Consider the following 72,089-nt stretch of genomic DNA (forward strand, 5'->3'; position numbering starts at 1 on the left):
GTGACTGAACTATCATGCATTTCCTGGAGAAGAAAGCCTCCAGCCTGGGGTGGAACTGTGAATGGAGATCAGAGTCCCAGTTTTGGGTTCTCATTCCTGGCCCCTCCCCTGATGTGAGCAAGCTTCAAAGAGAAAGAAAACAGATACTTGAGGGGCACTGACAGGAAAGAGAAATCTCACCTGGGCTGGCGCTGGAGCCTGATAGAAAATTTTGGTTACACTTTGTTGTGCTGGTCAGTGATGATGCCAGCAGAAGTGTCTTTCTGCCTGACTAAAGATTGCATGAAGGCCCAGGTGTGGAGTTCCCTTAGAAAGCAGCATATCAGCTGTGCTCAAAGGTAAATGTAGAGGTTAAATCCCTTTGGAATGGGCCTCCAAGCATCAGGCATTCCCAGGCATGGGGTCTTTAGGCTGCATCCACTCTAACACACACAACATTGGATACATGGGTATCTCAGAAGTGTGTGAGCAGTGTGTTTGCAAAGGTCAACCCATGTATGTGCATTTTAGACTAGAGTGTCTTTGACTTCCCACTGAGCCCAGCACCCTGACAACTATCATCTCTGTTACATGTCTGATGTGGGAAGCCCAACATGGCTCTAAATTTCCAGGCATTAATTTAGACAGGCTAAGTGTTAATATTGTGATCTTGTCTCATCCCTCAGACTGCCTAGGCCAGACATATGTCCTAGGCAGGCCACTGCTTTTGAGTACCTCTAATGTGCCAGCAGTATGCTGGGCACTTTCATACATTACCTCAGCACCTCTGCACCTTTGATGCCATAATGTGGCATGAGGCCTCTGAGGCTCGGAGGATGTGTGAAATGCCAATGGCCATCCAACAGGTAATAGAGATAAGTTACAAAGATAGTGGAAAGCTTAAGGATTAATTCCTTAAAAGGTTGTGTGGGGTTTTCCTATCCCGTTGCCCTTTCACAAATGCTACCAAGGATGACACCTGATCCCTGTACCTGCCAAGTATGCTGCAGGTCACATTTCTCAAAGGGGAAGAGATATCTATGCCAGACCATGGGGAAGGATGATGACGGAGTATATTACTCTGGGAATCTGTGATCATAGGATGGAGCTTTCTGATAGGATTCCTTGAGTGGCATCTGACAGAGACTTTCTGCCCCCATCTAACCTTAGCTATTGTTGCCTTTGGGAGAACATTTTCCCAGGTCACACTACTAGGAGGGAATCCATCCTAGTCATTACTGTGCCATTGGTATTCCACTGCATAGCAACTGTTGGCTCCATGGTATACTTTTGGTCCTGTTGCTAGATATAAGGAGCACCTCGTTGTATGGGAGACCTGAAGAGTTGCTTGGGTGCGAAGATCAACTTGATTGCATAGATTCCCAAAACAAGTATACCAGTTTATGCTTACTTCAGAGTCCATCTCTGCAAAGGTCGTATGAGTTAGTCCCGGTGACGGTCAGGCTTTCTTTGTCATTATTGGTTGTATCAAACTCTGAAGCTTCCTGACCTTCTCCGAATCATCATTCTCTAGCTCTTGACTGCCTAAATTGTGAGCAATTAAAGTTGAAGAATAAATCCAGAGTGCAATATGAGAAAGTGCTGCAGAGCCATGACCGTTCTCCCATGTACATTTTCATCTCCCTTTTCTTGAATGGATTTGGTGTTAATCGTCCTTCACTGCCCCAGCAGGGACCCAAAAGAATCTCTTTAGAACCTGTAGCTGAATTGAGTGTGGATGTCTGTTTCTTTAATGCTCTGATATAAAGTTGAGCAGAGTTGCCAGACGTCTGAAACCCCTACTGAACCTTTCTCGAAAGAGCAGGGGGTCTGAGCTTCATAAGAGCTTTGGCTGATATCATACAATGATGCTGTGTTGGTGAGAGGACTTCTTAAACATGCCATTTGTTCATAAAATCGCTTAGCACGAAATCCATCCACCTCTGTGGTATTGGGGTGGGGGCTGAGTTCATGTCATCTAACCTAATGAAAATCACCTTGCCACGAACTCCTTTATACACCGACAATCCATTGACATTTTCCTTTTTCTCCCTTGTAGCAAGAGGTGTTAATTGGCTACATTGCCCCTAAATAAGTATTTGCTTCCCACCCCCCAGCATTCAGTGGGATCTCTGTTTTTCTATAAACAGTCACAAATGATAAAATAAATCAATATTTGTTAATGTTATGATGCAGCAACATCCCCCAGATCTGCAAAGAATGATTTATAGACTACAGCATTTCAAGCCTGACCCGTTTGGGTCTCAGAAAGCACTTAAAAAATAAATTTACCCTGGCCTCTCTCACCCCATTTCAAAAAGGGTGACAAAGATGAAGTAATTTATAAGTCACACTTTTATTAATGCTTTTAACTTTCATACACTTGGCTTTGTTGGCCTTCGAGTGGCTTTAGTGCAGGCCCTGGTTGAATGGTAACCTTCGGCACTTTGGGGGGGTTCGGTACAAATGATCAACTCATAAATAGGTGCTGGGCTCCACATTATCCTGCCATAAATTCACCGGACCTTTCAAGTACATCAAGTAAGAGCGAGTCGAACTAGGCGTTTCGCTCTGAGTTTACAGACTAATGCAGTACTAATGAGTATCTGGGCAAAGGGTTCCCAGAACGATGTCCAGCACTTTGCAATGAGAGATGCTGCTTGTCACGAGGGAGACAGGAGCCTTGTAACATAGGAGTCATGGGGAGCAGGCCTGTCTGTTTTCAAGAGAACCAAATGGATGTTCCTGAGCGGTTGGAACTCCTCTTTTGAAGCCAGACGAGGAAAATGAGGAATTGACTTGAACTTCACAATCTGCCTGTCAAAACTGTGATTTTAAGACTTACTGTTAGGGTGTCTGTAACATGAAAAGGAGGATAGCCAGAGAAACTCCCCGAAAGATGATAATAGCCACCTATTTGCTTGAAGTCTTTAAAGAGGAGTCTGTTGTGGTTTGCAGGATTAGTGATGACAGGGTATTGACCTGTCAGGGTAACTTTGAGAAGCAGCAAACTGCTGCTTTTCTCCTTCCCTGGAATAAGGCGAATGAGTCAATGTATTACATTGATTAGCAGGGGTGGGGAGAGGATAAAAGATCACTGAAATCATTGACGCTGTACTTGAGAATTGCTTTGGACTTGATTCATAGCATGAAACTTTCAGGCACACCTCTAGCTGTCAGCTTAAGAAATCGCATGTGCCAGTGCATGTGGCTGCATGCAAAGTGGTCAGCTCTGCGGTCCACCGGGTCAGAGCTCCCCTCCACCTCTTTCCTCCTCTCCAAACCCAGTGGTTACTAAGTCATGATGTTCAGTCCTTCCTGCTGTCTCCCTTACACATAGCGTGAGGCCCAACGTAGCCCAGCGCCCCCGCAGCTTGTGGGCTGCTCCAGACCTCAATGTCTTGTGCCAGGAACCTCACATCATCTAAAAAAACCACTGCCTGATTGGGTTTCTTTAAATCTTCACTTTTATTTTGTCAGCTCTCTGCTCTGAAATCCTCACTAACAGCCAGCTCTCTGCAGGATCAAATCTGATGTTCTTGGTCTAGATGTCTGGGGTTCTCTGGCTCGTTCAGGGTCACCCCATGTCATCTTTCATACTGCCTTTGACTGACCCACCACTCAGGTCCTGTAGTGCTCAGTTCTGTCTCCACTCAAATATTCAGTTCCTTCTGCTTCCTGGGGGAGCCCTCTGTCCCGTCCCTACCTGTTGCTCAAGACAGCTCTTTTTTGTTTCTTTGTTTTAAACTCCCTTTGCGCGAAGCCTCTTTGTGGATTGAGGGTCAGCAAACCTTTTCAGTACGAAGCCAGAAAGTTAATATTTTCAGCTTTCTGGGCCACACAGTCTCTTTTGCAGCTTCTCAATTCTGCTGCTATGCAATGAAAGCAGCCACCAACAATGAACAAATGAGAGTCTGTGTTCCAAGAAAATTTGACAAAAATAGATTAGGGGCTGGACTTTGCTGGTGGGCCTAGAGCATGATCTTTGACCTCTGACAGAGATACATGGTCACCTTCCAAGAACTCATAAGAAAAATTTAACCTTTCTGATATGCTTTCCTTGATAGCTTATACATAAAGATTATGTTAGGGTATTTAATGTTTCATGACTATATTATCTCTATAATTAGATTTTAACTATCTCCTGCACAAATATCAGCCAGATAGTTTAAGGTAGAATAACAGAGCTGAAGATCCAGTCCTACCCCTTTGTATCTACATCTATACCTATACCTATACCTATATCACATGTGTATCATCTATATTTATATACAACCATCTCTATCTTCCTATATCTCTCCCTAAATATATATAGTTTTTTGTTTGATTGGGTTTTGGGCTTTCTGGTCTTGTAGATCCAGATTCTGGGTCTCTCCTGGGTCTCCCATTCTCTACCTTTTTTTTTTTTTTTTTTTTTTTTTTTGTAGACGAAGACATAGATATTGAGTCCATGAAAGGCTAGGCTACTACTTGAAGTGTAGTAGCTTCCCCTTGGCCTCCTGACACCCATCAGCCCCATCACAGGGCCTTGGAAGAAATGCCACAGCCTTTATGAGGTTGGCTTCATTGCAGATTAGAAGAGCAATCAACAGTAGATGAGATTCGGGTCCTCACAGGTCCTTCTAGATAAATTCTGCAAAATGGAAATAATGTGGTATGTTCTGGTTAGAGAGAATGGGGTGAAAGATTTCCTATGTAGCTTGGGTAATTGAGGGCCACTTTTAAAGGTTTCCTGGGGATCAATTCCTACATGGGGTTTCTATAGCTAAGTTCAAGTTTGCATTAAAGGTGGGTTTGACGCTAGAGACCACCACCTGTGGTATAAAGCATTCTGGTATACCTCAATTAGAAGCATCAGCTACTTGGAATTGTAAGCCTCAGAAAGATCCATCCTGATGGTATATTTTACCTCCGAGATAGGAAAGTCAAACTGGATGGGATATTGTAGATGGTAATAATAGATTCTATTATAGTTAGTATTTTTCTTATTCTTTTAACATTTGCTGAGTACTTATTACAGGTCAGGCATTGGGCTATGTGCTGTGCATGTGTTTGTTATCCACACGTTATATATGCTATCCGGCTTTCTCTCATTATATAGGCATAGCTTGGAGATATTGTAGGTTTGGCTCCAGACCACTGCAATAAAGTGTATATTGTAATAAAGTGGGCAAATGAATTTTTTGGTTTTCTAGTGCATATAAAAGTTATGTTTACACTATGCTGTAGCCTATTAAGTGTGTAATATCATTGTGTCTTAAAAATGTACATAACTTAAAAGTACTTTATTGTTAAAAAATGCTAACTATCATCTGAGCTTTCAGCAAGTCATAATCTGTTTGCTGGTAAAGGGCCTTGTCTTGATGGTCAGGGTGGTGGTTACCAAAGGCTGGGGTAGCTGTGGCAGCTTCTTAAAGTAAGACAACAATGAAGTTTGCTGATCGATGGACTCTTCCTTTTGTGAATGATTTCTCTGTAGAGTGTGCTGCTGTTTGATAGCATTTTACCTATCGTAGAACTTCTTTGGAAATTAGTCCTCTCAAACCCTGCTGCTGCTTTGTCAACTAAGCTTATGTAATTCTCTAAATCCTTTGTTATCATTTCAATGGTTTTCATAGGATCCTCACCAGGAGTGGATTCCATCTCAAGAAACAGCTGTCTTTGTTCATCCATAGGAAGCCATTTCTCATCCATTAAGGTTTTACTGAAATTTCAGCAATTGAGTCCCATCTTCAGACTCTACTTTTAATTCTACTTCTCTTGCTGTTTTACCACCTCTGTGGTTACTTCTTCCACAGACGTCATCCGTGAGGGTTGGAATCAATTTCTTCTAAATTCCTGTTTATGGTGGTATTTTGATCTCTTTCCATGAATCACAAATGTTCTTGATGGCATCTTGATGGCATCTGGAATCCTTTCTAGAAGGCTTTCAATTGAGTCTTCCCAGATCGATCAGAGGAATCACTATCAGTGGGAGCTATAGCCTTGTGTATTTCATAAATAATAAGACTTAAAAGTCAGAGTTGCTTCTTGATCCATGGGTTGCAGAATGGATATTGTGTAGGCATGGACACATTAACCTGTTGTACATCTTCATCAGAGCTCTTCAGTGACTAGGTGTATTGTCAGCAAGCAGTCATATTTTGAAAGGAATTTTTTTCTCAGCAGTAGGTCATAATGAAAAGCTGAAAATACTCAGTAAACCATGTTGTAAACAGATATGCTGTCATCCAGGCTTTGTTGTTCCATTTACAGAGCATAGGTAGAGTAGATACAGCATAACTTTTAAGGGCTCAAGGATTTCCATGATGGCAAATGAGCCTTGACTTCACCTTAAAGTCATTAGCCCTTAAGTAGCATTAGCCCCTAAAAAAAGCCCCTTTAAGAAGCTTTGAAGCTAGGCATTGACTTCTCCTCTCTAGCTATGGAAGTCCTAGATGGCAACTTCTTCCAATAGAAGGCTATTTCATTTATGTTGAAAATCTGTTGTTTAATTTAGCCACCTTTATTAATGATCTTAGCTAGATCTTATGGATAACTTGCTGCAACTTCTACATCTGCACTAGCTGCTTTACCTTGTGCTCATATGTTACAGAAATAGCTTCTTTCTTTAAACCCTGTGAACCAACCTCTGTTAGCTTCAAACTTGTCTTTTGTGGCTTCTTCTCCTCTCTCAGCCTTCACAGTATTGAAGAGAGTTAGGGTCTTACTGTGGATTAGGTTTTGGCTTAAAGGGATGCTGTGACTGGTTTGATCTTTTATCCAGACCACAAAAATGTTCTTCATATCAACAATAAGATTGTTTTGCTTTCTTATTCTTGTGTTTGGTGCAGTAGCACTTTTAATTTCCTTCAAGACTTTTGCTTTGCATTCAGAACTTGGCTAACTGTACCAGAGGCTTAATGCCTTTTGACATGCCTTCCTCACTGAGCTAAAACATTTCTAGCTTTTGATTTAAAAATGAGAGATGTGCTCCTCTTTCACTTGGACACTTAGAGGCCTTTGTGGGGTTATTAACTGGCCTACTTTCAATATTGTTGTGTCTCGGAATATGGAGGCCTGAGAAGAGGAGAGAGACAGGGAAATGGCTAGTGGAGCGATCAGAACACATGCAGGGTTTATCAATTAAGTGTGCCATCTTATGTGGGCATGGTTTGTGGTGCCCCTAAACGATTAGAGTGGTAATACTAAATATCACTGGTCACAGATCACCATAACAAATATAATAATGATTAAAAAGATTGAAATATTGAAAGCAGTACCAAAATGTGACAAAGAGACACTAAGTGAGCAAATGCTATTGGAAAAATGGTTCCAACGCTATATTGCTCAATACAGAGTTGCCACAAACCTTCATTTTGTTAAAAACACGGTGTCTGTGAAGCACAATAAAGCAAGGTGTATCTGTATTAGAGATGCTCCCTAAAACTGGTGACTATCATCCTTTTAAATATGATGATTTTTAAGCAATTTCTTCAGAGATTTTGGAGTAAGCCTAATGGATCGCAACGTGGTAAATACTGGTGTTCCAGTATTATGTGGGCTGTGATCTGTACTTTTAAGAAGTTGTGAACTAGGGATGGTCAGAAGTGCTTCCAATAAAGAAGTGCTAAGCTTCCTTTGAAAAAAAACCTATTATAAATTTTAAAATTTGTATAGAAAGGCATCTTTACAAAGGCTACCTGCTGAATAATTTTTTCATTAAATCATGAAGACCCCAAGATTACATCTTCATATAAATCCATAATAGTTTGCAGCCATCCAAATAATCTAGCCAAGTTTTAGGTGGTATTTATTTATTTATTTTTGTTTTAATTTTTGAAAATAATTACCATGTGTTTGGTTTTGGTTTTGTAGGCTTATAGGAATATGGAGGATCTGGCTGGCTGGCTGGTTGGCTGGCTGGCTGTCTGTCTGCCAGTTGGCAATGGTGGTGGGGGAGAAGTAACTTATAACAGTTTGTCTGATTTTATTTTTTTTTTAAGATTTTATTCATTTATTCATGAGACAGAGAAAGAGAGAGAGAGAGAGAGAGAGGCAGAAGGAGAAGCAGGGTCCATGCAGGGAGCCTGACGTGGGACTCAATCCTGGGACTCCAGGATCACACCCTGGGCTGAAGGCGGTGCTAAACCGCTGAGCCACTCGGGCTTCCCTGATTTTATTTAAAACAAAGAAGCTAATGGAAAAAAAAAGAAGATACAGATCCCACTTAGCTTTCCCATCACTCTGTTCTCCCTACAATTATATACGTAAAATTGCAGATATTACTCGCAAGGAGGAATAACTGGGCCAGCAGACTCCAATGTGATGATTAGAGAAGGCAAAATCACTTACAACTTAAGAGTGATACCCAATAATAGAAGATTGAAAGAAATGAATTGGTACAATGAGTTAAATTAAATTCACCACAACTAATAGTAGATTAAGCAAACATTACAAATTAAAACCAAAGCTCCAGACAAACAAGGGAACAAATCTTGCCTGGAGCTGAGCTGCCGAGAGACCCATCTGATAGCCACGATGTGCGCCTTCACTCAGGGAAGGAGTCCTTGACTCCTTATTGGGGCTGGGGTGCAGGAAAAGGGAGGAAGCTGTGCTAAAAACCATGGGCATAGCTAACAAAGAAGACTTCTGGTCCAGTGCTAAGAGCCCTGGCTATGTGATGACTGCCACAGGAGGGGCTTGTGAAGGAGGGTCTGCCTCAAAGAGCTTGAGGCTGGTAAAATTCCTGAAATGGGTGGGAAGAAAGCTCCAGATTTTAGCAGAGAGATGGAGGCATATGTCTACTGCATTTTGGGATTGCATGATTTGCCTTTTTCTCCTTTTTAAGAAAAGTTTTATGGAAATATACATACAGAGAAGTGCACAGTTGGTAAGTGTATAGTTTAATCTGTGTTTACCTGAGCAGCCAACTTCCAGATTGATAAAGGCAATGTTACCATAAACAGGGGCATCCCAGGATGGCTCATCCCCAGGACACCTGGGTGGTTCAGCGGTTGAGCGTCTGCCTTTGGCTCGAGTCCTGCATCAGGCTCCCTGCGAGGAGCCTGCTTCTCTCTCTGTGTCTCTCATGAATAAATAAATACAATCTTAAAACAACAACAACAACAACAACAACAACAACAACAAAAAAAAAACAGGGGCATCCCTACTGCTCCTGGTCACTGTCCCCTAAGGATAACCATCTTGCTAAGAATCTTGGCTTCCTTAGCAGTGCTTTCTACCTCCCACCCAAACATTAACTTGTAATGAAAGAAGTAGAGGTGAGGAGGGAGAAGGAGAGAGGAAGAGAGAGAATGGCAACACAGAATGTAGAGAGAAGCTGATTTGTTCTGGGAAAGATGCTAAAGATTCCTGGTTGGGAAGCTGAATGTTTTCAGAGCCAGAAAGAAAGACTGGATAAATCTTGGTGTTTAATTTGCCAGCTCTCTTTAAAGTGGATTCACTGGGGGCCCAAAGCTGAATGTTCCCAATAGGACTAATACCTCCCCCTTAGCACAAATAACGCCTTACAGACATTAACTCATTATTTCATGTGGCCCCCAGTGAGCAGTATGTAAGTATTAGCGTGTCTGCTTTACCAGTTAACAGGCGTAGAGAGATCAGGGTAGCTCCCCATTTTATGGGTTTGCCCAATGAGTTGCTGCTCTGTCACCCGGGTGCTCAGTAGATCTGTTGGTCACCTCACAGCCTTCATGTATTCATCTGTTCATTTTACTTATTCGTTCATCAACCATCTATGGAGCTGTCTTTCTGGTACTGCACAGGGTGCCACGGAGGATGCTAAAGTGCGTAAGATGTTGTCCTTACTTGAAAAGGGATCATTCTTACAGGGTTAAATCCTAAATGCTGTCTGAGGGTGGGCAGGTAATACAGATGGGCGAGCCGGTGGGGAGGAGGGGAGGACTGTGGCGCTCTGGAGACGCCTGCCCCATCTACTTATTATAACACAGTAGCTGCCCCAAACACACATGTCGAGGATGAGGATTCAGTTCGCAAGCCTTTCTGGAGGAGGAAGAACACAATTTGCTACAGGGCAGTGTGGTGAATACTGCAGGAGAAGCATAAGCTGCATGATGGAAAGTCAGGAGAGCTATTCAGTGGGACAAAGGGACAGAGGAAGGGCTGGAGCAGTGGACATAAGAGCATCCTGGGAGGAGGTGAGAGGGCTTAAAAAGACAGATTTATGGGGCACGTGGGTGGCTCAGTGATTGAGCATCTGCCTTGGGCTCAGGTCATGATCCCAGGGCCCTGGGACCGAGTCCCACTTTGGGCTCCCTGCATGGAGCCTGCTTCTCCCTCTGCCTGTGTCTCTGCCTCTTTCTCTCTCTCTCTCTGTCTCTCATGAATAATAAAATCTTTTAAAAACAAAATGAAGACAGATTTGTGACTATGAGCTCCTAGAGTGCGAAGCCAAGTGGAGGCCCAGCCTATACTTGGATGCCTCCAGTGATAGGAAATTCAGTACCTAGAGAACTCACCCCTTTGGAGTTCTCTCCACTGCCTGGTTAGTAGGTGAGTTGGTGGCAGTTTGGTGGAGAAGACACCATAGGCTTGGAATCAACCTATCTGTGTTTGAATCCTAGACTCTACCACTTGTTAGTCACATGACTTTGGGGGAAGTTATTTAAATGTTCTGTGGCTCAGTTTACTCATATTTAATGGGTGATAATAATAGAATTTATAGCAAGGATAGAATGTAGATGAAAAGCTCAGCACAGTGTCTACATGTAGGAATACTCTGCTAGAGTTGTTCCAACACAACGGGAGCCAAGTGAAGCTTGAGAATTGGATAGGGCTCTCCAAATGGTGATAAACCACTGAACCTCCCAAGGGACCAACATCTAGAGGGAACAAAGTTGTTCTAGAATGGGTAGCCCCATTTGTCTTAGCAAGGGAAGGGATTAAAGATCATCTTTGATGCTTTCACTAGTATGCTCTATGGTCTTGACGTGTCCTAGAAGACCTAGGTTGTACCTCTCATTTACGGATGTCACAGAAGTGGCAAGTGAGAGCCTTGCACGAGGTAGACTCAGGTCTCTCCAACTGAAGGCTCCCATTCAGGAGAAAGGCAAGAGCTAAACACACATTCTGGATTGGTTTTCATCATATTGAAAGGACAGAGATATTAATTAAATGTCATTGGAGGGTGAGATTCTGATAGTTTTACACCATAATGAGGATCTTAGGTGCTTGTGTTCTGAACTTTCTATCCTAAAATGTGTGTGTGTGTGTGTTTAAGATTTTATTATTTATTCATGAGAGACACAGAGGCAGAGACACTGGCAGAGGGAGAAGCAGGCTCCACGCAGGGAGCCAGATGTGAGACTCAATCCCAGGACCCCAGATCACGCCCTGAGCCAAAGGCAGACACTCAACCACTGAGCCACCCAGGAGTCCCCGTTTGTGTGTGTGTGTGTGTGTGTGTGTGTGTGTGTGTGTGTGTATGTGTGTGTGTGTGTTTAGAGAGAGTGTGTGTGCTGGGTGGGAGAAAATGGTGACAGCAGGGAGGGGCAGAGGGAGAAGAAGAATCTTAAGCAGGCTCCATGCTCAGCATGGAGCCAGCACAGGGCACAATCTCATGACCCTGAGATCATGACCTGAGCTGAAATCAAGAGTTGGACCTTAGCCAACTGAGCCACCCATCTGCCCCTTAAAATGTGCATTTGTAAACTTTCTTTACAAATAGAAAATTTTTTTATTATCTCTGAAAAAGCACTTTCTATCAGGGGCCTGGATACTCCCGGGGATTGATCCACAACCTGATTATTAAGAATGGCGATAGACAGTTTGATTGCTGTCCAGCTTCATTTTTTGCAGGGCTGGGTGTGAGTCCTACAGTTCTACTTTTCAGGGGTCAGTGAGGTTAAATGGGGGAGAGGCTGTGGCAGGACTTAGGGCAGGAAAAGACTAAGCTTCAGATCTAGCATCCAACAGCCAGGACATGCAAAGGCCAAAGTGCACATAACCAAGTTTTCCTTTCTAGATTTGCTCTTCACTTTGTTGCAAGAGGTGGGGAAGCAGACATTACAATCAGTGGGTTGCAAGAAAATGCCTTTATTCCCTTGCTCTGCTGCTAAGCAAGGCACACAAAGTCACAATAGGGAGGAGGGGAGAGCAAGTGGCAGCAGGGAAATATGGGCAGGGCTTACATTTTCTCCAGACAATGTAGGGTTTTGATGGTCTGGTGATTTCTGGAAACTATTGGTAAGATCACGTTAGGTCATGGAGATTTTTTTTTTTTTTTTTAATGATCTGAGCAGGAAGAGAAAAATCACTTTAAAACCCCCTCCATGGGTCCTGTGCATGCTCAGCCCCACAGATCAGAGCTGCGAGGGGGGATGCACGTGAAAGAGGGGAAACTGCTTTCCCATGCTGCCCACCCTGTTAAGATCCCCTGTTCCACAGACTCCCCGGGTAAGTGCGCTTCCACTGTGAATAATTCAGATGATGAAGTAGGCTCAGTGAGAAGCCGCACCAGGAAACAGAGCTGTGTGGACTGCAGTTCATAAACCCGTGACAACTCATGGGTTTCAGAGCATCTGAGAGGACGACGGGCCTGCTGGGGCCAAGGTGAGGGGATGCGGGCCCCCTCCAATGGAGCTGTAGGCCAAGCCGCCGCCCCTCCCATCCGGGAAGGTACCTCCTTGGGTCAGGTGCATTTTCATCGCCTCTTGGGCGAGATGGCTGTAGCGCTGCCCACTGCATGTGCCCCGTGCAGCTGACCTGCATTACAGCTTTGATGATGCTTGTCACTGAAGAGAGGTTTCAGCCTCGGGAATAGCCTTAAAGAGGCCTTTTAATTCCTCCTGGGAGCTCTCTCTGCACCTTGGGATTGTGGCAGGGTCATCTCTCTTCTGACAGCTGAGGGGAGCAGGAACCTGCCATTTGGTTCCTCCTCCCATCTTTTCGGCAACCCCTTGCTCTTTAGGAAACCCCACCCTTCTGCATCGTACAAATGCATCTTACAAACACAACAAACAACAGAACGGACAAGCAGACCCAAGTCAGAGAATTAGGATAGAACAAAATCTAGGCAGTGCTTTGTCATTCACCGAGTGCTATTAAATTCTGCTTCCCCAAGTGGTTTGTTCTAATTCTTGAACTTCTGAATGGGTGTCCTCAGGCCTGGGTCCTTTTCCAGCAAATCATCTTAGATCTTCACCGATTTTACCCACCCCTACCCCCCATCCCCTGCCTCTGGAAACCACTAATTTTTTTTCTCTTTATCTATGAAGGTTCTTGTGGTGGTGGCTTTGTTTAGATTCTACATATAAGTGATGTCAAACAGTACTTGCCTTTCTCTGCCTGGCTTATTTCACTTTGTTTAATGTCCTCAGGATCCAACTATGCTGTTGCTTATGGGAAGATTTCCTTTTTTATGGCTTGGTAGTATTTGTGTTTGTTTCTTTATACATTCAACAATCAGGTTGTTCCCAGGTTTCAAATATTATAAATAATGCTGCAGTGAACTTGGGGATGCAGACATCTTTTTGAGACTGTAATTTTGCACCCATAAGAGAAATACCCAGAAATGAAATTGGCAGATTATGCGGTAGTTCTATTTTAAAATTTTTGAGGAACCTCCATCCTGTTTTCCACAGTGACTGCACCATTACATTCCCACCAATAGTGCACAAGGGTTCCTTTTCTCCATATCCTGGCCAGTATTTGTTATTTCTTAGCCTTTTTATAGTAACCATTCTGACAGGTAGGAAGTGGTATCTCATTGTGGTTTTGATTTTCATTTCTCTGGTGATTAGTGATGCTGAGTAGCTTTGCATACACCTGTTGACCATTTGTTTATCTTCTGGACACTCTTTTCCAGCAGGTTCTTCTCTGAGGATGCTTAGAAGGCTGGCTTATTGCCCTTGTGGGTTGTATACTCTGAAAACTATATAGTGCTTTCTGGCTCTTGATTCTTCTTTCTTTTCCAAGCTATTTCTATGACTTTCTGGAACCAACGAATTCCTTCGCTCCCCCTAAACTAATATGTTCAAATTGTTGCCTATCATATAACCAAGGGCATGTGCTTCCAGCTCTTCTTAAATCTCTTACCATCCAGGTAAAATACCTTCAGTCTGATTGATTCCGTTCAGTCAAACTCAATGGACATTTTATTCGATGAACACCAGTTGTAAAGGCCCAGACCAGATGCTGTGTGTGTGTGTGTGTATGTGTGTGTGTTTCTACCTGCCTGCCTGTCTCTTTCTTGTTTCCTAACTGTTCTTCCATCTTCTATTTACCTGAGGCATATGATATAAGGAGTCCTAGCTTGTAGAAGCTTATAGACTGGTTTCTTAACATGTCCAGATTTTCTTCTTTTTGATAATTTAAAACTGTTCAGTAATAATAAGAATCTTGACCATCCACCATTAATCTCTCTGCCAAAATGGCATGAATGAAATTCAGCAGGTTTCCCTATAATAGTCATTTCTTGATTCTTCTCCCAAAGGAGAATTTGTTTAATTCTTACAATGAAAACATACTCATAATTGGAGATATGGGTTTAACCATGTCCTCTCCTTCTTTTCCCAAAGTCTCCATCATGAAGTGTTCTCAAGAAGGAAATCGGACTGTCTTCATTGTGCACATCCCTTCCTGCCGCCACCCTATTCCTAATAGAAAGGTTAATATTGAGAGGGAGGGTGACTGAGTGAGCTCCCAACCCTGGGCATTAAACCGTGGATCTTCCATTACTTATGTATGTGATTTGGAGCAAGTTATAGGCATTGAATGTAAAATGGAGGTATAATAATAGTACCAAGTTCGTAGAGATTGTTAGGGCAATCAAAATAAATGAAATAATACATGTAATGTAGCACTGTCCTTGACATAATGCCTGCTTGAAAGGTATGTTGGAAAGAAAAGAGAGCCTAGAATCCTGAGTGGGTGGGTAAGGTATCTTAATTTTAAAAATGGATAATTTTTGGCAGCGCTTGACAGATTATATTGATGCAGTTAATTTGGTGGTTCTAGATATTCCCAAAACATGTATTTGGATTTTTCTTCAACTTGGGTATTAGGGGATCCAATGGCTCTTGGACTGAGAAAAAAAAGGAAGGGATGAAGGAAAGGTTGGAGGGAGGGAGTAATCAGTCAAAGGGTGTTGGTCGACAGATGGACTTGTATCACATCAGGCAGGACAGGTTTGCATGATGGAAGATTATCTCTGTGCGTGACTCATCATCTGAGACAGCTGCTATGATAACATAGGGACTCACATCTTGAATGCCGGTGGTTCCTGATGCCTCACTTGGAGGTGCCCAGTGGATGTGACCACTTTTCTTTCTCAATTCACAGTGCTTATTTGTATCCATTAAAAAAAAATTTTTTTTTTTGCACATCCTGCTTTCTTTTACAGTTACTTTATAGTTTGTGGAAGCTCGGTTCCTCTTTGCCCTGTCACATGGTGGATGGAATTGGACAAAATGTCACCATTCACTCAGGCGAGGCTCCAGTCTGCTGACAGGATGATGGATTCTTTCCAGGCCAGAGCCAATAAAACCCTAACAATGGTTAGGGCAGTGCCCAAGTTGGAGGGGTATTGCAGAGGAGAATTGGGAGAAGTTGCTCCCTTTGGTCTCATTTCCCAAAGTGGCATCTTTCACCAATTCTTAAAAGGTGCGACATTCTACAGGGAAGTTATCAAGATGATGATGAAAAGGGGAAGCAAAGAGAAAGCAAAAGTCAATGTGAGTAGAGTCAGGGTGAAGCCTTGAGACCTTACAGCAGGATGTCACAGTCTGGCCCATTCTATGTACTCTTCTCTACTCCTACCCAACACCAACCAGTGTTACAGGCTGAACTACCTCCCACTCGCCCCCAGGGTTGCCCGTCTTATGAAAACCTAGTTGTGCATCTGCATGAGGACCAACCCACTTCTCTCTGTATTGCCCCTGAAGCCCCCACTGGACCTACATGAAGTCAAGCTATGGCCTCAGGACCCTTGGGGATCTAGCTTTGCCTCCAACTCTGATCTCTCTTCTCTCACTGTGCTGTGGTCATACAGACTTCCTTGCTGCTCCTCAAATGTGCTGATTATATTCTTGTCTCTGGGCCTTTGCATTTTTATTCTCTTTACTTGGAGTTTTCTATTCCAAATGTTTACTTGGCTGATTTCCTTCCAGTCGGTTATCACATTTACCTTCACAGAGAGGCCTTCCGTGACCATTCGAGTTAAAGAGCTTCGCCTGTCACTGTCTTTGTTATTCTTGTGCTGTAATTTCCTTCTCCTACTACTGGACACTATATGACACATACATCAGATTATTGTCTGGCCCCCACTAGAATGTAAATTTCATGAGGGCAGGGACTTTGAGCATTTTTTGTCCATTGCTGTATCCCACTGCTAGACAGGACCCTGTACATCATAAATGCTTAATAAATTTGTTGCATAAATGAATGAATAGTCAGTGATTTTCACCCATCCATGTAATCATACATCCATTCGTTGGACAGTGACTGAGTGGCAACAATGGTAAAGATGAGGACACCTTAGTCCTTGCTTTCCAGGAGGTGGCAATGATGATAGGGAGATAGATACATAATCAGATACAGATAAATGAACCGGTGTTTATGAAAAAGTTTTGCAGGTGCAATGGTAGAGCTATAAAAAGGATATTTTCTGAAACCCAGTGTCAGAGAAGCAGGAGATAGTATGCTGACATTAAGTATGCTCACTTGCTTAAGGATTGAAGCTACACGTAAACATAAGGGGTGTGTGTGTGTGTGTGTGTGTGTGTGTGTGTGTGTGTGTTATAATGGTTTGGCTGTATACAATTTCAGAGTTTAGAGAAGGGCTCAGAATGTTTTTGCAGTGCTGTTACAGTATGTCAGAAAGGTGAAGAATTCACTCTCTTTCCCCTCAAATGAAATAGAAGCTGCTGCATTTCTCCCAGGTGGGCCCAGGCATTGTACAAGACCCACATATTTTTCAATAAGAGACTCACATTTGCTGTGATGCTAGAAGCTTCTAATGGGCCTCTGAGGGTTGTAAATTATATCAAATAATTTTCCAGATACTAAGCTGTTGTTTTTTTTAAAGGATGGAGATAGGAGGGGTGAGGATAAATCTTTCTCTGGACTCTGAAATTATACCTTGTTTCAACCATATTACATAAATCTTTTTTAAAAAATAAATCTTTTTGAATGTCCATTCATTCAACAAACATTTACTGGGTATCAACTATGTGAGAGGTGCCATACTGGGCCATGGGGCCGTTGTTGGTAGGTAAAAATCTGTAGATCTCTACTGGAAAACTGCTAGAACTTGGTGTTGCTTTCTTGTTGTTTGTTTTAGCATTACCATTTTATTGCTATTGTTTTATTACATCTTTATTGTAATAAGTCAGATAATATAGAGGTATATAAATATGTATAAAGGAAAAATAACAAATGTGACACTTTTCCTCCTCATTCCTACCACCCCTCATAGTTAATCTTTTCAGCATTTTGATAGATATCTTTCTTTTCCATTATCTTAATGGACACACAGTCTTTCCTTTTTAAAAATTCTGTTACAAAAAAAGAAATCGTATACCACATATACTCTGAAATGTACCTTTCAAAACTTACTGATGTAAAATGAACATCTTTCTAGATCTTCTTTTTAGTAAGTTCATAATTTTCTATAGAATTGGCATAATGTAGCTACCCATTTTTGTATTCTAAGTCTAAGAATACGTCAAAAATTTTTACATGATACTGGGGATCCCTGGGTGGCGCAGCGGTTTGGCGCCTGCCTTTGGCCCAGGGCGCGATCCTGGAGACCCGGGATCGAATCCCACGTCGGGCTCCCGGTGCATGCAGCCTGCTTCTCCCTCTGCCTGTGTCTCTGCCTCTCTCTCTCTCTCTCTCTCTCTCTCTGTGACTATCATAAATAAATAAAAATTAAAAAAATTTTTTTATATGATACTTAGGTTTTAAGCAAACATTTTCATATATATTTTCTTATACATTGGTGCTTCTATTTCTATTGAGTGGATTCTGATGTGATTATCATGTCAAAGGGTAAATGAATTTTTAATCTTTTAATAAGCAGAGCTTATTGACTTTTCCAAAACATTGTAGCAATTTATATTTTCTTCAGAAATATACAGGAGTGCTTTTGTCCCTAATATCATCCCCACCACTGGATGTCATCAATATTTTTAAGTTTTGTCAAGAATGATGACAGTGATATGTCAATAATGATAATTCATTTTTTCTTTATTTTCATTTACCTGACTCTCCCTGGAGTTGGGCATTGTTCATACATTTATTGGACATTTACATTTCATATATTATAAGTTTCCATTCCCATCCCTTTGCATGTTTTCCTATTGAGTTTTCTTTTTCTTCTTGATACATAGGAACTCTGTAATAGAAAAAAATAATGGTTTGTTGGTCACATATTATAAGCATAGATGAGAACTCAACTTGCAGATATATTTATCTGCATATTTGTATGATTTCTGTCTTTGTCTTGCTTAGAAAACATCCCTCATCAACCTTTTGGATATGGTGCTCATCATAAACATGACCTTGATAAGCCAGAGTCTTTGAGTTAGAGCAAGGTCCATTTATGGTGCTTTGTGGCTACAGTGTAATATTTCAGAGTTTGGTGCTGCCACCTAACAAAGACGCTACTTGCATTAGCCTTTTCCTTCCCACTCTTCTCGCTGATTTTAGTTGAGATATACTTGGTAGCTGCAGATCTTGTATCCTATCATCAACATCTGGGATTCTTCTGCTGGGTAATGTTTCAGATTCTCCTGACTACAAAATCCTGGTCATTAAAAAACAATGTAGCATTTCCTAACATCTCAAGGCCATATCTTACTGTGGGAAACATCAGTAGCAAAGCATCCAGAGTTTGGCAGGGAGCACACTGACTCCCTCCCTCCCTGAGGAACCCTGTCTCTGATTGCCTTTGCTTTGTTTCTCTTTTTCACCCTCTTCTCTGGAGGGGTCATCAGAATTGCCTAAGATCTCTGACACTTTGGTCCTTGATCCTGGGAGTTGGATTTTATATGGAGTCGATTTGATGAAATTATACCATGTATTTTGCATTTAGCATATCGTTAGGGCAGAGTTTCCACAGTTCTGGGCTTTGAAGACTTTGGCACATCGCCTTGGTAACTGAGTCATTTGTTTCTCTTGATAGGAAATGAGATACTGTCCTTCACATTCATAAATAGGGGTGACTTCTGACTGGCACAGGCTAGTAGGTGAGTTTCTAGAAGGATAAGGATAGTTTGGAATGTAGAGACCCTAATGAACACTTTCCCTGTCTTTGTGACTAAGCATTAAAGAAAGCTAGAACATTAGAGCTGTAAGAAGGTTTGGGCAAGAAAACTGAGGCAGAAAGAAGCAAAATGGGCACACACGAGTCTCATAGGGCATTGATATACACTAATGGTTTTTTGTGGATTGATGACAGCCACAGACACACCAATAATAGGTATAGAAAAATAGGTTCGAGTGGTGTATCATCATATCAGGGGAAACAGACCACTTCTAGAACTGTTAGAGATAATTCAGAGCCACAGTTCAGAGCAACAGGACTATCTGGGCTTCTCCATTTTACAGCTGGAGAGATGGAAACGCAGGCAAATAGAGTGGTGTGCCCCAAGTTAATGTAGTAATTAGCAGCATTGTCAAAACTTGCATCCATATGCCCTGATTTTCTGGTCTGAGTCCTCTTGGGTACCTCCTGGTTGATGCAGTTAGTTGCAGGAATCTTTTTTTTTTCTTCAGTGAATAGTAAAGATTGAAGAACAACTCTTTTGGTGGACCAGTATCTGTTGGGGAACAGGATTTATTGCCACACACATATATACCCCTTTAACCTGTCTCCCAACCAGGGAGGATTATGTTGTCTTGTTTCTTTCTTCAGAAAGTATGTGTTGGTCATTTCCTATGCTAGGGGCTTAATAAATACCTGTGGCCTTGTATTGAGCTGATTTGCATTGTTAAATTACCAGAGATAGGGGCCCAAGCCTAAAATGACAAAAATTTCATTTGACCAGTTAGGATAAAAGATGCAGTGCCCTGAAAATACACAAATCCCTTTTTAACAATTCCGTTAAAAAACATATGCTACATAATTGAATATAAGTACAAATAAAAGGCACCTGGTACAACTTGTTCCAACTTCTCTTTTATTAGAATCTAAGTGGTAACATTTATTTCCAGGCAGTGTCACTGATATTGGTTTTGTTCATTATTAGGATATTGTAGTTATTGCACTCTGAAGGGAGAAGCTGTGGGTTTATAACCAGGACTGGCAAGTGGCCGAAGAAGGAGATGCACCAGCTGATGGGCCTTTTATAGAGTCAAAGCGTGTCAGAAATCATCTTCAGGAAGCAAAGCGTCCCTTCCCTGTGGCGGGCACTCCCCGGGGAGGCTGGGCACTTTTTCTCCTTCGGCTGTGGGTCTGGTATGGACTTTGGCTCTGATCCTGCTGCCCGATTCCGGGGCAAGTACCTGGGGGCGCCTGGAGGTGGGTGGCTGGGAGGCTGACATTGCCTTGGTTGTATGTCCTGGGAAGCCAGCTGAGAAAGGCCCGGGGGCTGCAGGCCTGCAGGAGCCCTGGTGTTTCATTATTCTGATTTTAACTGGCCTGAGTAGGATTTCTGGATGGGCTTCAGAACGGGGGGAAAGAGAAAAAAGAGGGAAAAAAACCAGACCATAAATTGCTGCTGTAATTTACGTCAAACACCCTTGCACCATGATCACAGCCCCTAATAAATACATTCCTCTGACTGGTGAGGCTGTAATAATCCTCCCCCTGATGATTTCTGCATTAGGTTGTTGCTGTTATTCTTATTGTTTGGTAATGAAGGGCAAAAATCAATATTGGGTGTTTTGATTCTATTAACAAGGAGAATAAAATCCTTTTCCTCTCCTGTATCCTTCACACCTTAACTAGAAACAGTTTCAATACCTGGTGACAGAAGATTGACTTGGGGGTTTATCCTTTTCTATCTCCTAATCTGTGGAAGAGGTTTTAAGGCAGAAACGTAGTCAAATCAAGTCACTTCTTGCGTTCTTCTTCCTCCTGAGAGGAAGGGAGAGGCTATTTTCTTCCCGTGGGAAGCTCTGCGTGAAGTCTAAGCTGTCTCAAGAGGATCCACGGAAGCAACAAGTGCATAAGGAGCCTGTACCAACTTCCTGAGCAAAATGAACATCTCTCCTCCCTTATCCACCTTTGTGGACGAGAATGCGGCCCTAAAGGGAAGGTCAAAGAAACTGCCACATTTCTAGTTCTCTCAGTAGATTCTTTATAGCCGTACATAAATGTTGTTTGCAATCACAACATGGGCCTACTTGGGAACTTGGCTATGGGGTTTTAAAGAAGACATTGATCATTTACACCTAAATAGGATCTTACCATTTTCTTTATTTTTTTTTTAAGATTTAATTTATTTATTCTTAAGAGACACAGAGAGAGAGGCAGAGACACAGGCAGAGGGAGAAGCAGGACTTGATCCCAGGACCCTGGGATCACGACCTGAGCCGAAGGCAGATGCTCAACCAACTGAGCCACCCAGGTGCCCCAGTATCTTACCATTTTCAAAAATATTTTATTGATATTTCTCATTTAATCATTTTATCATTTGAAGTGGCTCTTAGTCATTGCCATTTTCAGGTGAGGAGACCGAGGGTCAGAAAGGAGGTATGCTTCTCAAGGTTGCCTGGCGAATGTAGGTCCAAGTTTCCTATAAGAAAAGAAAGATAGCCCCACTTTCCCTGGTTGGTGCCTCTGGAATAGTATAGCATTCACCAGGAGTCTAGACATGGGCTGGCTTCTATACTTTCCCACAGAGTTTAAACAGACACATCAGATTCAGTAGAAACTTTGAAGACACCTGGTGCTTGGAGCTTCCCTTAGGGGACAATGGACACAGGGAGAATTTGCTGTGTTCTGGGAGCATGTTTCCGATTACTTAATATTAGCAGACCATTTGTAACTCAGATGTCAAGCAGGGTTTTAGTGTCCTAATTTCTCGAAAAGATGGCTAAGCCCCTCCCCCACCTCCAGATATATCCCGTGTAAAAATAAGGAGGCCCTTTACAGCACCTCTGCAGATTTCCAAAGAGCTTATGCATCCCTGTGGTTCCCTTTGTCCTGCAAGCTCCTGCTTCTGCTGAATCATTTCATCTTGGAAATTGTCTCCACACCCCTCTGTCGTCTGGGATGTATGATGCAGCCAAGGAATGAGGCCGTCTTCCTTTTCCTTCTTCAGACGAACCACTCATGCCAGGGTGGTGCGTGTGTGCGGTGTGTAGATTACTGGCACTTTGGTAGGATGGGAGCATTCCCACATCACCACTTGGCTCCTTTTTCAACTCAGTTCCTGTTTCTTACCATTTTCCAAGACTCTCTTATACTCTTGCCCTTTCTTCCTTACTTGTCTGCCTCCCTCAGATTCCAATCTGTTTTGAATGCATTTCAGTTCAGCTACTTTCTTTGTTTCCTTCTGACACATGCCCTTGGCATCTCACCTTCTCCACAGGTGCCTTATCAAGGATATTTTCCTCAAAAAGACTGTTCTCTTCCTAAGAGGAATTCTGATGTCAGCCAAGGCCACGTTTTCCAATCTGCTGGATAAATAAATAGTAAAACAACAAGCAAAAGAACTCAGTGTTGGATGTACATTGTAACAGTGATAGGGGTGATATTAATACCTTATAGATATTGAAAGTTTTCCTGTTGCCAGCAGGCTTTGCCTATAGATACTAGCGTATTTTAGCCATACAGTAATTCTTATGGTTCTGATTTTCAGGGGAAGAAACTGAGGGTCACATAGAGCCAGCAAAAACGTGTCTGACATTTTTAGAGTTTTTTCTCCACCATGAGTGTAGGTCTAGTTCTATTCCAGTCCACACTGCCACACTGGTTGGCTTCTGTGTTTCATTGTCACACAATGAATCAAACTTGAAAATTTCAGCCATCTCTGATTTATATTTGCCACTGGCCTCCCTGGACCATAAGCTCCAAGGAGCTGACTTTTTGGTTTTTGACAACCCTCAACATTGAGCCATGCTAGGTCCCTAGCCTTTTGTCACGTTCTAGAGTTCTAGAAACACTATGCAGTGAAGACTGTGCCTAATAGGGCCAGGTCATGAGGCCATGCCAAATATGTAACCTGCTTCTTTAAAATTTGTGGACTCTTTCTCCCTCTCTCCCTCTCTCTGGCTCCATTGGCTGCTACAACCAGCCTGCATGGACAGTATTTAGAGGATTTTTTCTTTTTTTTTCTCTGTAATATTTCTTCAACCTGGAAATGCTTTATAATGTGTCTCAAAGACTTGTGAGAGCCCCAGCAAGGAAGGGGTTAAAATGATTTTACCCACAGAATTTCATGAACCACCTGTGAGCCAGCTTTGCATCCTCTTCTCCATCTCTTTATGTAGTTGTGTCAGCTCTCTCCCCCAAGTATGCATTATCTGGACCATTATGGAACCCATCAGCAGAGGGGCCATGACCTCTGGCTGACCTTGGCCTGCTGATGCCCTGCCATGCGCTCCAATTACCAGGATATGTAGAGGTGACTGCAGTCTTTTGAGACCTTTGGAAGCTTACAGCTTTGTCAGGTCCTTACGTCTTTTCAGTGGCATTGGGTGACTTCTAGATCCTGCTGGCATTTCTCTTCTTGGGTGACATGCGTGCTTACTCTAAAACGAAAACTCCAAAGCTGTGGTTGGTTTGTCTTACTAGAAAACTGTAATTTTCCACTGCATGGCCTGTTCTCCTTGGATGATGGGCTGTAAGAAGGAACAGTGAGAATATGAGGAAATTGGTTAATCTTTTTGCTAGCAGCATTGCTTTTTTGAACTATATTTTCAGGGGGTGGAGGCATCTAGAGTTGTGTTGACTTGATACTTCCAAGTCTCTCTGCTTGTCTTTTCAACTTCATCTTCATTCCTAAAGTGATTATAGCTGTGCAAAAAGTTTAATGGTTTTGGTACTACTTTGTAGTATTTTTTGCTAATTTTTTTCTAAGCACGGGTAATAAAAAAAAATGTCACTATGCTCTGCATTTCAGAAGCAAAAGAAAATTAGACACCTGTTATATAATATGCTCACAACATTATGTAACACGTTTTTCCACTGGAAATAATGCTCCAAGCTGTTTTGTTCTCCATTTGCTGTGATTCATTTAAGTGTTGAATGTTAAACTGGTCTATTTACCAAGCTCAGAAATGTATTAGGTTGAGCCCATGAATTTGCTGATTTCGTAGATCAAAGCATTAAATATAGACAGTTTTATAGGGTCCAACTTGCATCAGCAGCATTAGGCAAAACCTGATTGGAAGCGGGAGGGATCATCTAGCGCCTCCCCCATCTCCAGGCAGGATTGCATTTCAGTCATACTCAGAAGAATCTCTTAACTCACGCTTTTTAACATTTGTTGTCAATGAATAAAGTCCCATATACTCTTCTGGGTTAGTTAAGGGATTAATATCACTATCAAAGCAGGGAATGGGTCATTCTGGAAGCTCAGCAGAAGAGCTCAGCATAGGTGGTGGTTATATCTGCTCTTTAAGATCTTACGGGACACCTTACACATTGTGTCCCTCTTGACTGGGGTTTTATTTTTAGATTTTCTAGTCTTAAACAATTGTTAAATGTGGGTATATTTCTTTTTTAAAGGGAGATTCAATTTTTTTTCTAATTTATTGAGATATAATTGAGAGGCACCACCATATACATTTAAGGTGTGTAGCAAAATGGTTTGACTTGGATATATTGTGAAATGATTACTGCAGTTAACATCCATCATCTCATGTAGATAAATAAAAGGAAAAAAGCAAACCAATTATTGGTTTTCCTTGTGATGAGAACTCAGGATCCACTCCCTTAACAACTTTCCTCTATATCATAGAGCGGTATTAGTGGCAGGTATCATGTCATACATTACATCCCTAGTACTTATTTATCTTGTAACTTGCAAGTTTGTGCCATTGACCACCTTTCTCCATTTCTCCCTCCCCCTACTCACTCCTGGTAAACACAAATCTGATCTCTTTCTCTCTGAGTTCTCTTTTTCTTTTGTTCTACATGTAAGAGAGATCATACCCTATTTTTCTTCCTCTGACTTGACTTAGTATGATGCCCTCATGATTGGTCCTTGTTACGGCAAGTGGCAGGGTTTCTTCATTTTTATGGCTGAATAATATTCCATGGAAAGTGTGTGTGTGTGTGTGTGTGTGTGTATCACAGTTTTTTAAATCTATTCACTTGATGGACATTTAGGTTGTTTCCATGTCTTGGCTCTTGTAAATAATGCTTCTGTGACCCTGGGGGGCTGCAGATAGTTAAAGTTGGTGCTTTCATTTCCTTTCTATATATTTGATTGAGGTTTTAACAACAGAGAAGGATTCTCTGTTTCTTTCACCTCTCACCAACCAAGAGGTAGTGAGAGGTGGGTTCATCAAGAACCAACTAAGTCTGGCTCTGATTTGTGATTTGCTTGAGATCCTGTCTCAGATCTTAGTCGTGAACATAAAAATAGAAGTTGTTCAACAGCTTGCTTGGCTACCTCAGGAGGTGGGTCCTCCAAATGAAGAGATCGAATCTGCTTTACCCAAGCAATGAGATTTCCAGACAGAGTAAAGTCACAGTGATAGCCTCTGGACTCTGGGTAGAGTTTTCCCAGCATGTGCGTCAAAGCCAGATGCTCAGGGTGTCTGCCCTTTGTCTCAGACTCCTCACTGTGGTCAGAGTCTGCAGCTTCTCCCCACTTCCACTGGCCATTGGCCAGCAGCTCCTGATGCCCAGAGGTTTCAGCACAGGGTACATGTTCACTTAAGCCAGTACCTATTCCAAACATTGAGCGAGACTTATTCTTTTGTTGCAAATAAAAATGTAGTCACCCAATCCTGGGTGCGTTCATTATAGCCTGAGTTTTAGGTACTGGGTTTTTTGCAACAAAGAGCATGAAGGCCACCTCTTTTCATTTGTCTAGGAACTTAGCTCAGAGCCTTTGCACACCATGACATTATTCCAATGCAGAAGACACAGAGTTTGGATGTGGGCTGTACAATAGAGTTTTATGCAGTGTATAAACTCAGTTTGAATGAGATAAAAACACCCAATACAGTCCTTGGCCCTTTACAGACACTTGGCAAATGCCAAAAAGGTACAGTATAGAATAACTAGCTGAAGAGGAAAGAAGAGAGGCTTTTGGGTCAGAAGGCCTGAGCTCGAGTCATGTACTGGCCACTTGTACGTGTCTGACCTTAGGCTGTTCTTTCACAGCCTCTGTTCCCATTTGCAAAGTGGGGTCCCTGCACCCCTCAGCATTGTCTTATGGGCATAAAATGCAATTGTGGCAGTAACAGTGCTTTGAATAAAGGCTGACACAGCCTAAAAATATTGGGTGTCTTTTACCCTCCAGGTCTGATTCTTGTTAGGCCTCAGATGTCTTTGCATGATTGGACAAAAGGTTGGGCTAATAAGTCTTAGGAGTGGATGTTTCCTAAAATTGATGAGCAGCTCTGAGTCCCCACCAGTTCCGTACCCTGTGGAAAACAGCTGTGGTGGTAGAGGGCTCACAGGGGTTTGGAGCAGGCTGGGGCCCCCTCTTACAAAAGATACCCCTTCCCAACAAGCCCTGTATCCCCACCATCCTGCAGCTTGTTGTTAATGGGAGGGAGCTCGGTCCAAACCCGGGTTTCCAGGGTCTGATGAAAGCCACAGCCTATTTAAATCATTTTCCTGTGGCCTTTAACCTAAAAAGATTACATTTCAGGGGTGGGAGGTGGAGGAGGGTGAGCAGCAGAGGACCAGCCTACTGTCAGAGGACAAAATCAAATTTTTTATGTGATGTTGCTGCATTAAATGGGCCAATCTTATGTCATGTAACATGTGAATAATGGCTCTAGCATGTGATGTCAAAATTTTCCACACGTCTCATAAATAAATCCAGCCACACCCCTCCCCCCAACTACCACCCAAAGGCTATGCATTTTTGAACTTCACCTTGCATCCCAAATTAAAAATGCGTTCTGATTCAAGGTTAAAGGTACAGTGTCCCCTTTCAAAAGGCACATGTCAGTGTTTCTGCTGAGAATGATAAATAACCTTTGGAACAGGCTATCAATTGTCAGGATTCTTCCTCCTCCCTATCTTCCAATTCTTCTTTTTTTTTTCAACCTGACTTTGCCGGTTAGGTCTGATGCTTTGGAAAGAATAGATGGTATGTTAGGCCAACCCTTGATGAAATTTTCTGTAAGGAAAACCCCTGGAGGTCCCGACGGGAGAAAAATCCCCCAGTCAGGTGGCCCAGTGGCCCCCAGGAGTGAAGGAGCCAGATGCAGTGCAGCTGCAATTAGCATTGGCAGCGCAGCCACGCCACGCACCTTTTACTGCAAGAAGCGTGTGTTTGTTCAAGGCCTGTCCGCTTGCACGGGGATGCCTGCACCGATACTGACGTTAGAAACCCTGAAACGCCACTGCTGTTGGCGAAGAGCTGCTGCCTCTGCCTTGTCGACTGCGACCCAGGCAGGTGACTTTGGGAAACAAGTACTCAGACCATCCCGGGTCCTCGGCGCCCGGAGTCGGCAGTAAGCACGCAGGCAGAGTCTTCTACGGAAGCCAGAGTCGTGGAGAGCTTCCGAAGCAGAGCTGCCCCTCGATCCCCCCCTAAAGGGCATCCTGCCTTTTGGCTTTTCCATTTACACGGGAGGGTCAGGAGGAGGCGACCGCAGGTGCAGGTGCGGGGCTGCTGAGAGCCGGGGCGGAGGCGTGATTTTCCAGAGGCCCAAGCTCCCGGGCGCCGCCTCTGTCCCCCCCTTCTCCCCGCACCTCACAAACAAAGGCAGCATCTTTCTGGGCCAGCGCGGCGAGCGCCCGCGGACGTTCCGGGAATGCACACGGCGACCTGCTCTGTGTAACGGACGTCAAGCCCAAGCCGCACAGGAGTCGCTACATCTGTTTTGGCTTTGTTCGCGGCACAGAGGGGCGGGGGTGCGCTCCGCGGTCAAGGGCCAAACTGCATGTCATATTTCATTACCTTCATTAGCTACTACAGAGGCCGCGCTCAAGGGAAAGGTTGGCGTTAACCCCTGAGCGACCAGCCTCTTCCGAGGAGCCTTTGCACCTCCACCCCCGGCTCGCGATCGCCGCCCGCTCACGCTGTGAGCTCTGATGTAGCTCAACTGTAAATCAGCCCCGAGGTCCACGATTTCACCTTCTGGAAGGAGGCAGGCTACTGTTTTATCCCAGGTAGCTACTTGCCGGACGAAAGAACATCTGGAACCCATTAGGACGAATGCTAGTGTGAACCCAACGGGGAAAGCGTGCGCAGGCTTAATAAAACTTTCCCCTCTTTTTTGTGTCCGCGGTTGTCTTTTTCTTTCCTTCCCCACATTATTTCTGTGAGTTAGTATCGCCAGCTCTTTCTGTGGTTGCCTGGAGTGAGATAAGATGCTGCTGCCCGATGCCTAGCTGTATTGGAGGAGCTTTTCTTGGGGTGCTTTTCTTGTGACATCAGTGGACTCCCATGGTGGTGGCCCTTGGAGGAGAGAACTCATCTCCCCATATTCCCATTGTATCTCTTGAGCTGTACTTTGCACTTAATGAAATAAAAGTGGGTGCAGATATCAAGTAGATCTTGATAACGCATGGCTCTGACAAGGGTCAGTTCTCATGCTGCGTATTGAATACATCATGATTCTGTTTACAAGCCTCTGTGGCCTGCATGTGCTGTTATCTAATATTAGGAAGACTGGCCAATTGGCCAGCGTAGGTCAGAACACACCTGGTCTGTAGAATTAGGGGTCTGGAATTTTGATTCTTCATCCTGGCTCTGCTATTGATTTATCTCCTGGTATCAGACAAAGCCCTTGCCCTTCATTCTTCCATCTGTAAACTATGGATCATTGTACCATTACGAGGGTTCTATGAGCTCAAATGATTTCATTTTAGGATACTCTGAAAAGCCCCAAGAAGACCATGCTTTAAGACACACCATTTGGAATAGTATAACATCCCTTTATTTTTATTAATACATATCTGAAGGATCTACACCAGTCATGTGCACATATAATCCCCGACCAACAGCACCAGCTTCACCTGGGAACTGGTTAGAAATGCAAATTCTTGGTCCATGTACCTAGTGAGTCAGAAGCTCTGTGGTGGGGATATCCTGATGTACACTAAAGTTTGAGAACTGCTGATCAATACATCTGGCTTCAAATCTAGGAGTTAAACTTAAGCACAGAGCCCTCTCGGCCCAAACATTAGAGTGGAAGCTCAGCTCTCCAAGGATTACAGTGTGTTACCTGACAGCCACTCTAGACCTGTAGGCAACACAGGTTCTCTCTAGTTCTGACTTGTAGACAGTGCCCACACAAAATAGTTTTTCTGAAAAAAAAAATTTTTTTTTCTGCTTTCGAGGTAAGTTTCCTAATTTGGCAGAGCTTTATTGGCACACTAAACTCCAGAGTCCCCCCCACCCCCGCCCCGCCCTTACTCCTGTAAGCTGGTGTCTGTCTCCTGGCATTTTGGATACAGTTGAACCTGTCAGGAAAATAAATTTCTCATAAAGATGGACACCCACTACCAGAGTAAGGCCATCAGGCTTAGATTTGTGACTCAAATGTACACAGAGGCAGAATGATGCCACACAAAGCATCTAGAAGTTCACTGGAGTTGGGACACTGACATGAAGATACTTTGCACATGGTACCCTTGGAAGCAGAAAGAGAGAAATGGAAGAAAATAGTGTTCATGGTCAGAAATGCTCTGCTTTGGTGAGTCCCACGTGTCCATCTTTCACATTTTTACAGGGGTCGTTGTAAAATAAAAACTAACCACAGAATGGACACCTGGATGTGTGATCTAGTTTTCTTAATCAGTAACTATGTGTAAATGGTAAATGCAGGAGCAGACGCTGTAGGTTGGCTTTTAGAATGTATCTGCATCTAGTCCTACTTTGTGCCTATAATGTCTTTTTTTTTTTCATAAAGCAGTGAAAAATTATATTCCCTCTCTCATCTCCTTTTGGTGTTTTATGTCTCCCTAAGATTCAGGACACATTTGGAATCTGAGAGAAGGGCCACCAATTAGGACGATTTTTTGTTGTTGTTGTTCCCATTTTTAACCTCAGACCAACCACCTCATTTCTCCCTCTTTTGAATTTGTCCCTAAGTTTGGTCCTACAATGAGACCTTTTGCATGGCAAGTTTAAGCCTGGAGCAAATTTTTATGGCTGAATTATAAACCCTTGAAAATAGGGGTTTATAATGGAAACGCTGACACAACCTTAACTCTAGCAGCGAGAGCGCAATGTAATAATAAATGAGGCAGAACAGCAAAGTGCTGCTTTTAATTTATCATTTAGTAGAAGAAAAAGGCCTTGTTTACTTCTTCTTTTTCATCTTCTCTGCTTCCAAGACTTGCAACCATTATTTTGAAATGTATTTTATAATAAAACCTCAGTGGTTATGTTGCCTAGGGCTTGAGCGTCCATTTTAGAAAGGAAGAGAGAGAGAGAGAGAGAGAGAGAGAGAGAGAGAGAGAAATTTTTGAGGCCAGAGAAGCATATTCTGTTGACTGATTATGTTTTGACTACACAGTTGCTGCCTGGGATGCATTTATTGTGGAACAGATCAGCTACTCTGCTACGATCCAGAAACGCCCTGAACATATGATCCCGTTTGGACATGTCTACAATAGTGGCAGTAAAAGTAATAATGATATTTGAAATGCCTTTTAGCTCTTTTAATTCCAGGCATCAGTGCATTTTGAGCATACAGATCACAGCCTTTGGAGTCAATGATGTTGTGTAGCTTGGTATCTTTCCCTAGTCTCTGCATTCCCATTTTGTGGATGGAGAAGCTGAACTCTTTCATTGTTGGTGTGATTTCTCTAAATGCGGTTCAGTCCTTACTAGGTGTCTGTACGCTAATCACTGGGCTGGGATACAAAAGATCATGGCCCCTCACCTCCTGGAACTTAGAGCCTAGTGGGCAAAGCAAACACGTAACAAGCAAAAAATAGTAGTATAAAACATAACCATAGAAGCCTGTTGTTGATTTGGGTGTTCACCTACTTCTGATCCTGACTCCATCATTCCTATTTCTTCAGAGGGGCCCGAGGATACAAAACCTCTAGTGTACCCTGTGTGCTGGGTATTTTACAGTCTCTGTGCCTGGGACTTGACCTTTATAAATGCAACACATCCTTCCTTTGTCCTGCAGCTTCTACGTTGGTTTGTCCAATAGGGGGGCTCAGTAGAAAAATAGGGGAGGCAGTGGGAAAGTGAGGTCCTAGTATTTATTCTTCTGACTTTTTCCCTTTTTGTCTCAGAATTGGTTGTGTTTCTTTATTGAAGGCCACAGCTCCTGTCTGCAGCCCTTTCCTACAACTACTACTCTTGCCAGGTTCTGGCAACCCCACCCTTCTTGGCACCTTCAGGCCTAGGGGTGGTAAGGGTTCCTGTGCTCTTGCTAGCCCTATGGTGCTGTTTCACGATCTCTTCAGGTTTCCCTAATCCAGCTCATACCCCTGCAAACAGTTCCTTCATTAAACCCTTCTCAGTATCCCCTTTTGAGTGTGTGCAAATTGCTTCCTGCTGGACCTCTGGCTGATGCAAAAAATATACACAGCACACGTGTGTGCACACAGACATGCATACATGCGCGTTAAGAAAACAGAGTATTTAAGCAGAAGATTTATAGAGTAGGTCCATTCAATGTTGGGATTTGTGGTGAGTACATTACGAAGTCACTTCTTATGATTCCTAGGCCAGATAATGCATCCATCATGCAAGGCGGCAAGCCCCTGAAATTACATCAGATTTACAACATAATAAACTTTCATTAAGATGAAGCTACATGAAACTTATTTCCTTTCATTCCCAAGACTAAACAAATGCTGCTTGAATACTTAATGAACCCAGGTCTCTCCCAAATTGGTAATGCTTGTATGAAGATATTAGAGAAGATGAAACCAGGAGATACAGAACATGCCACTCCTTGGAACATCCCAGGAGCTGATCAGTACTTATATTGTTGGCATCAATTTTCCTCAGCCATTCACAATGAGACACATGAGGCTGCTTGCGGAGGTTGATCTGTGCTTGCACCCACCATACAGATTCCTGAGTGCATTTTAATCATAGCATGTCTTGTGCTTTATTGAAGGGTTTACACTGTTTGGTTGCTTTCTCCTCTGATATTGCACTGGATAAATCAGTCGTGATCATTCCTTAGCATTTCAGAGAGCAAACACTCTAATGATAGAATGGAAGTGGTTCACCAGGAGGTGTCTCCTCAAAAGACATAATTCAGGAACATGGCAGCTTGAACATGTAGGTTTATCTTTATGCTCTCAGCCTCACTAAAGTGACAGTTTAAGTATAAAACATAAAATCATGAGGACCACAAACATAGAAGAGGAAGTGATGGCAGATAAGAAATGTTGACAAAATTTTGGAAGCTAAAAAATAACTGGACTGATGGTAACTGATTTAGGGGATAATAGAAGGATGGAGCCAAAGGTCTGCAAAAGGTAAGGTCAAGAATTGAGCCAGTTCGAGGTGCTAGAACATAAAGGTTCTGCTGTTGGAGATGATGGCTGTCTCTGCAGGTGTGGGAATGGGTAGGGCTGGTAATAGAACTACTTGGAACTTGGAAGTTGGATAAAAGAAAAGTAATCTTCTAGAACTTGGAAGTTGGATAAAAGAAAAGTAATCTTCTAGATTCACTCACCCTATACTTCAAATGAAAACCCCTTTGCCCAATTTTCTCAGAAGCTTGGAGTTCTGCTGAGGCTGAACAGGCTCTGACTTTGGGAATCAGGCATGAGTGAGGGCTTCTATTCTTTGCACATGGGGATTAATTGAAGTCTGTGTCATGAATGGTGGTGACCTATCCTTGCTCCTGTCTGCCACTTGGTTGGAAAACATTGTTGACTGGGCTGATCATCTCCAGGCTGGTGACTGGGGGGTTCCTTTCTAAGGAGTTGACCATTCAAAGGAAAGATCTACAGATACTGTAAGCTGGGATTTCAAGGAAACAACCAGATCCCTTCCTGAATACAGAGAACATCAACCCCAGAGGGAACTTCCAACAGCTTTATAAAAAGTGTCTATTTTTAAAATATAAATGAACAGATGGTGTTCCCCTAGACACTTAAGGAAAACTTTATCTTGATGACAGGAAGAAGCAGAGAAAAACAAAATTAAGATATTCAGACAAGGGAAGATGCCACATCCATGAAATAAGAATAGGATAATATTTTTAAAAGATAGTTCAAGATGAGAATATTACCCCCTGTACTCAGGCAACAAGTGAATATGGCAGAAATTTCATACAAAGATTAAAATTTTCAGAGAGTAAAAAAGTCCCAACTGACATCAGCTTTCTCGGTAGAAGTTCTGGAAATCAGAAAAAATTATTTTCAATGTAGAACTTAAGAACCAATCAAATTGTTGCCTCAGCATGATGTAGGATTTACCTCCCATGTACCTTTTCTTAAAAAGTTATCAAAGGGTGTAGTTTCCTGGTAAAGATGGAAAAAACTAAAAAAGAAAGAATAAAGATGCAAAAAATAGACAACACTAGAAGGAGGTAAATAGGCAAATAGAATTCTTAGGATAATGGGGAAGAGGCTTTTTAGGATAATTGCTGGGCAGAAGTCTTAAAATAGAGATATAGGTCTTATTGCTCCAACCTGGACTACAGGTCCTAGGATGTCTCTGAGGGAAAAAAATGATTAGGATATTCTGATGTATTTAAACATATTTGTAAGAAATTCATAAGTGGTGAGAACTTGGGGATAAATTAATGATACATATGTAGAAAACCAAGCAGATTAAAAAAAACCCAGGAACATTACCAACTCCTGGAAAAACAAAAACGTTGTGCCAGAAAAGAACTGTAACTATAATAAACCACAGAGCTTATGTGTGAAGAATGTTTATGTGGTAATAATACAATTACAATGGAGACAGCAAGTATTTTGTTTAAAAAAAGTTATATAACTATATCAAAAGAGTGGCGTGAGTGTATATACATGTGCATGTGCATACTTGGGGTTGTAAGGTATCCGAATCCTCGTTTTCCATGGTGTGAAGTCACGAGATAGTAGTGAAAAAGAAACCAAAATCAAGAAACATAAAGAAAAGCAGATTAGTTAGAAATGTGGAGGCAGACACCAGAAGAAACGATTAAGAATAGAAAGTGAAAGATTGCTCTGGGGAGCAGGAATCAGGACTGGAAAGAGGGTGCAGCAAGGAATTGCTATTCCTCATTAGAGGCCTTGCAGAAGTCCTTGTATTACATGGGTTATTTTGTTAAAAGTAAATTTAAAAACAATTCTGCAAGTGAGAATCTGTCTTTTTCATTTGTTTGTGTTTCTTCTTCGATCATGGTTAAGGGAACGACTCATGATTATATGTATCCGTAGTGCTCTCTGGGTGCCAGGCACTCGGTTAATTACTGGATGTGCATTTTCTCATTTAATCTTCTTGATGGTCCTGAAATGTTGTTTCTTTTACCTCCTTTTAGAGATGAGGGAATTTAAGTTCAGAGAAGGTAAGTCATTTGCTTAGGTTCTGTAGCTCTCTATGATTCCAGGGCCCAGATGTGTGCCTGCCGCGACTCCCCTACCTGCCGTCTCTCCAAGACAGCCAAGCATCTTCTTCCTGTGATCTGCTCCCCTCACCATGTTTTTAGTGAGGCTTTGCACATGCTAGTCTTCCCCCTAGAGAACACTCTTTCCTGCTCTTTCCACCTGCCTCCTTTCTTTCTTTGCCTCCTAACCACAGCCCAACTTTGTCAAGTTGCTGTTTTGAGGAATAGCACCAACCTGGTGGGGACACTGTAAACTGAATAGATGAGGTCCAGGGTGAGGTGGAGCATAGTACCTAGGACAGCCCTGTGTCTAGCCTTACTTAGTACTAGCTACATGACCTTGAGAAGATCACCTAACTTTACTTTCTTTGTGTGTGGAAAATGGGATAATAATAGTGACTGTTATTTGGTAATAGTTTACTATTAATAATAGTAACTATTTATTGGATTGTTGCAAAGATTAAATGAGTTCATACATGTGAAGTCCTTAAACTATTACAGGCACACAAATGTTAGCAATTATTATTTGCAATTAATACTGTTGACTGGTTTACAGTGGATTAACAATTGACAGAATGTTTGTGGATCTAAACGAATAGTTCATCAGTCTTCTAGAATAAAACAGGAAACTGCCCTTAATGTCGTAGGCCACACACTTCTTGCCCACTGGATTTCCTTCAGGTTAATAAAACAACAAAGAATTTTTACTGTTTCTTGAGGAGGAAGCAGGATTGGGCAAAGGAAGGAATCAAAGAGTGATGTTGTGGCTGCAGAGGCCTTCGTTGATCCCATGGAAAGGCCCTGGGAGGCCCATGGGATCTGAGTTGTCTCAAGTCAAGGAGAGGGGGTTGGGTCTTTGTACACCCACATTAACAGTCATAGGATGGGAACTGTGTTTGGGGTGGTGCCCTTTGGTCAGAGATGCAGCTGTGAGCCTTCCACAGCTAACTCTCTTGGCAGCTGCGGAAGTGAGCATCTCAGACAGATGGAAGGCACGAGGCTACCCATCACAGCCTCCATTTCAGTGCCTCTCTCTCTCTGGCAACTAGCATTTTCATGCTGCCTCAGCATTTAAAGTTGGGAAAGAAGGTAGTCCTATAGATTTACGTATTCTAAAGATTTTTTACCCTCCGTATTTCAGAATATGTTACATGACGGTAACAGATGAACTCTCATCTCACAGGGGCTGAACATGGCAAAGATTTATTCCTAATTTACAGCGCATACTTAGCAAATTTAACTCAGTGTAGTTGTGCCTGGGGATGTGTTCCACACAGTAGGTCAGGGACCTAGGCTCTCAGGGCCATGATCTTGGAGCAGTCCACCTAGAGTCAGAAACACGGAGCCTCCTTTAGTGCTGAGGGAACCAGAGTGTCACATGCCAGTTTCTAATGCTTCTGCCTAGCAGGTGGACATGTCACTCCTGCTTAAAGACCAGGACCCAGACCCAGCCGTTTGACTTTAGTTGCAGGAGAGTGGGGAAACGTGGCAGAGCCACAAATGTACAGGGAGCTGCTAGAGCTTCAGCGCCGCTCAAGGCCATTCACATTCTTAAGGAAGAAGGATAGCAGGTTAGTATCTGCCACCAGAAGAAAAGAAGTAGGTTTGAACGTTTACCTCTAATCATACCCTAAATCAGGGTTCTGAAATTGCTACTCATTAGTGAGCTTCAGGGAATAATTGAACCCTTTAATGTTGCCTGAAAATTTTTACATGTGTTACACATGTTCCTGGGGGTAGAAAGTCCATAACCTGAAGCAGATTCTCAAAGGGGTCTGTGACTCCAAAAGGGTTAGAATTCACTGTGCTCTTTGGTCACTACAGTATCGGTCCTTGGTTTCACCTCCATGACAAAATAGAGGCTCAGGCTTTGCCTTTCTTCTGTAAGTGTCAAGATTCAGGTTTGAAAATGAGACAGGAGTAGTAGCATGTTGGGCTGCCTTTCACCTGAGCCAGCTGCCCACTGAGCCCCCGAAGCGTGATTCTTGGCCCAAGGGGGTCTTTCTGTAGTGACTAGGACTCTGCCCTGGCCAATGGGGCTCTGGCTGAGCTTTTCTTAACTTTGTGGACAGATTCCCTCCTGTATTTAGTAGAGGATCCAGTTGGTGATGATTCCTTCTTGCCCTAAGTTTTTATGACCCTGATTATAATCTATAGATGGAGTCAGCAAACTTTTTCTGTAAGGGGCCATCACCTCCGCCTCCCCCAAAGACTCCAAATGATGTTAATCTCATCTTCCCAAGCCAGTTATCCCTTTTTGTTTTGTTCCTAATCACTGTTAAAGCTTTTAATATGGATAAAGGGAAAGCTGTTGCTTTTATACACGTCTTCTTCATGGTTGTTATTGAGTAACTGATATTCTCTTTCATGTGTACCTAGTGACTTCCTTGTAAATAGGAAATGGGTACAGAAAAAAGGCAGCCTTGGAATAGTATTAATGCTTAGCTGTTACATTGCCTTTGATGAGGGGCAGTCTACATATATATCCACTTCTAAAATAGGAAGCTATTCACAATAGAAGACAATTAACAGAGGAAGTTGAGTGACATCAGAATTCAACTGGCATGAGCCTCGTTGGCTCTAGTCACGACTTGGAGGTCTATGTTGGGTGAAGACAGAGAAGAAAATTTCAGGAAATCTGGGGGCTGTTGTTTCATCAGAGGTGACCTTTGTTGCCGTATGGTAAGAGTATAGCTCCAATTCTGCTTTCACTGTTGACCTGTGCTTCTGTGTCTCAGGTTTCCATGTGTATTTGGTGTAAGGTCCTCATAGAGCAGGGTCCTATTTATCTTTATAGGACCTAAGTTTTTTCATCTTCCACATGGCAGACATGGAAGAGTAAATGAGAGAATGAATGAACAGTGTGTAGGATTTTAGGACCCAGTAAAGTCAATCCCGTTCTTTGGATTTTCTTCTCAATCACATCCCTAGATGAAATGCTACCACCTTTTCCTCTTCTTCCTCCCCCTCCTCCTCCTCTTCCTTCACTGCTATTTTCTTTTTAGAATTATACACTCGTTCACTTAAAAATTAACTTCTAGACAGTCATTATACTTGAATTGTGTGTCATTCCAAGTGGCATTAGTGGACTCAACTGATTTCACTCCGGTGGCCTTTCAATGTGTGAATTTGAGCACAGGCAGTAAAGACAAAAGTGAATTCCCAAGATAAGCTTTTGCAAACGTTGGGAGACTCAGTAATGCTACAGTTGTTTGCCGGTTTCTGTCTTTAAAATGGGAGACACAGGTTGCCGTATCCTACTCTGCTAGTCGGCTCCTGGTGATTGCTGTTAGATGCCTCTTCTGGGGCCCAGACAAGATGAGTTCCATGACGTCCAGAGAAAACACTAAGCTATAGCTTATCTCCCCAGAGTTTGCTAGTAGCTTTGCTCGTTTTTCACTCACCTGTGGATTGTCCATTTAGAAAGTATGATTAATATTCTATAGAAGAATCTCTCCTTCAGAGATTTTCTTACCATCATCTACATTGCATTTAAATTAGTTGATATGAGAATGTCCTCCTTTCACTAATCAAGATTCTATAGCTGTTCAAGATCTAGAGGATCTCCTTCCCATGTGACCTTGACTTTCCTTGAACTCAGGTACAAGTTGTTTCATTATTGTTTGTACTGACATGATTTCTTAGTGTTATTTTGAACTATTGATTAAATCCTGCATTGGCACTTTACCATTTTATTTTCATTAATTAGATGAAACTTAACTCTTGGAAGTCAAAGACAAGGTATTATGGGTCTTTGTAAATCTTTTGGCATTAAGTATGGTCAAAAGTACACACACGGGGAAATGATTATTGCTCTGAGTAGGTCATAAACAAATGTATCACTGGCTGTTCCTACATATTAAGATTTTCCCTATTTGATTTTTGAAAATAATTATAAGCCTGCTTAAAACAGAAGAACATACATTGCTGCTACCTTCAGGGGATTATTGTGGTTTTGAATGTGCCCTTGAAGAATACTTATTATTTTGCAAAATATTTTCACTATTCATTACACAAAATTTGGGTAGGCAAGGGAAGGTAAATTAACAGAGAAGCTGAAATCTCACTAAGTGATTGTCTTGCCTGCCACATGGTGATTGAATGAATGAACGGCTAAGTGGATAAATGGCATCAGAACAGAAGCAGAGTTGGAACTGTTTCATTTTTGGGTTGAGGGCTAATGCTTTACTCCCTTCAGTGGTTAGGGAGGTGGTGAGTGTATTATCTCCTGGAACAGAGTTGTGTAGGAGTGTGTGGTTCCTCTTCCCCAGCAGAGGTTTCTTTCAGCATGTGCTCTCTTTCCTGGGAGAGAACTCCTGAGGTCACTTTTGCATTCACCAGTTGGCTTTGCCATTTTGTACCATTTATTGTTTCTCAGTCTTTCCCAGGGTGCTTTAGGTATCCTTTAGCTAAAGAAAAAAAAATCCCATTTCTGTTACTTGCACTGGTAGGACACCTGACACGATAACCTCCCTTAGCCTCAGTTTTCTTATCTGCAAAATGGAGGTGAAATGGGACCGGCCACAGCGGGTGGAGAATCAGATGAGGTCACGTCACATGCTCGGCCCTCTACCGGCACACAGCAAGTGCTCGCCAAATATTTGCCATCCTTACTGTTGACAGAATTGGAGATACGCACTGAGAAAAAAGGATCTGGGGACTTGTCATCAACAGAGAGGACATGAATGAATATTTCCTGAGTTGCATTAGAATGAATTTAACTCAGCTTTCTAAGGGAAGCTCGCTGATCCAGGGAATGGGGAGAGATGGGGATCCCTTGCCGTGCACACCGAGAAAGGGAAAAGTGTGGCCGGGCTATAGCAATTAAAACCGATATGTTAGAGATGGGACGTGTTGCTCCTTAGAAACCCTGGCAGCGCGGGACCTCCTTTCCATTCATAGGAAAAGATGAAGAGTAATCCTGCCCCCCCCACCCCCCCGAATGCCTCCTTCCTTTCCAGAAGAAGGGGATTGGCCCAATTCAGTTGCACAATGTGCAAGGATGTAAATCCGATAATGTCATGCTTTAAAAAAAAAAATAAAGCGCGCCATGCTGATTGCATATATGGACAGCTGGCACACCTTAAGAAGTGAGAGCGGTTCAGGCGGGAATGTAATAAGGCCCAGGAAAGTGGCAGCATGAAAGGGATGACCTTTATTTGCAATCATGGCTGAGATTTACAGTTTATTACTGATAGCTTTTATAAAGAGCCATTCAGTTCAGAGGTGAGAGGTTTGTCATCTGGAAATGCAATTAACTTTACCTTATCCCAATCCCCCTGGCCTTAGTGTGAGAGCAGCACTCCAGCACTTCAGCAATATCATGATTTCCCCTCTAATTTCATTTCCGTCTCCTGCATCCCTAGGTCCTTGGCATTAACGCGGTTGCATATTTTCACTATTATTATTTTTTATTATTGCTACTCCCTGTCATCAGTAGCCAGAAGGCACTTGTGTATTTTTTTTTTTTTTAGATTTAAATTATTTGATTTCTGAATGAGGAGAACTTCAAAGCATAAAGCCTTTTCCAAGCACAGCAGTTAGAGCAGCATACAGAACCAACTATGTGCCGGCTTGGGTCCCTAAAATTAATTATAGAAATGGACAGGTCATATCAAGGAGGAGTCGCTTGACAGGAAGAGGGGACCCCAAGAGTGTAAACCCTCGCCGTCCCTCCTACATGGGCGATGGGCACACTGTGCCTAGAAGGACGCCTGCTCAAGCACTCGAGCATGTGCAAGGGAGCACAGCACAATTGGAAACACAAAAAAAATGAAAGCGATTTTGGCACCCCTGCCGTGTGTGTATGAGAAGTCCCGAAAGGTCTATTTTTGTTTCACAGGTTCAGTTTTATGACCCTCTCTTGTCTGTTAAGTCAGGTCTGCAGGAATTTAAGAGCCAGACACAAAAGCAAGAATTTAGTACTTTTTGCCAGTTGGTTTAGGTTATTTGAAATATAGCCTAGTATATTTTCCACACTAGGCTGCTGCCAGATAGAACAGAGGAGGGAAGTGGTTCCAAGAGCCTGCATCCTCAGATTTTTCAACCTTTGAAGAATTGAGGGAGAGGAGTGGGGATTCTACTGCAGGCCCCGTCACTTAGTGCCACGTTGTCTGCAGCTCTGGCACACTGCCCCCTGTCTCCAGATAGCCCCTCCACCTGCCTTATAAAACCCCAAACAGAGGGACCTTTTACAAATTCCTAAGGCTCTATCTGAAAACTATTTCCTCTGGGGTAAGGTAAGAGCAGAATAATTACTACCCCTGCGTTTTTCATCCCGATTTTATTGTGGCTATTATTTTCATCAGTGTTAGAGGTTAATATCCCTATTTTTCCCCTCCACTGCCTAAATATAACTGGGGCTCAGCACACAGCCAAACCAGGTAGCAGAGGAAATAGCATTGCCACCAAAAGAGGTCTGGATTAGTCCATCTGAAATGAGGGTTTGGGGCCCTAGGGTAAGAATTGCCCTACTGCAGCTGATAGCAGATAGATTTAAACCCATAGTATTTCTTTTCTCAGCTGAGAGGGGTCGGGTTAAAAGATCCAGAAGGTGAATAGAGCATGAAACGATGCGCTTATGTAACTATATTGGTGCTACAATAGAATGGCATCTCTAAGAATAAAAGCATCCGAGAACCATTTTTAATAGGAAGAAGGAAAAGCGGGCGCTTCAGTTGAGCATCCTTAAAGAACTCTCTGCAGGCAAAGCAGGGTTGAAGGTGCTTCACTTAAGGGAGCGTGCTAAACTTGAGGAGGATATAGTCAACTGCCCTTTCCCAGAGAAGTATCTTTAAAATTAACTTGCCAAAATCTGGTGTTTTAAATCCGGTTTGTCCCTGGGCTCTGTCTATACTCAAAGAAGAGAAATGGGGACGAGGGCAAGCATGTAAACTGGATGGGGTGCATTCCAAAGGCTAGTGGAGGATTCTAGTGGAGGTGCTACCTGGACTTAGGTCCAGGCACTGGCAGCGGAGGGAAGTAAATGCACATGAGATAAGTTTTGGAGGCAAAACCTATAAGGTGTACCTACATATTGAATGTGATGAGGAACAATTAATACACGGAAGTCAAGAATCCGTTGTATCCATTCACTGGATCCTTAGAGATCCAAATGCTTCCTTAGAGTTCCAAAGCCGTTTCCACTAAACACCACTGTCCAGCTCTCATCAACTGGGGTCGCGCGTAGTCACCATCTGTGGCTTGGTGACGTGCCCAGGTGCTTTTCGTGCAATCAGTGCCTCCAGCTGTGGAGCTCAATGGCGCATGCCTGTGCCCTTCCCAAACGGTACCTTCTTCGGAGGACATGTGTGGAACAGCATCTTTATTCCCTAGAATCAAGCATCGTCAGTGAGCACAGTGATAGCAAGAAGATTTGGTGTGGGGTGAGACAGATGTTTACGTGTACAAGGAACAGAGCATATGAGTCTTGGTTAGAATTCCTCTGGGCCACCAAACTCAGGAACCCTGGTGGGTCATGGGGGTGACCACTGTAAAGTCAGCTTGGACGGTGAGGGCAGCTTGGAGGCCGTGAGAGGGCTGAGCTCACATTTCACTGAATACTTAGTGAGTCTGTGCCAGTGCCAGGCAAGGCCGTGGGGATTTTGTAGTGAATGAAATAGGCAGTGTCCTCTCTTTCCTGAATTGCTTTTGGAGAGTTTTGGCCCATGAATCGAAGGGGGAAAGAATCAAAGTGAGAACAGTTAAAGCTCAGGATCTTTTCCATTTTAAGGAGGGTTGTTCCATGGAATGTTAGAGTCTCCAGGAACTTAACTCTAAACCCTCTTCTCCATCTACATTAACTCCCTAAATATTTTCATCCACTGCCATAACTTTAAATACGATCCGTGGGCAGATAACACTCAAATGTGTATGTTAAGCCCTTCTTTCCTCTGAGTTCTAGATATATATCACCAAGTGGCTCGTCAGCACTTCTGCTTCAATGCATAAAAGCAGCTTAAACTGAATGTGGGCAAACTGAACTCCTCATTTTCTCTTCCAAAGTTGGTGCTTAACCCTCTTGGTAAAATCTACCACCACTTTTTCTGTTCCTTCAGCTGCAAACAGAGGGTTCTGTTACCTGCACAGCAAAGCCACCAGCAGTTCTGCAGGTTCTCTTCAAAGTGCCCTCCTACCCACTGCTTATTCCTCCCATTTTGCACGCTCTTGATCCTGGTGTAAGCATGGTTAGCTCTTGCCCCCTACTTCATTAGTCTCCTTCCTTTCCTCCATTGTCCTTGTTTCCGGTGTCAATTTCCTGCTTGGAAGCCTGGGAAAGTATAAATCAAAAAATGTTTTAAAATGCAAAGCAGAGCCTGGCTCTTCTGCACTCAAAACCCCATCCCATGGCTCCCGTCCTTCTCATGCTCTGTAAGACCAGACAAGTCTAGTCTGTGCCTCGCTCCCACCTCCATCTCTTTGACATCTTTTTCCACCAGAAGGAGCTTTAGTTTCAGGTGAGTGAAGTCTAAGTTTCATGGGCCCTCATTTGGCACAGGTCCTTTCTGAGATTTGAGAGGGTCCCTGAGCAGTTTTATATTAGGAATTTTATTTTCTGTGTCATAATTAAAGGGTTCCCCAAACTGCATACGCTTCAAGCCTTACGAAACCTGGTTTCACCTCTTCTGGCCCTCTCCCGCTTTCTTCTCTCCAGCCCTGTCAGCCGCCCTTACTGCAGCAGACATGGCAGGCTCATTCCTGCCTTGTGGCCTTGGCCCTCACTCTTCTTCCAAAGCATCACCTGGTTCACCCCCTCCCTCTGCTCAGGTGTCTGCTCACATACCTCCTTGTGAGAGAACCCTTCCCTGATGGCTGCCTCCCTGCATGCCCTGCCTCTTTCCCCTCTTTACAGCTTTCCAAAGACGTTAGTATATATACTTGTTTGTCTATTGTGTATTGATTGTAGATTGTTTGTTGTGTTGATTGTATATGTTGTGTTATCATTCACTAGAATAGAAACCACAGATGGATGAGGACTTTCCCTGGTTCACTATTTATTCCAAGATCCAGGAGCAGGGCCTGCCTATAGTCAGTGGTCAGTGAGTGCTATCTGGATGAGTGAAGGCAGGGACCAGCTATTCACCATCTTCTTTGAGAAAAACTTTGATGAGAACTGAAAATGTATACAAGGGAGAGAAGAAATGACTGCCTTGTGGTGAGGTCTATAGAACATAAAGAAGGGGAAGCAGTAGGGCCCAACTTTCTGGAGCAGCACTGCCCTCTAGAACTTTCTGTGGTGATGAAAACATTGCATATTTGTGCTATCCGATAGACACTAGCAACTGTGGCTTGAGCACTTGGAAGTTAGTGAAGCTCAGGAAACTGAATTTTAAATGTTATTTGATTTTAGTTCATTTTATTTCAGTTAACATATTTGATTAATGTCATTAGCTTTAAATAGCCACATGTGGCTAATGGCTACCACATTGATCGGTGTAGGTCTGGGGACTCAGAATCCTTTATCTGGGATAGCAGGATATAGCCAGATACCGGAGCTGAGACCAAAACCAAGTACTTCTGATTTTAGAGGGAAAACAGTGCTCTCAGATCACCACAGAGAGGAGTGACAGGGTGTAAAACGGGCATGTTCTTCAAGCTGCCTTGAGATCCTCTAAAAGCAGGACTTTTTTACTAACAGTGTCTGATAGTTAGCAATCATTAGATTTCTTTCTTTTCTTTTCTTTTCTTTTCTTTTCTTTTCTTTTCTTTTCTTTTCTTCTTTTCTTTTCTTTTTTTTCTTTTTCTTTTTTTTTTGCGATTAGCCAGACTGGATGACTTAGAAACACACACACACCACAGAAGGTTTGGTTTGAACTAAAAAGGCCAGTTGACTTGCATCGATTAGAAATAGGATCTGCCCCGGAAGGATGAGAAGCGGTCGCAATGAATACACAATTTCATACTCAAACATGGATGCAAGCAGCCAGATCCAAATGAGAGCAAGACTCCTTAACTGCAGAGCTGGTGTCTGAGAAACACCTAAGATGAAGAGCGAATGACAACTAAATAGGGTTTTGCATGGCACCACCAATCCTATTTTCGCGTGAAGGGTGTATGGCAAGGGGATCAGGTGGGCAATTGCATTGTTCAGCTCACCCGAACAGATTCTAACCACATCTGGAAAGTCAGCTGTGGTTCACATCCCCACAGTTTAAGAAGGAAATAAAATGTAGAGGAAATAAAAGAAAGGCCACAAAAATGATAGAATGTTGGAAGAGCAAACTCGAGTGGTCTGACATAAGAAGTAATTTATATCCTCCCAAAAGAAAGGCTTCTATGGAGGAAGTGACCGCAGTCTATAAATACCTTCAAGGTAACCATAGAAATGAGAGAGAGGGATTAGTCACCATTTTCTGGGATGGCAGGACCAGGAGCCATGGCCTAAAGCTAAGAAAGAAAAAGTATTGTAGCCATTAGTTAAAAAAAAAAAAAATTATTTTAGGCTATAAGGACTGGACAGGATAGAACTCTCACGGGAAGGAAGCCAAGTCCTGTCACTACACTTAGAAGCTGATCGAATGAGATAGTAATGGAAATAAAAGGAACATCAGACTAAGGACTTACTATGTCCTGTGAAATAATTGGTCTGATAGGTCCGGAAATCTGCCCTTGGCCGTGGCCCACGCACGAGGCCTCAGAGAAAGGTAAAAGCTCCACACACTGTTCCTCCAGACATGCTGAAGCCAGGCAAATGAGGAGAAGTTTCTCCTGACAGTTGTTTTAAACCGGCCCCAAGTTTGAAGTTTTGTGCATTGTGACCACATATGGCCCACACCCTTACATCTGGATTTTTGGTTTATCTGACTGGCTCTGCTGTGGGAGCTGGGCTGAGAAGGGCCGTGATGCCGGCTGTCAGAGCACCATCCTCAGGCTTCCTCCTTCAGAGAGGATTGTGCAGCACCGTGTACAGCCTTCCAGGATGAAAGTCTGGCTTTGTCTGATCCATGTGCACAAGGCAGGGTAGTGGCTCTGTTAGTAACGATGATCAAAATGCTCAAGTTCCCTCTTGCCTTTCTTGGAGGAGTTTTATAAATTGATCTCCCTTCAGTCTTCCCATCATGCTGGGGTGTTATCACCCCGATCTCTTAGCATTCTAAACATTGGAGTTCCAAGGAGCTGAAGAGACCATATCATCTTCTTATATTTTTCACAGTGAGAAAACTGAAGCCCAGAAATATCAAGTGAAGTGCTGTAGGTCGCACAGCCAGTGAGGGGCTGACCCGGATTCCTTTGTCTTCTACATTACGACGTCCTGCCTTGCAAGGGGAGAGATGCATCCACCCATTCAATAAATAATTTCTGTCTCTTATGATATTATGGCACCGTGTTAGATTCAGCAGCTCTGTTGGGGGAGGAGTTGAAATATGGATCATGCATAGATTCTAGCTTCCAAGATGATCATCTCCAAAGCACAGTTGCCTATACCAAGGAGTGCACGATGCAATCTGAAGGGTATCAGAAGGAAATGTTGGGGCTCCTGTTTTTGAAAAATGTCTGTTTTGTGTAAGTTCTATGGTGTAAATAATAATGCAATGTTAGATTATGTGTGTGTGTGTATGTGTGTGTATAACTTATAAATGAAATAAACATACATTTATTGGGAATGAGCAAGCTAACATTTTACAAATTGATTTAGGATGGATGGATGTAGCAAGATTAAACTCCTGTAATTATAATGGCAGGGAGCACAGTGATGCTGTTGGATGACTGAGGACCCAGAGGAAGGATGTGGCGGGATTAAGCAGAGCCTTGAGGAGGTGATGTTGGAGCTGTCCTTTGAGGGATGGGTAGCGTTTGATAAGGTAGAAGAGACAGAGGAAATGAAGAGTTTCCAGTGTAGGGAGAAGGAGCCTCACGGCGGGAAGATGGGCATTCTCTGGGGATTATACAGGAAACCTGAAGTAGTTCTTGTTGGCTGGACATTCAGGATAAGGAAATGAAATAGCAGTAAATAAGATTAGAAAGGCAGACGTGGGTTGTATTGTGACAGGTCTAAATGTTAAGGTCTGCCTTGACTACTTACCAAAGTGGTCCTGTGGGAACCAAAATGGAAGTGGGTGAATGAGAGCAACGGTTTCCCAAGGGGATTTGGAGGAGCTGCTTTGCAGGGAAGAGTCTTTCTTGGCTAAGAGTAGAAAGGAAGATTGTGTACAAGGTCACAGATGAGGAAAGGCATGGGGGGCGGAGAGGAAGGGTCTCATGCTTCTGGGAGACCATGGCAAAGGTGTGGATGTACATCGCTGCAACAGGGAAGTGAAAACTGTGGACCAACGATTTAATTTACTTCAATCCATCTTCTCGATCAGGGTGACTCATAATCCTAACTCATGACCAATACACCCAACTCCACCTTAAGACCTCTGGTCCCTGAGGACCCAGGGTGGCCATCACTCGAGACTGGCACTCTCTCTGTCTTGCGCTTGTCTGCAGAGTGCCCAGGAGGAAGTGTTCTTATAAAATCATTGCAGCATTTGATGGTGGTCAGGCCCCCTCAAGGGAGGGTGATGGGAGGACGGACTGAAGAGAGAGAAGAGCGTTTGCTCCTGAAAGTATGGAAGACGGCTCCTGGACACGTGGCAGATCATGGACACCTGCAGCAAGGCGGGGCTTACTACACAGTCTATCACAAAAGCATTTTTAATGTGATTTTTATTTGTACATGGAGACTGAGGAGGTTACGGGTCATTTCTCATTTCTTTGCACACACTGCTTTTCTTCCTTTTCTTTCTTCTTTAGCTGCTAGTTTGAAAAACAACTCTTTGGTAAGGCAAAGCTGTGTCCTTATCACATTAATGTCTGTCTCGCCTTCTCCAGAAAGTAAGCTCCCTGAGGGCAAGCTTTTTGCTTTTTGGATTTTGTTTGTTTTGTTTTAATTTCTTTTGTTACTTGCTGTATTTCTAGTGCTTAGAACGATGCCTGGCACATAGTAGATGCTCAATGAACATTCCTTAAGTAAATGAATGTGTTTGCTGTTAGTGCAGGTGATGTTTGTTGACCTATAAGGGTCTCAGGGTAAGCCAGCTAGAAAGTTGTGCCAGAAGGTAGAAATTCTTACAATGGGTTGCTTGGCTTGTTGATTACTCAACCCAAAATCCATGTCATATTAGGTGGACAGGTGGTTAGGAAGTAGAACCTTCGACTCTGACCCTTCCCACCTTTGTCTCCTGTTCACGGTGGGGGAACGTCTAATAAACATGAAAACCTATTCCACATGAGCTTTTTATTTTCACCAGATTACACTCTTCACCCCTTGTGTCCTGCCTGTGCCTTAGTTGTCAGACTCAAGTATAGAAATCTCACCAGGTACCTCTGTGAAGAGCCTCCTAACTTGAAGTTGCCTTTTAGAATCAAATGACCCCTGAGATCTAAAATGCAGTGTTCCCCCTGTGTGTCCTACTCAGATTTTTATTGCACATTTATGTGGACATTTTCAACTGTACTTTTTGCATTTAAGAATTTGAAGAACATACAAGAGCTGGACACTGGAAAGGGAGTGGGAGACACCCTTATGTGGTAAAGATTGCTATTTTTTTAAAAAACGATTTTATTTATTTATTCATGAGAGACACAGAGAGGCAGAGACATAGGCAGAGGGAGAAGCAGGTTCCATACAGGGAGCCCGATGTGGGACTCGATCCTGAGACTCTGGGATCACGCCCTGAGCCAAAGGCAGAGGCTCAACCACTGAGCCACCCAGGCGTCCCAAGATTGCTATTGTTGTTAGTAGCGGTAGGTTTTCTTTAATGGTTCAAGTGAAGATGCCATTAAATGATGACCGTAGGGCCTATTAATAATATATTGTTAAATATGTTAATACATTATATACTATTAAATGGCCTAAATAACATCCCAAGTATTTAAAAACACAGTCTTCAAAACAGGTTCCAAGTTTGTTGATTGATTCTTTGCTTCAAAAAATTTCGAACTAGTATATTAGGGGTCATATAAGTTTCTAAGACAGTTAAGTTAATTTGTTGGCAGTCTTCGTTTTTTTTTTTTTTTTTTTTTAAGGCAAGTAATATACTGAATCATTTTGTTATCAGTTCAATGGTATTTTCATAGTGCAGTTATGGCTAATGAATTTGATTGCATTAGTAATCTTGCCAAATTGTGAAATACCTGATTTATTTGGCCAACATTTTCTGACTTGCTACTGTGACTCAAAGCAAGTATTCTTGCTGTTGTCATTTTCAAACATATTATTAAATCTACATTTATAGTAGAGAATTATTCCACTTAAAGCCCAAAGTGATCTTTGTTACAGGCTTTTAAGTCTTAAGGTTAAAGAATAGCATAAATTGTGTCTTGTGGTGAAATAATATTTATAATCCTACCTCATTTGCAAAGAACCTTTACATACATTATTATCTTACTATCTCCATTTTATAAAAGAGGGAACATGGACTCAAATATCTTGCCAAAAATCCAAGTGTCAAAGCTGAGTTGCAAACTTTCTTCTTGTGAAGCTAACTGTAATAGTCTGTAGAACACCTTAACACTTTGTTCCATTCTTTCTGCGTTCTTTGATTGTGAGGATGCGAGCATGATGTACCTAGAGTAACCCTGGATTTGTTATTGCAAACAGAAACTTTCTGAGATTCTAACTGTGTGAGCTTATGCTCCTGGTAAGCATTTCGGGGGGGGGGGGGGCGGGGGGCAGCGGGGAAATTATGACACCTAAGTGCCAGGTCTCTCCATGTTGGAAGGATTCTTATTTTTGACTGTTGGAGATTCATTACTTAGCAAATATCTGTTAAGTTCCTGTTGATTTTTCTAAAATGATTTTGATTTTTCTAACTCTTGCTTTTTGATGGTTCTGAATATCTACTGACTGTTTCTGTGTATGTTTGTGTGTATGTGTGTCTGCTTGTGAATCTATATGCATACCTGTCAGTTGGGTCAGCCAATTTCTATTCACTTGCCTGATTAACACATGTGGACGAATTATTTAAATAACCTGATTGTGGAATCACTTTTGATCACTTGTTGCTCTGGGTGTTCTCGTCTTGAGCAAACCTGATATATGCTGAACTCTGAGGTTTTCTCATCCTCTTGGCTTTCCCTGGGAGATTTATTTTACATCTCCACCCTGTTCGTATTCTTGCGGGTATGCTGTGGGAATCATTGGTTTCCATGATTCTCATCGTTGCTGCCACTACACTATGATATATCTGCTTTATACACGTCCTGAGGTTTCCACTAGCTATCAAGACTTGTTATTTAGGTGGCTTGCCTTTCAGAGTCATGTAACTTTGGGAAGTTGAGTTCTTGTACAAGGTCAATATGGCTAAATGCCATGATAGCTTTAATCAGATGCCTCTGCACACATGAGGCATTTGCAAATCCTCCCAGTCCTCATTCACAGATGCTGCTGGCTCTTCCTTTGTTCATAGTCTTTCATCTTCCCAGGACCTATCCCTACCTTCTGATTCATCATCAGAAGGGGACTCTTCATTTGTGACTGGTTTTATCTCAGTTCTCATGCAGCCTTACTTCTCATGGCTTCCATTTCAGCTCTAGTTAGCAGGAGTCTGTTCAGCAAGGCCCAGTACCATTTTGTTCTTTTACCCAGTTCTTGTCAGTACAGGATTGGGGTTTTTTTTATAGCGTTTCTTAACCATGTGTTCTTATCTCCTTCAGCAGTCGGATTGGTTGCAGATAGCAGTGTAGTATTCCTGTTTATTTTGATTGTGTCATTAATTAACTTTTTATGATTCTTACATTTGAGAGTGGACATCATAAACTAAATGTTTTGTTTAATCCAGTTCATTAGTACATAATTATTGACGGTTCTAGAAGAGTGTTGCATTACAACAAATTGAAGCAACACTAATTTCTAACTTATTATCTTAAGAGTTGTGGAAGTCAGAAGTCGAAAATGGGTCTCACTGGGATAAAATCATTCTTTTCTGAAAAGTCCAGGGAAGAATCCATTTTCTTGTCTTTTCCAGTTTCTAGAGGCTGCCCACATTCTTAGTCCCATCTTCAAAGCCAGAAATAGCTGGTCTAGTCTTTCTAGCATTGCGTCACTCTCACTCTGGTTTTTCAGCCTCTCTCTTCCACCTCTGTGATTACATTGCTCCCCCCATCCCCCATAATCCAGAATAATCTCTGTATCCTCAGGTCATCTGATCAGCCAACTTAATTCCTTCTACAGCTGTAATTATCCTTGGCCAGGTAACAGCACATTCAGTTTCTGGGGATTAGGGTGTGCACGTAATTCTGGGGATAATTATTCTGCCTACCACACGTGGTGATAAATGATAACTAAGCCTTGAGAACATTATTCTCGTGAATGATATGACATAACTACTTTTTAAATTTACATACCTAAGTTATCTTTTGCCTTTGGAGCTGTAGCTATGCACTGCAGAGAAAATTCTGTTGACTACTGGGGCCAAACAAATGTGTCGAGAGGGAGCGATTCAGAAGGATAGGGGTCACAGGCAGTAACCTTGGTGTTCCTCTGTTCTCAACCATGAGTGTATTTGTAGGATAACTGATTTGTTCATCTATCAGAAAATTTCCAGGAAAATATTTGTCCTTTTAAATATGCTGTAGCTTTAGAAGCAGTTTCAGTGATTGAAAAGGTAAAAATTTTCATTTCACATTTTAAGTCACTTTTAGCTGTAATAGGTTTTTGGATTGTCACTGATTTTCTGTCTTTATAGAAAACCAAATAGCTGCCTGATTTGGAACTCCTGAGTATAAATATAGATGTTCATGCGCATTAAAATTTGAATAAGAATGGTAGCATGGTGCTATTAATTCTGTAAGGATTTGATGAATTTGTATAATATACTGTACATTACAAACTAACATAACACTATTACGAAATGTCATTATGACATTTTCCAGGTTATATTTTTCAATCAATATAAAAGAGCTCATTAGGGGCCTAGTGACTTGGGATGGTTTGCTCGGTGGCTTGCTGATGTATTTAAATCTTCACAAAGTTTATAATGTAAGACAGTGAGGCACAGCATGGGAAAATAGAAGCTTGGCCTCTAGTTCTGACTCTGTTTTAACCAGCTGTGTAACATCAGGACATTTCTTGATAATTATGGGCCTCAGATGGCACATCTACCAAGTGTCAAGGTTAGTGAAGAATTTTATCTAGGTTCAAGGGCAGGAGTGCCAGACTTAGCAAATAACAATGCAGGGTGCCCAGTTTAATTGAATTTCGGATAAACAATGAATAGTCTTTAGTATATGCCCCAAATATGGAGTGGGGCAATGTAGTAAAAGCTATACATTGTTTATCTTAAATTTAAATTTGACTAGTCATCTTGTATTTGTATTGACAAGATAAAGTGTTTTCAGATATGTGTGCTGCCATTCTTCCCTCCATCAACTGGAGGAGACATATTTCCTACAGTGTGGGGTCCAGCTTTCAATTTCTCTCAATTTCTTACAATGTTACAAATAGTCCCTACCAGTCGCTTAGAGTTGGCATGGATGATAAAATCCAAGCTCAGTAAATATTTATGGAATGGAAGAGTACTGGCATCCCTAATTTAATGTTATCTTCATTTTATTTCTCAAGTTTGATAATTCTAAAACATTTAAAGTAGGTACGAATAAAGACAAACAGTAGATGTGTGTTAATACCGAATAGCACAAGGTTATGTGCAAATTGTTCAGAGATTGGTTTGAGTGTGGATCTCAGAAAGGATTAAGATGATATTCAGTATTTCTCTTTTTCTATTGAAAGCTTGAAATGGGGGTGCCTGAGTAGCTCAGTCAGTTAAGTGTCTGCCTTCGGCTCAGGTCATGATTCCAGGGTCCTGGGATTTAGCCCCACGTCGAGGAGGGAACCTGCTTCTCCCTCTCCTTCTCTCCCTGCTTATGCATGCTCTCTCTCTCTCTCTCTCTCTCTCTCTCTCTCCCTCTCTCTCTCTCTCTCTCTCTGTCAAATAAATAAATAAATAAAATCTTTAAAAAAAAAAAGAAAGCTTCAAATGGAAGATAGGATTTCAGGTATACCTTGGATTTGAAGTATGATGTACTGGACCATCAGAGGAATTGGGCTCAGTACATTTATGAGGTATTCTGCTGGATGTTTTTTAATTTGCTTCCATATCTGGTCTTCTCCCTTCAGCTTTGTGCCTTAGGAGGCCAACCAGCATATACCATATCAGTGGGATCACATGCTTTATGGTTTCCAGTTGGATTTGGTAACTCTAAATCAAGAGACTGGAGGAGAGTGAGAGGAGAACAAGAGGGTATTTACTTCACATTAAGTGTCCAGAGGTTGGCTGTATTCCTTTTAATGAAGAGCTCAGATCCTTTCTGGCACATTCTTCCTAAAGCTCTTATTCCCAGATTAAGAAATGATTCCCTCTCTGTGCCTCTTCAGATCTAGGGGCAGTTGCTAGGCCTAAGGTTCTGTGTTCTTGTTTCCCTAAATCCTGCTCTCATCTTTATAATTAGTTTCTTTTTTTTAAAAAAAAAAGATTTTATTTGTTTGTTTGTGAGTGCGAGAGAGAGAGCATGAGTCAGGTGAGGGACAGAGGTAGAAGCAGACTCACCACTGAGCACAGGGAGCCCAGTGCATGTCTTAGTCTCGGGACTCCGGAATCATGACCTGAGCTAAAGGCAGACACCCAACTGACTGAGCCACCCAGGCGCCCTATAATTAGTTTCTGTATTAAACTCTCCTCAATTAATCATTTTGAGTATGTTGTCTGCTTCCTGGGAGGGCCTTGACTGGTACCTGTGGGTGCAGTTATTTGCTGATTATATGAGAGTGTGGGGCTCACAGAGCTTAAGTCACTTGTCCAAAGTCATATAACTCATAAGTGGCAGAACTGGGACTCAGACCCAATATCTTCAAGTGAATTTGAAAGAAATAAGAGAGAAAGGAATGGATGTTGGGAGATCTATGGGGAATCTTGTTATGGTCTTAGAAATAAGGAATATATTTTTCTTAATTGCCCTGGAAAGTATTCTAAGGAAACAAACCTACATCACTATCCACTATATCTCACTTTTATCATTCTAGGAAAGTCAGAATAACAATCCTACTCATGTGCCTATTCTTTATTAATCTTTCAAAAAATGGCAAATCAAATAAAGATTTATAATCCTTAGCCTAGTACTCTGTACTCTAGAACATGCTGCTTCCAGCACCTTCTACCTATCTTCATCACTTTTCTTGAAGTCCAAATAACTCTGATTTTTAAAAAGATGATCTTTCTGTAGAGCATGAAGGTATTCTTGGCAAAGCAGCATTATTAATTATTATTGTTGTAATTTGATAAGTAGCATGACATTCTTAATATGTGCATCCTTTGAGATAATTAAGAATGTCTTGGAATTAAGTCACTTTTCTTGGATCAGACCATTTTCCCATGAGTTTTCTTTGCTTCCCACTAACCTGGGAATCCGTGTCTCACCTGCAGTCCCCTCTTGAGCAATATATGCTTTGGGCAGCCTGCCTGGCCATTCTGTTTCTGTTTATCCTTTCCTGTACCCTGAGCTTGCTCCACATTCCCTCTTTTCCTACTAAATACATCTTTCCAAAGCTTCAGCTTGCCTCACACTCAAGTTTTTTTGACTTGTGTCAGTTCCTACTTTATTCTTACTGGTACTTGCTAGGTGAAGATCCATTGGTGGTTCCAAGAGACATGAGTGATACTGACAAGGCAGAAATACGGTACAGATGTCAAGAGGAGGATGCTACCTTTTAGTTCTGGATGGAGAAGGGTTTGGTGGCACCCAAAAGATCTAGCATGTCCTAAAGGCTTATGGTAGATGGTACATAGGCAATCAATCTGATCTATTAGTAGATCTGTTTGAGCAGAAGAAATAAGAAATTTAAATTAAAATACTTAAAATAGTGTACAGTGAGGCAACAGGTTTTTGAGGAGAGGTATGGGTTTTATTAATGGAGAAGTTGCTGCTGCATGATTTTATTTTAGTTAATTTCATAAAATTGGCTTTTATTTATGCTGTCACTATAGAGGACTCAAGTGACATTGAAGGTGAATGCCTTTTCCATAAAGGATTTTCTTAGGGGGTATGGGATCCGAGGAACTTTTTTTTTTTTTCAACATATGATGCGCCAACAGCATATGATGCACCAGAATGAAGAAATTCTGCTCTAGGAGCTAGAGCAGAACTAGGTAGGTTAGGAGCTCTAATTTTTTCTCTCTTCTTTCTTTTTATTTCTCTCTACTTCCTGAAAACTTAAGACATTTTGAAGTGGACTGAGAGTAACCCTAGGGCTTTAGTCTAAGCATCATCCGTAGGGTTTAGCCACAAGAGCCAACTTTATGTGACCTTCCTGGCCAGAGCCGGTGATGTGGCTTAGAGATGGTACAGAGACAGATGAATCATTCTGAACATTCATTCTCATGTTGGAAAACTGAATACCTTTAGCTGGCATTGAACTTATTTCACAGAGAGTTGTACCAAAACTAAATCCATTATTCTTCATGGAACTCAAACTGGACCTGTTACTTTCTGCTCCGTATGGACCAAATAATTTGGGCAGTGTTTTCCTAAATTACCAGTAGACTGGTAGCTGGCCTTGAACCAAATAGAAACTGAATGACTCTGGTCACAACTTAAATGAAAATGTAACTGGTTCAAATCTCAGGTGTCTTTCTTTGACATTTGATTTAAATTCTAGATTGAGGCATTTGGCCCAATAGCCACCTACTGGTGACCCGCAGCCTTACCCAGACCTACAATTCTTCATTCCGTGTTGTGTCAATCAAGTATGTAAATCAGGTAATTTTCTCCATGGTAGTTATATCAGTATTTAGAATCAGAATTGCTATGTTCTTACCAAGCTGTTATTTCCCCCATATATACACACTAAAAAAAAAAAAAAAAAAAAAAAAAAAAAGTGAAGAAATTTTAGTAACTCAATAAAATGTTTCCCATTCAAATCAGAGATATTTGCATTGCAAATAATGCTACTACTCTATAGAGAATCTGTCTTTTTAACCCTTTTGTAGTGACTTGGGTTGCTTGGGGAATCCATAAGACAAATCAAAGAATGTAGACCAGATTTTTTTTTTAAATGTTCCCTTGGGAGCAGGAGGGAAAGGCTAAGACATAAGGTTAATAAAAATGACTTTTCTCTCACTTTGAGAAGAGACCAAGAGGAAGAAATATCAGTGAAGGGGAAGGGAGATGAAATTAAGGAAGTTGGGGTTAAAAGGGGATCCAAGAAGAGTCTTGGGGATAGAGCTGTTATTCATGCTTCCTAATCCAAACACTGAAATCACCATGAATGGCCAACACATTGACTTCTGAGGGGCACAGAACAGAATATTTCAAACCTAGCTGCCTGTAAAATAGGTGCCAAGACACAAGGTACCAGAGGGCTAAGAGCTGCAGATAGAGATTAATTTGGGGGAAAAGCATGGTGATTTAGAGTTCCTGAACCTCAGAACATTCAAGCCACTGGTGTGCTCACTTTAATCCTCATTTTAGGTTTGTGTGTGTGTAGCCTGACTACGATTGGCTTTTAGAAGTTTTCCCAGCTATTCTTTAGATGCTCCTTTCCTGTATGTTCATTTTGGCCAAGCATCCTGCATGATTGGACTGCCTATGAACATAGAGCATTCTCCTTTCCTTCTTATCCTGAGCCAGAGATCATTCCCTTTTGTATCCGCTGTTTTCCTTGGAAGCGTGAAGCATTAGCTTTAATCAGTTTATAGAGCCCCTGACCTAATTTTACATCTGCAATAAGATCACTATGAATTCTCTGCTTCCCCGTGGAGGATAAAGCTCTGCCTTCCCCCTCCCCTCTGCAGTCTTTCTTTGTGATGGACGTTAGAGAGCCTGGCAGGTTCTGTTCCACACTGCACTGCTCCAAGAGCAAATTTATTTATATATTAATTTTATATTAAAAAGATTTCTCATAGGGAGCCAAAGATTGAATCATAGGCAGAAACCTGATTTGAGGTTGAAGGCAGGATGGCAGCAAGCAATGTCAAAGAGAAAAAGCTTTGGGAGTAAGAGGTGAGCACAGATTAAAAATTTGCTTCCGAAGAGCTCTGAGCCTCTCTCTGTCCCTTTAGCACACTGGCACATGTTGAGGCTACAACTTGTGTATCAGGTTCCTTTTTGCTCTATAACAAATTATCACAGTTGTGGTGGCTTAAAACAATATCCATTTATTATCTCATAGTTCCTGTAGGTCAGGAATCTGGGCTTTGCTTAGCTGGGTTCCCTGCTCAGGGTTTCACAAGACAGGGATCAAAGTGTTGGCTGGGCTATGTTCTCATCTGCAGGTTCAACTAGGGATGAATCTGCTTCCAAACTCCCCCAGGTTGTTTGCAGAATTCATTTTCTTGCAGCTGTAGAATTCACGGCCAGTTGCTACTTCAAAGCCAGAGTGGGGGGTAGAAGAGGGTGGGGAAGTCTCTGCTGATGGCTCTGACCTCTAGATGCTATTTTAAAGGACTGCTCTGATTAGGTTAGGCTCACCCAGGATAATCTTCCTTTTGATTAATGTAGTCAACTGCTGAGAAATTTTAATTATATCTGCAAAATCCCTTTACCGTTACCTTATTACATTAGTTAGAAGTAAGTTATAGGTTCCAGGCCCACTCAAAGGGAGAATATAATATGAGAATGTGGTTCATTGGGTGTCACCCCTGGGTATGTCTTTTATATCTTATCAATCCTTCAAGTCACCTAGAGTCCAAAAAAACTCTCATCACCACTCTATCATTTTAAGCAATGAAATGTGGTCAAAGAAGTAGGAAGGAAGATGTGTCTTTCATAAGCTTCCTGCTTAGCAAAGTCATTTTTGAGTTTTCTTAAATAGGGTTCATGTGGATAATAACAGAGAAATGGAAAGGAATTAATTAGAGTTTATTTATAATTGTATACCTCACTCAAGTGTAGCGAAACTACACTCTCTAGTTTTTTTTAATTGCGTTTATTTGATGAATGCTTTGGACTTTTAAAGATTTTGTAAAGTTTGATATCAGCCTTCACTGGGGCCTCTCAAGAGGAGCAATTTTTTTTTGTGTAATTAGGAAAGTATAATACAGTGTGCCTTGAACATTGAAGACTTCCAGTTTGCTTTTCTAAAAACCTTAATTTTAAAAGACTGTATGAGAAAATAAATTTCTCAGGTGCGTTTCTTTTCTGATACTTTTGAGGGGAGTTATTTAGGGGAAGGGAGCCCACGTTCCATTTCTTTTTTTTCCTGTAATACTGAGACAAACCCAAACATCAGTTACACTTTTGGGAATCAAAGTTCTCAAGATTATTCTGCATTTAGAAAGAGGACTCTACATCCCCTCACTGCACTTCCTTCATTCACAAAACTCAAAGGCATAACCTAGAGATTGGCCCAGGGCACAGGAAACCATAATATCCTATAGTTTAACAGTTCCTAAGAGTCAAGGATTTCATTCCAGAAATAAATCCTCAGAATAAAGAGTTTAGAAGGTAGAGAATCCTGGAAGAGAAGAAGTTTAGCTTACCTCTACTTGTTGGCAGTTGTGCCTCCTCTTTTTTTAACTCCTTCCTTTTTCCTCCCTTCTATCTCACTGTAACTTCTATTGCCTTATTAATGAGAACTTGTAACTCCTGAAGTCAGGTTTTGGACATAGCCATTTGCCTTTTTTATCTAATGCAAGAATTTTTAGTTGGGCACATGACTTCCTGGTCTGCATATCCCAGCTTCCTTGCAGCCAGGTATGGCCATGGGACTACAAGCTGGCCAATGAGAAGCCACATGGGCAACCTGCCAGTTATGTCCTTGAAGGAAGGGGACAGGCTCTCTCCTTTCCTTTTATTTATTTATTTTTTTCCCACTTTCCTACTGGCTGACCGTGAACATGAGGATGGAAGTGGGACCAACTGTTCTGGCTCTCGTGAGGGAAGCCATGTACTAAGGATGGCTGAGCATCAGGAGAGAAGGTGCCTAAATGCCAGTAGAACTGTCGAGCCACCCTCCTTATCCCAGACCTTCACGTGGTAGAGAAATAGACTTCTGTCTTCTTTAAGCCACAGTTAGTTTTGGCATCTTGGTTAATTCAGCCTAATTGATATCGTAACAAATGCAGCAGCTGAGAGGAGATGAATCACCAGTGGTGTCAGGGGACAACATAGTAGCTGAGACAAGGCTGTAGTACCAGGCAGGACTAGGATTAACTGATTGCCACCGTGCCACCCACATCTGTGGCTGAGTCCTACTTTCACCTTTTGTAAGTGGGGATAATAGTAAGTGCCTCATGCCGTAAAACCAAGGGGTGAAGATTCAGTGGTATCCAAAGTAGGTATGATCTTTGTTCTCCTAGAACTGAAGGTATAGAGGGGGAGATGCATAAGAAAGCATGTGCATGAATAATGCCAAATTGTTAGTGCTGGAGAAGAACAAAGGGAAACCATGACTAGGGGATTCCTTGGAAGTGAAGGGATTCCATCAGAGGAATCCAGTGGGAAGAAAGTAGCCATATGGAGTGCTTCACTATGGCCCAGCTGGGTGTGCCTACATGCTCAGACCACTAGGGTGTAGTTTATTCTCTGGCTCTTAGCAAAGTTGCACTTAAAGTACTCAGGTTTGAGGTTGGGCTGTCCTTACCAAAGAGACTGTATGCCCCACAAGGGCAGTGTGTACATGTTGGCCTTGCTCGTTGCCATATATCTGAAGGCACCCTATTATTAGCCAAGTGAAGAATGAACAGTGGTCAAAGCATGGGTTGCATATCTTCTAAGAGGAGTTTAGTCTGCTTATCTTCAAAGAAAACTGGACTGGATCTAGGCCAGCAAGATGTGATCTCTATGTGAGAACTCTATGATAAAGTTGCTTTATATACTTATATTTTTACTGAATTCTTAATAACAGCACATGGCATACAGTGATAGTTTAATAAATATTTGTTGAATGAATGAGTGAGTTTCTAGTAACATTTCAGTTGCCATGGCTGGAAATCTCAACCTGATGAACATTCTAACTACCAGGACTGTGCAAAAGTGAAATGAGCCTCTTGGGAAGCATTGAGTTTCCTGTTGTTGGAGGTGTTCAACCAAACTCTTTAGGGTTTGGGGAAGGATGTCACACTCTGAATGGAGGGCCTTGTCTTCTGAATGCCTGCCAATCCTGAGAGAGTATGCCCTCTAAACATGTGCAGTAGTTTGCACTTAAGGCATTTGAAACTGATTCTTACAGAACTGACTTCCGTACCAATGAGTCAAAGTCTGATGGCATTGAGTTGTCCTGTGTTTCTTGGGCACGTGGAAGCTGTTGAAGCCTCCTAGAGACCAGAGGCAAGGATTCCAGTCCAGGTTTTATCATTTCACACCCGTGCATCCTGCAGGGACTCCACAAACTCCGTGCTCTGTGAACAATACCCTTTCCGTATTTCCATCATGAGAGTCCTCTGTTATATTATAATGATCTCTTTTTGGGTCTGTTTCCACCAGTAAATTATGACTTCCTTGTGAGTATCTTATTCATATTTTATCTTGGTGCCTCACACCATGCCCAGCCTTGATAGGCGCTCAATAAATATTTCTTGAACTACTGTACTCATGGGGAGAGGAAAAGGGAAATAGTTTTCTGATTTTCATGGATAAAAAACTAAATTGTAGAAAAAGAGGAAATGATCACAGCTGGCATTCTGGGTATGCCATTTGTCTAGGTATTTCACTGTGGATGTCTAACCCACTGTGGAAGCTTATCCATAGACCCAATGGGGAATCCACTGAACTCACGTGAGATGAGAGTGTGAAATAGACATACTTCTGCACCACTTTGTTTTTCTGTCCCCTGTGCTGTAGCACACCAACTTGACTCTTTCGCTTTCCCTCCTTCCTCTTCCACCATAGCCTTACCCATCTCTTCTCATTACTGGCTTTCACAACCCCCTTGCTCCTTACCATTTTGGATTCCCACAGCCATTCTTGGGAAGAGATACTGAAGCATCTGTGAGCCAGCATTTGTTCCTATACTTTCTTGCGGTGACTAATGGGTAACACCTGTCCTGTGGATTCCCTCTTGCACTCTTACGATTGGATTTATCACTGCAGTAGTTTAACCATAACTAGAAAAATGTAGCTCTCTAAAGTCCCTATAATGTGGAGGTTCCTAATGTGGTTTAAGTTATTCTTTGTGTCATAAATAACCCAGACGGCACTATTATGGACCAATACCCTGAAAAGAAAAGGCACTAAGATCATAAATAACACACACAATAGGGGCTTGAAGAGACTCATGGAAATGCTTTGGTTCCTGATGGAGAACAGGGGCATGGATGGCTTCCAGGAAGGCTTGGGATTTCAGGGCTCAGGCTTGGAGAGAAATATCATACCTGTGAAAATCTTTCCAGTTAATCTAACCTGGTTGTGCAGTAAAGGGATCTCACCTGGTCAGAGGTGAAGGTCAGCTGGGTTTCCCACCGTAGGAAAGATGGAAAGAGGATCAATCTGTTTGTGCATTTCTCTTATCCTGTACACACCAATAATTTGCCAGGAAAGGGAAGAGGGTAAAAGGAAGTCCATGATGCATGGATGACCTCAGCCCCTACAAAAACCACAAGCTGCATTTTGAGATCACATTATCTTTCCATCTAGTCTATCCCTTGTCAGTCATCCTGTTGCAAATAGCTGCCATTTTGACTGGATTAGGCCGATCAGATTCTACTCTAAAGATGAAGAAAATGCTTCCTCTCCAACAAAATGGTTTCCACTCTACCTCAAAGCCTCTCATTCTCTTTGCTTTGAGGAAAAGAGAAAGAGAGTGAGAGAGTGTGCATGTGGCGCCCTTTATTTGGACTTTCATCTTAACCTGGGACTACCTGGTCTTCTATTTCCTTCCCTCTCATGTAACTCTTCATTGATTTTCTTTAAATCAAACAAGCCACCATCATAGACTCTTAGAAAAGAAAGTCAGCCATGAAGGAGCCCTGGGCTTGGAATAGAAACCAGTCTAAATTTAGTTGCTAGTGAGCCTTCCTAAGCAGTGGACATTGTCTAGAAGCTCATCCTGGGGGCGTGTGCTATCAGGATGCAATGGCAACCAGCCATTGTCACCCCCCTCCTGTGGGGGAGGCCATGGGGAGCCCTCACTGATGACAGCTTCTGCCAAAATTTCCTGACAAGGTGGCTTGTCTGCTACAAGCAGGTCTTTTATTCTTTAGTTTTAAAAAACTTTGTGGGGCTCCTGGGTGGCTCAGTTGTTTAGGCATCTGCTTTTGGCTCAGGTCGTGATCCTGGAGTCCTGGGATTGAGCCTGAGTGAGGCTCCCTGCTCGGCAGGGAGTCTACTTCTCCTTCTCTCTCTATCCCTCCCCACCACTTGTGTGTTCTCTCTCTCTCAAATAAATAAGGGCATCATGGATGGGGGGTGCTATGCCTTCTTATGATAAGCAGCTCAACCCCTACACTCCTGCTTTTCTTCATGGGAGGTTTGACTCTTTGCCTTTGGTGAAGTCAGGGGCTCGGGTTGACCATGAACCTTTGCCTCTTCCCTCATCGGGAGAATTCCCAGGATGTATCCACAGGCTCCCCAGCCTTTACAGACCATGCCTTCAAATCTTATTCTAAGAATACTGCGTTGTTATTATTTTTTAAAAGAATTGTTTGATTTGTTCATGCTAATACGATCCAGAAGTTCCTATAGGATTTTTTTTAAAGGAAGAAGTAATGTGAAGAATTACTCATACGTTATGTTCTATCTTGAATAATAGCCCAGGCCCTACCTACTTATCAATATAATTAAAACTGGATTAGTAGGATAGATTATATAGAGTGTCTAAGACCATCAGAAGTTTGGGTTCCAGAATTCTCCTACCCCCTTTTTCCTTCCTCTCTACTCCATCTTCTTCAGTTCAACTTTAAATATGCCATTATATCCAACTTAAACAGACCAGGGTCTTTGACATGGGACCTTGATTAGCAGGGTCTTTGACATGGGACCTTGACATGGGAGAAATCTTGGGAAAAAAACATAAAATGTTTGAGAACAAAGGTACCTTAGAGATTAACCAGCCTGTATTAACCAGCCTGTATAGACAAGTGATTGAGTTAAACTGCCTGGATTCAAGCCATGACTTGGTAGCTGTGTCAGTGTAGAGTTATCACTCAGCCACACTGCACCTCTTTGCAATTCAGCTTCCTCACATGTCAACTGAGAATGATCATAGCATCAACTTTGTAAGCTTATTTTGAATATTAAATGAAATTGTGTCTGGAAAGTGTAAACATAATAGAAGTTATCAGTATCCTCATCATTTTCATCGACATCTAGCCTGAACTTTTGGGATCCTTTTTGGAAGGGAAATCAGGCCTGTAAGAAATCCAGCACAGTTGCCCAGTAGCTCAGGGCTACAAGCAGAAAGGACCCAGCTGAACCTTTTCTTCAGTGAATTCCATCTATTGTATAACGTACAGAAACTTAATACGTTCCCCTCCCGTTTTTTCCCCCTGATGTCAAATATGCCTCTTCCCTCAACTGAAACAGAACAGAACAAAAACCTACTCCCCATGCAGATTTATAAAGCCAATGTTGATCGAAAGTAAAAGTCTGAGAAACAAAGAAGCCTCCTATGAGAACACCAAAGTCAGATTGAGGAAAAATTTGCTGGTTTTTAAGTTACCTCTGTCTTATTGCCAGCAAGATTCTAGGATAAAGGAGTGTGTGGCACGTGATTCAGCAAAAGCAATGGTGAACCAGAGATACAGGTATGTGCTGTGATTTTCATGCGTGCCAGAGAGAGACCTATGTATTCAGTAGCACTGGTCTCTGGCCACGGAGACAAAGGTGCAAACCTCTCTCTACCAAGGGTGAAGAAGTTGGTTTCCTTACCAAATTTCTCTTGCTTCCTTCACTCCCTTTTACCATTAAAATGAAAGATAGTTTTCGGGTAATTGCAGCAATTTGAATAGATCTACCACATACCCGGAGGAAAGCAACTATAAACAATAACATAGCAGATAATGTTCTAGAAGTTTTTTGGTGTGGGAACAACTGAATGAGTTAAGCTGAATTGATGTAAGTTCTGTAACTGACCAAAATACCCATAAATCAGTAAGTTTCGAAGTTGCCTGCGGGGCACCTTGCTATGCACAGAGCACATACACTGTGAGTTCTAAGGGAGCCGGTGGTGTGCTTGGAAAACTCGGTACATCTGGGGAGCAGCCAAGAGTATGCAATGAAGTAGCTTTATAAAGACACACACACACACACACACACACACACACACACACACACAGGTTTGATTCTTATTATTTGTGGTAGTTCTGTGAAGTCAGTGCAAACACTGAATTAAGAAAAACTGAAGATTGCTACGAGGGACACCCGGGGTTTGGTTCCTGTAAGCCTCTGGTCGCAACATTTTGTCAGCCGCCCCACGCAGAACCTTGTTTTATGTGCGTTTGTTTCAAAACACTTTAATACATATTGTTGATTCATGAACACCGAACTCAGAGCCAAGAGCACTTTGAGTCATGCCCGGACGAGGCTGATCTGGGGCACGTGTTTTCTCTGTAAGATACATCACGGCCTCTTGTGCCTAGAACACTAGCCAGCACTTTGGCACTGTGTTTGGGGCCATTCTAAACAGTTAGAATCACGACCACAACTACCACTGTATAAAAAAATAAAAACCACAAGGAGGCAAAAAGAAAAGAAACTGGGACCACATAACAATTAAAAGGACGTTTGTTTATAATGTGAGCGTTGGAACAGGGAGACAGGAATGCTCTGTCCTGTGTCCTGTGTCCTCTGTCCTGTGTCCTCGATTGGCCACAGTGACTCAAAATCCTGGCCACTCGGGGCATGTCCATGGAAGCGCTGTAAGTACTGAGTTTGGACTCACAAATGAGTGTTGGTGAGCGGGTGCGTTCGCAAATCTTGAGGACTCATCGTATCCTGGAATGTTATTTGGTGTCACTGGAGGTTCTCTGCTTCTATATGTGTTGCAGAGAATGAGAGAAGGAAGCAAGCAGTGAAGCTTTGCTGGAATAAGGGAAGATTTCATGAAGCAGGAAGGATTGGAATTGTACTTTTAAAGATGAAGGAGATACATAGTTTTCTAAGAAGAGGGGTCCTAAAAAATATGTGAGAGAGGAATGATTTTTGTGTTGATGGGGCTGTGAGGACATTGGCCTCTGGCCCAAAGGATGTCCATATGAAAGAGTAATGAGAGGTGAGCTTAGACTGGACTCGTGGACCTCTATTATTTTTACCTTCCTCCTACCCACTCCCCTCATCCTGATATCACCTGAGTTCCTTTAGAACAGCTCCTCCCCCTGCACCTGTATTGTTTTGATGGAGCCACTACTTGGCTGGACTGCAGTGTGGACTGTGATGGAGGCTTGGCCCATCAGGATGTTTCATCTCTTTGACCGTGGTGACTGTCATAAGGAGATGTGATCCAGAGCCAGTGAGAATCACCTCTGGAAGTGTTTTACCGCTACGATGCAGTTGCAAAAACGATGAAGGTTAGAGCTTTTGGGGACTACCAGGGAGAGAGGGTCTGTCTGTGAAGAAAACCAGTACAGAGTGAAAAGAGGGACAGAGAGACAACAGAGAGAGAGAGAGATTCAGATGTCAGTTTCTAAAAGTAGCTGGATCTCACCATGCCTACAGGAAGCTTGAGACTTTTCATTTGTGTGAGCCAGTTCATTGCACGGCATTTGTATTTCCTCAGTCAGAGCTGGGTTATGGCCAGAAGAGCAGTGTAGTAAGTAGGTGTTCAAGGGAAGTGGGCTGGAGTGAGCATCAGACACCTTCTCAAACTAGTTTAAGTAACAAAAAAAAAAAAAAAGAGAGAGAGAGAGAGAGAGAGAGAGACTTGTTCTAAGCCACAGAAACTTACATGGGATCCAAACTCAAGAAATTTCACAAGGTCTTAGGAAAACTGGAATTGGAAACTGAAAACTTGGGAATTAGTGTTATTCCCCTGTGTATCAAGGGCCACATGGCTCTGCTCACCTCTGTTCCTCTGGATCCAGGCTCCCTTCTCCTTTCCCTCTCTGCTTACAGATTTTGCTTCTGACTGGCCATAGTGACCTCGAGCTTTAACACTGTTCCCAGTGTCTCAACCCGCCCAGTTTCTCAGAATACCAGTTCCAGACCCCAAAGAAAGGAACATTATTGACTTGGTTCATCTTTTCTTATAAGGCCGTAACCTATAGATTTATTCCTCAGAATAGAACCTTCCTCAGGTCCAGTTGATGTGAAACATCAGATGTAAAGGCTGCACATTACAGTAACAGACATCTCTGTTACGGATGAGGCTAAATCTGAAAAAGTTTCCAAGATCAGATGTGGGCTTGAGGCTGTGGCAGTAGGAAGCCAGAGGTCTCAGAAGATAGCTCAAGCATTACCTTTCTGTCAGGACCCCAACTTCCTATTTTTGAACATGAGAAGATGGGACTAAAAAAAAAAGATATTGAGAAAATTATTTTATTTAAGAATATTTATTTTAAATATATGTACATAATATGTAATTAAATGCATGTACACACACACAGTCTATGCCTGTGCTCTTTCTCATATTTCACTCCTTTGCTTTGGTTTTCTAAATTCTTACTGAAGGATCACCCATATATCTATCTACCTGTGGGTATATACGATTATATACATGGATACATAGTTAGGCATTAGCTTGCAATTTTTACACATCCAGGGATGTGCATTTTGAAAGTGGATACACTAGGTATCCTTGGAGAGTAGATATGTATGTTTTGAAAAACCAGAATAGATCATGACACTGTTGCTTAAAACCGTTTGTTTTCCTTTATACTCTGCTTTTTCCATTCACAGCTCTCTAATAAATACATAGAGTAATGTACGTACATATTATTTACTGAAGACACTGTCCTCAGTGCCAAGTGCAGTGTGGGCATACAGTACCCATTCCTTAAACATTCGTTGAATGCAGGACTGAGTGACTTTGTGTCTATGGATTGAAGGGCCTCCTTGCAATAGCTCTTGAGTTCCTCCCAGAGGTTCTCTGTCCACAAATTTTGAATAATGATTTTGAGGCACACGGAACATCTAGGAACCCGGGTCTGTTTATTATCCACGACAGAGTCCCCATGCTTCAATTAGATGGATGCAACACACTGACTTTCTATTGAGTTTTCTAACAGATGCGACTATGGGTATTTTTCAGAACAGCGGCCAGACCAGTAGACCTCTAGGCCTCATTTTGGATTTTTACGCTCTTTTGATGGTTATCATAGTCCCGCAGGTTGTTATTTAGTCAAATTATGTTCATTTTATCGCCTGTGCCTTTCCTCATATTTCACTCCCTTTGATTTGTTTTTCTTTTCTTTTCTAAATTCCCTTTGAGGCATCACATTACCCCTAATTGCCTGCAGTGTTCCAAGCCTGGTCTCATAGCTGACACACAGACACAGACTCGTAGCCACAGTTGGGGATGCCCCTCTGTGTGGCTGAACATTTTACTAGCTCAGAGAATTGCTGCACGGTAGTGCTTGCCTAACCTCCTGTTGGCTCTTTACCATGAGCTCACGGTTTTGTTGTTTTCTCTATTACTGCCATCCAGAAATCGCCTTCAACTTAAATTCTGTCTTTAAGTTTATTCATTCCCAGATAGATCATCTGCATTTTTTCAACCAGAGCCTCATTGTGGTACTTTTGACATCTCTTACTAAGACCCACGTATGGCTTGGTATTGTGTGCCAGTCTGCAACTGCTGTTGGGAACACCTCCCGATTTAGTGTCATCTGTAGATGTGATTAGCATGATAATAGTACTAAAATCTTCCCATCTCTTTCTTGATTCTTAATAAAGTTAATGAAGCCATGTATCATGGCAGGTTGTACCCTCTTGACTCCCTTCTCACAGCTCTTGTCAGCCTCTACTCATTGCTGGGCTTGGCTTGGGGTCTGTTTTTATTTCCTATGATGGTGCTGAAGGATATGCCCAGGCTTCTCTTTATTAAAGGGCTCTTCCAAGTCAATTTACCAAACCTAGGGGAAGATTTCAGTCTTGGTTTCTTCTCCTTTCAAGGTTGCTTCCTCTCTAGTTCCATATCAGAGGGAAGGTAAGCCCCTAAAGGAGACTGTGGAGTGGTAATTGTTGAATGGATGAAGCTCTTAGGTTGCTGACTGCCCTGAGGTTAGTGGATGCACATTGGGAAGCCAAGGAAGTGGTTACCGCTGTTGGTTTCATAGAAGTTGTGGTGTTCTTTTGGGTAGTTGAGTCTATCTCTGTGCCAGGCTGCCCTTCAAGTAGGGAGTTTCTGCCATCTTCAAGAACAAACCTTACTGGGGATGCCTGGGTGGCTCAGTGGTTGAGCGTCTGCCTCTGGCTCAGGTCATGATCACAGGGTCCTGGGATCGAGTTCCGCATCAGGCTCCTCGCAGGGACCCTGCTTCTCCCTCTGCCTACGTCTCTGCCTCTCCCTCTGTGTCTCTCATGAATAAATAAATAAAACCTTAAAAAAAGAAAGAACAAACCCTGCTTTCCTGCCCCTGCATTTATGTGCATGAAAGTCAAACATTGTATTTTGTGGTGTATTCTAATGCACGTGGCCCTGGGCACCCTGCCTTAGCATTCTCATCTCTTTAGGCCTCTGCTACCCAGTCACACATAGGAAGGGTATTTGTAATACCTTATTTCTCACTGTCTGGCCTTTTGTTGTGTTATTCTCTATATCGTTTCGAGTGTTTTAAATATTTTGTAGTAACCTACAAAAGTAAAAGTAAAAGACAGGAAATAGGTATTAACAAATAACAAAAAAAAGCACCCCAGATGAGATATATCTGCAGTACTGTGGCGTCAGAGATGAGTGAGCAATCTCAACCTAATTGAAGGTAGTGGCACTATTACCTGGTGGGAAGGGAGGCGTATAGACAGAAAATGCTCAGAAATTAGCTTTGCGATGAGCCTTCAAGAGTAAGTGGAGTTACCAGGCAGACAAAGCAGTAAGGGATATTTTAGGAAAAAGGCATAAAGAAATAAGAAGATAGAGTACATTTGGAAAGCATAAGTGGTCCACTAAAGCCAAAATACACATATTTGGAAGGCTGGGGAATTTGGGCCAGTGATTAGTTTGGAAAAGAAAGTTTGGGAGAGATTGTGTCATTCATGCCAGGCAAAGACATTTGCATTTTATTCTGGAGGCCCAAGGGCTTTTATTTTATTTTTTAGAATTTTATTTATTTTAGAGAAAGAGTAGTGGGGGGAGGGAGAAAGAGAGAGAGAATTCTCAGCAGGCTCCATGTCCAGTGCCCCCTAACAAGGGGCTCGATCTCACCACCCTGAAATCATGACCTGACATGAAGTAAGAGATGCTCAACCCACTGAGCCACTCAGGTGCCCCCTGTGGGCCCAGGGGCTCTGAAACAGCAGAGTGATATGATCAGGTTTGCATTTGCCAAAGATGAAGCAGCATCTTGAATATAGGTAAGCCTGGAGGCAGAAGTCCCTGGTCTCGAAGGACGTGCAGGTTAGTGTTGCTGGGAAGAGCACACCACGCAGAGCGAACAGATGAGCATCAGTGCAAAGGAGAAGAATAACATAAATTTATATGAAATAAGTAGAATATAAGCATTTTGTGCAAAGTTCTTGTGTACGATCAAATTCGAAACCTAGCAGTATAGCCTATGAATTCACAGCAACTCTGCACTGAAGCTTGCGCATTTCCTGTTCTGTGGTGTAAGAATTTATCAGATCTTCTTTATTTGTGGAACTTCTTTGCTTTGTCATATTTGTTCTTGGTCGAAAGCCACAGGTTGTTATTACTCATCATTAAAGCATTTTAAATAGGGAACTACAGCAATAATAGTCCAAAACCTTTTTTAAAAATTGTTGAATGACAATGAATGAACGCAACTGGAAAGGATCTTGAATGACAGACCAGGAAATCTAAACTTTATTTCCTTGGTACTGAGGGACACTTCTAGGTTTTTCAGAAGGGATGACAAGCAGAAAGTGTAGCTTTAAGAAGATTTAACTGAAGCTCATGGTAGACTGAAACAGTCAGACAGTGGATTCAGGTAGACCTGTTTAGTTTTGGTGGAGCTTCTGTATTTTGGATTTGTGACTTGCATAGTTGTCAGCATTTCCACTTCACAAGTCTTACTATTCTTTTGCCCATTGTCACACGCCTTTGGCTCTTTCCATTTCGTATCGTGGAAAGCCTCAGCGAAGTTTGAAATGTTAGATTCTGAATTCTTCCAAGAAAATTTTTGAAAGTGATTCCAAGTGGTTTCTACAATCTAATCAGTAGAGTACCCATCTTCTTTTCCTCTTACCACATGTATTTGAAACAAAGGATAGAAATATATCCCAAGAAAAGTTTAACAAGCCCCCTCATCTGTATGATAACAAAACAGATAGTTGACTTCCCAGGATGTGGACCTTGGATTCCAGATGCCTCTGAGTAATTGAATAATATTGACGCCACTTAATAAGACAGGAAGACTAGTAGAGACCTACTGTGCGTGTATGTGTGTGTGTGTGTATGTGTGTTTGGTGAAGAGGGGATTCTCTCTGGCAATCTTAAATTTAAGGTGACCATTAGCCATCTAAGCAGAAAAACCAAGTTAGATATGTGTGTGTGTGTGTGTGTGTGTGTGTGTGTGTGTACAGATGTACATATATCTACATATGTATCTATTTCTATCTATTTGGGGATGCTGCCCTGGAAGATATATTTAGGAGTGATCAACAGAGATGTGTTGATGTTGTGTTGTTATTGTTTAATAATAATGGTTAGATCACCTAGTATATTAGGATATGCTAGGCTCTGCTGGAGAAACAAACAAACCTTGGAAATCTTAGTGACTTGACATAATAAGGGTTTTTTTTGCTTCCTCGGGGTCAGATGTGAATGTCCTGGATGTGGCTCTCCTAGAAGTAAGGATCTCAGGAATATAACTTCTTCCACTGAGGCACTCTGCCAGCAGCAATACCAGGATCTACCTAAATGTACTTATTTCTTTTCTATTTGTCCTCCTATTTCTGTGATTATTAAAAAAGATAAAAATTCTTTTAAATTCAAGTTCAGAAGTTATAGAAAGCTAATAATCTATAACACAGCCCTCGTTTTGAAAAGTATATATTTTGGCAATTAAAAAAAAGTTAGTACAGTTGATTAAGTGTCTGACTGTTCACTTCAGCTCAGGTCACGAGATCCAGCCCCTTGTCAGGCTCTGTGCTCAATGGGGAAATCTTGAGATTCCCTCCCCCTGCCTCTGCCCCTCCCCCTGCTCTCTCTCTGGCATGCTTGTGCATGTGTACACACTCTCTCTCCCTCTGTCTCCAATAAATAAAATCTTTGAAAAATTAAATTTTAAAAAAGCTAGTCTCTTAAAAGTAGATATATTTAGACTCTACTTATTCAGATATATGGGACATTTTAGTCTGTTTTGTTCTTCCATAAATGATTATTTCAGGGCAATTGTTATCTTGCCTAAGGAAAGATTCACAGTCCTTGATAATTTGGTTAATTTAACCTGTATGTTGGGGGGGGGGGCACACAGGACCATGCCATTATCTAGTTGGCTGTGGCTCCCCTGTCTTGGTATTTTAAGAAAATTGACCCTCAGTACAGGAGATAGTCTCATCAGTGAAATTCCACTCAGCATAGGACATTAGTCTCAGGGGGCTGGAAATAAGCCACGTGCTCCCTGGAGGGGCTGTTCTGAGCCACTGGTCCTAAAAGATAACTCTGTATTTAGTATTCCGTCAAGAGACTACTGAGGTGCCGTATTTATATATCATGACTGAGAATGGTTTAAAACTAAGTGCTATCAAGCCTGCTTTTGTTCCATATATAAGAAAGAGATTTATAACAAAAATCATAAATAAGAGACAAAGGAACTCTGAAGTTTCTTTTTTCTTCTGCCTGCCTTTCCCTGTTCAGTGATAGAACAATTTATGAATCTGACAAATCCTCCCCTAGATAATGGTAAGAGTAACATAGTGTTCAGCTGAGTAATCCTGGGCCACTAAAGTTTATTGGGCTGTGGGGCAACAGCAGCAGGGTTGACGCAATAATCAAATGACATGCTTGATTTGGACTTTCCCTGTCTCTCTCTCCCCACCCGATCCCCTGTTCCGCCCCCCCGCCCCCCCCCCCCCCCGCACCCTCCCTTTTTCCTGCCTGTGCCTAAGGAAAACTAAATAGAGGGAACTTGAAATCGAATAGGTTGGCAGCAGTAGACTCCCAATTTCTCACAAGCACATTCACTCAGAAAGTATGAGAAGTCTGTGCCAAAAGGTTAAATGAAAATAAGGAACATGGTTGTAAACACGTTCCGACTAAATTTTTGGTTTGGATCTGAGTAACCTAAGAGGCAGGGAGAAAAGCCTACTTCGACAGCCTCACTCTTAGGTCGACTCTGAATTGTGGGGACGTCAGGGACATCATCAAAGGACATCAACACTGTGAGTTAAACCGATGTTGATGGCTCCGAATTGGCAAGAAGACAGACATTTAGGCACTAAAAACAAACTCTACTGTGTTTTGAGAACTATGGTTGCCACGTAAAAGCAAAGTGTTTTAGAAGTCACTTAATCCAGCACTTCAAAATGGCAGCTAGAGGCTGAATCCGGCTGTCCATTTGCTTAGTTTG

At 42.2% G+C, this 72,089-nt stretch overlaps 2 long non-coding RNA genes across 6 annotated transcripts; both read right to left on the bottom strand.

Annotated features, from left to right (window-relative positions):
* Positions 1-20,117: 20,117 nt before the first annotated feature.
* Positions 20,118-28,122, bottom strand: LOC140628069 (uncharacterized). 5 transcript variants are annotated; one of them, XR_012026495.1, is made up of 5 exons: positions 27,987-28,122; positions 23,503-23,733; positions 22,471-22,569; positions 21,533-21,683; positions 20,118-20,606 (listed from the first exon to the last, which is right to left on the bottom strand). It is a non-coding gene; the product is annotated as an uncharacterized lncRNA (long non-coding RNA). The 5 variants fall into 5 exon arrangements; XR_012026489.1 differs by having other exon boundaries at positions 22,471-22,566; positions 23,340-23,733; XR_012026492.1 differs by having other exon boundaries at positions 22,046-22,566; positions 23,340-23,733.
* A 12,856-nt stretch (positions 28,123-40,978) lies between these two features.
* LOC140624454 (uncharacterized) lies at positions 40,979-45,255 on the bottom strand. The gene is made up of 3 exons (XR_012023934.1): positions 45,118-45,255; positions 42,635-42,823; positions 40,979-41,885 (listed from the first exon to the last, which is right to left on the bottom strand). It is a non-coding gene; the product is annotated as an uncharacterized lncRNA (long non-coding RNA).
* Between the last annotated feature and the right edge of the window lie 26,834 nt (positions 45,256-72,089).

This window comes from Canis lupus, chromosome 3 (genome assembly GCF_048164855.1).
Source record: "Canis lupus baileyi chromosome 3, mCanLup2.hap1, whole genome shotgun sequence".
Classification (NCBI taxonomy): Eukaryota; Metazoa; Chordata; class Mammalia; order Carnivora; family Canidae; genus Canis; species Canis lupus.